The sequence below is a fragment of the Oncorhynchus mykiss genome, chromosome 9, assembly GCF_013265735.2.
Source record: "Oncorhynchus mykiss isolate Arlee chromosome 9, USDA_OmykA_1.1, whole genome shotgun sequence".
Taxonomy (NCBI): Eukaryota; Metazoa; Chordata; class Actinopteri; order Salmoniformes; family Salmonidae; genus Oncorhynchus; species Oncorhynchus mykiss.
This window is the reverse complement of record NC_048573.1, coordinates 53,915,758-53,987,846: the sequence shown is the minus strand read 5'-3', so window position 1 is coordinate 53,987,846 and position 72,089 is coordinate 53,915,758.

The following is a 72,089-nucleotide window of genomic DNA, read 5'->3' as shown; positions in this document are numbered from 1 at the left end:
TGCCAATACACCTTTCTGGACACTGGATGAAATCGGTATATTTTGGGGGTCTTTCATTTGAAAAAGACACTTGAAGACTATTCATAGATTATTTAAAAACACTCTTCTAATCTTTCTATCTAAAAAACAGTACTGCCATGTGTGAGAAATGATTTCAGCATATATTTTCCAAAATAATCTTCGCTAGAACAAGATATCAACCATTTATTCTGCAAAAGTCTGGAGACTTCTGTACATCCCAGAACAAGCACACAAATGAGAGTGAAGCTAACATATGATACATCCATCACATCCACAACCGTTATGGATGTAATGGATATCATAATGCTAAAATAAAGGATACTGACAATGAATAAAGAGAATGAAAGTTAGCTTTACAGAAAAGTTTCAAGATGATCCGATGTAACTCTTCCTAAAACGTATGTTTTTGCGCCTCCACTTTTTTCCCCCCAGCAAACTATCATAAACCATTGGATAATTAATCAAGTTTCACTCATTTTTGAGCAAGTCTGTATAACAATAAAATATATGACCATTTTATAAAATGGTAGAATTACATGTGATATGATTGCATGAATGGTTTTGACCATGCTCCACTGCTTTGATTGGTGCAACTAGAAATCACAAGTGTCTAACCTAAAATGAAAAGGCAGCCACGAAAGAAAATTCCACAAACTTGTTAATCTATTTTGTGCTGCTGTTATATTTGTATTGCTGTTTCATTTCGTATCCTATGCGCTCAGGGTGTCATTACATATAATTTGTGGCGTGCATCATGAGTCATTGTTGCCTATTATTTCACTTCCCCTTGCTGTGAGGACCATTGCATGAGCACGGGCTGACTTGGCATTACTGTAGCACATCCTAACAGCAGCCTACCAAAGGATGCACCGTGTTCATTACAATAGTTAGAATAAGATGGATAGCCTTTCTATTTCTATGATAGAGTTGCGGCCGCAATTTATGGAACATGCCAAAACTTTGGAAATAATAATAGATGGCAGTCAAATATACTGGTTTTCCCTATCCATCTCTGGCAAAAATGTTCCCTAAATGCTCATGACACATCCAGCTCCAGAACCAACCATAAACCTAGCCAGCTGGCTAATCTATTGAATACGATGTAACTAGATAAGGTTAGCTTGCTAGTTAGCTACACTGACAGCTGTCAGTGCCCTACTTGTTGTTATTTCTCCACTCCACGTGGTAATCGACAAAACGTTCCCACCCCCAATTTGTGAATATGCATTAGCAGCCTGCGTCATTCTTCAGAGGTGAAACTTATATGAAATTCTGCTATATGACATCATTTACATTAAAATAGGGGCCCTCTGATGGGGACCTTTAAAGCTAAATTCCTACAATTCTACACATTTTTCCTTGACTTATGCAATGTTAATATGATATAAACTCAGCAAAAAAAGAAACGGCCCTTTTCAGGACCCTGTTTTTCAAAGATAATTCGTAAAAATCCAAATAACTTCACAGATCTTCATTGTATAGGGTTTAAACACTGCTTCCCATGCTTGTTCAATGAACCATAAACAATTAATAAACATGCACCTGTGGAACGGTCGTTAATGGCTAGACATTCTCAACTTCTGTCGGAGATGCTGACTTCCATAAAGCAGATATCTGATTGACTTCCCTCGGCAACCGCTCCCTGGGATCTGGACTTGTCACTCGCGTCACTACCCCCTTGTAACTTTCAGTTTCCCAACACCAGGAAGTGATGAACTTTCATCTGATCCCCTGTTCCGAGTTCCCTCTCGTCCTTGGCTACCCCTGGCTTCACAGCCATAACCCTCACATCGACTGGTCTGTGGGCACTGTCAAGCAGTGGGGTCTTACGTGCCAAGCCACTTGTATCTCCCCGAGTTCTCCTCCCGAGTCTCTAGAATCCATCGACCTGTCCCGAGTTCCTTAGTGTTACCATGACCTCAAACCGGTATTTAGCAAACAGAGGGCCACCATGCTACCACCCCATAGACCTTATGATTGCCCCATCGACCTGTTTCTGGGCACCTGCCCCCCCCAGGGTTCGGATCTTTTCCCTATCTCCTCCCGAAACGAGCTGCTATGGATACCTACATCAAGGACGCTCTGGCAGCAGGCCTCATTCATCCGTCCACCTCGCCCGCGGGAGCATGGTTTTTCTTTGTGGCCAAAAAATATGGTGGATTACGTCCTTGCATCGACTACCGGGGACTCAATGCCAAAACCGCCCGTATCCGCTACCCCTTATGGCCACAGCATTTCAGCTGCTCCAGGAAGCAGTTGTCTTCACCAAGCTTGACCTGACGAGTGGAAGACCGCTTTCAACACGCCTACTGGTCACTACGAATGCTTGGTGATGCCCTTCGGCCTGACCAACTCCCCGGCTGTGTTCCAAGCGCTCATAAACAATGTGCTTAGGGATATGCATAACATCTTCGTGTTCGTTTACTTTGATGACATCCTCATCTTTTCGAGCTCCCTTCAAGAACACACAAAGCATGTCAGACAAGTACTCAAACGCCTCCTTGACAGCCATTTGTGCGTTAAGCCGGAAAAATGTGAATTCCATTCCTCCCGAGTACAATTCCTGGGATTTGTAGTGGAACCCGATTGAGTCCAAATGGACTCTAGGAAGGTAGGGGCGGTAGCGGATTGGCCCACCCCCAAGTCCGTTAAGGAAGTTCAGCGTTTCCTGGGCTTCACAAACTTTTACCGCAAGTTCATCAAGACCTTCAGCTTGGTGGCAGCCCCTCTCTCAGCTGCAGGTGCCTTGGTGGAAGAGTGGGGTAACATCTCACAGCAAGAACTGGCAAATCTGGTGCAGTCCATGAGAAGGAGATGCACTGCAGTACTTAATGCAGCTCATGGCCACACCAGACTGTTACTTTTTTGATCCCCCCCTTTGTTCAGGGACACATTATTCCATTTCTGTTAGTAACATGTCTGTGAAACTTGTTCTGTTTATGTCTCAGTTGTTAAATCTTGTTATGTTCATACAACTATTTACACATGTTAAGTTTGCTGAAAATAAATGCAGTTGACAGTGAGAGGACGTTTCTTTTTTTGCTGAGTTTATGAGTGAGAATGATGAACAAAATTAATAGGGGCCCCCTGGGCATGTACCCTGCATGCCCGGTCAGTATTCGGCCATGATTACTGTAAGTTTAGAAGGCTTGCTTAACTATCTGCTAATACAAAAATTGACATAACAAAATAAACTGCTGATGCACAACCAAATTTCAAAATTGTGCCTGGTGTATTTGACTATTCTTACTCTCAATATTAAGAATTTATTTTTTGGGTTGGGGCTGGGGGCCCAAAATGACCGCTTATGTCTTATTTCTGGAGCCGGCCCTGGCTAACAGTTAGAAGGCCAAACATCACAAAACACATAGGGTCGGTGGATTTGGCCCTGAGGTCCCTGTCCACTCCGGCCATCTTATGATCAGATGTGTGTACCCAATTAGGAAAACACAGCATATTAATGTTGTCCTTACCAGAAAATTAGGCTTGACTTAAAACATGGGAGAGGTTGTTTTTATTCATTTTTTATACATTTTATTTAACCTTTATTTAACCAGGTGAGAACAAGTTCTCATTTACAACTGCGACCTGGCCAAGATAAAGCAAAGCAATGTGACAAAAACAACAACACAGAGTTACGCATAAACAAACGTACAGTCAATAACACAGTATAAAAATCTATGTACAATGTGTGCAAATGTAGAAGAGTTGGGAGGTAAAGGCAGTAAATAGGCTATAGAGGTGAAATAATTACAATATAAGATTAACACTGGAGTGATAGATGTGCACGTAGAGATATTGGGGTGCAAAGGAGCAAGAGGATAAGTAACAATATGGGGATGAGGTAGTTGGGTGTGCTATTTATAGATTGGCTGTGTACAGTTACAGTGATGCTCTGACAGCTGATGCTTAAAGTTAGAGTGGGAGATATAAGACTCCAGCTTCAGTGATTTTTGCAATTTGTTCTAGTCATTGGCAGCAGAAAACTGGAAGGAAAGGTGGCCAAAGGAAGTGTTGGCTTTGGGGATGACCAGTGAAATATACCTACTGGAGTTTGTTTTGTTACGTTCTGTTAGGATGGACATAGAGCTCCAAAGTGGAGGTGTCATAATACCCAATAAACCTAGAGGTCAAACAGGGAAATGGTTCCAATCATGTTTCCACCATTCATTTTTACCATATGGGATTTTAGACTTAATGCATGTATTAACAAGTAACTACTTATTTTTTTATTATTTATACCTTTATTTAACTAGGCAAGTCAGTTAAGAACAAATTCTTATTTTCAATGACGGCCTAGGAACAGTGGGTTAACTGCCTGTTCAGGGGCAGAACGACAGATTTGTCGCAGGGTCTAACTAACCTTTCGCTGAAAAAGTTACCTCAATGATTTTGTAATGGCTGCTCTTAAGAAAGTACAATGTTTTATTTATTTATTTTACCTTTATTTAACCAGGCAAGTCAGTTAAGAACAAATTCTTATTTTCAATGACGGCCTGGGAACAGTGGGTTAACTGCCTGTTCAGGGGCAGAACGACAGATAACTGACCTTGTCAGCTCGGGGGTTTGAACTCGCAACCTTCAGGTTACTAGTCCAACACTCTAACCACTAGGCTACCCTGCCGCCCCAAATCTATGGTTGGGAGCTATAGACATGAGAGTTACGGGCACAGGGACTATGGTGGTCTGCTTGAAACATGTTGGTATTACAGACTCGGTCAGTGACAGGTTGAAAATGTCAGTGAAGACACTTGCCAGTTAGTCAGTGCATGCTTGGAGTACACGTCATAGTAATCCGTCTGGCCCTGCGGCCTTGTGAATTTTGACCTGTTTAAAGGTCTTACTCATATCGTCTATGGAGAGCATGATCACACAGTCGTCCGGAATGGCTGATGCTCTCATGCATGCTTCAGTGTTGCTTGCCTCGAATCGAGCATATAAGTAATTTAGCTTGTCTGGTACGCTTGTGTCACTGGGCAGCTCGTGGCTGTGCTTCCCTTTTTAGTCCGTAATAGTTTGCAAGCCCTGTGACATCCTACGAGCGTCAGAGCCGGTGTAGTACGATTCAATCTTAATCCTGTATTGATGCTTTGAGGAGTATTAGCATCCGGGTTAGAGTCCCGCTCCTTGAAAGCGGCAGCTCTACCCTTTGCTTGTAATCCATGGCTTCTGGTTGGGGTATGCTCTAACGGCCACTGTTGGGATGACATCATTGATGAAGCCAGTGCCCGATGTGGTGTACTCCTCAATGCCATTGGAAGAGTTCCGGAACACATTCCAATCTGCGCTAGCAAAACAGTCCTGTAGTTTAGCATCTGCGTCCTCTAACAACTTCCTTATTGAGCGAGCCACTGGTACTTCCTGCTTCAGTTTTTGCTTGTAAGCAGGAATCAGGAGGATAGAGTTATGGTCATATTTGCCACATGGAGGGAAAGGGAGAGCTTTGTACGTGTCTGTGTGTGTGCAGTAAAGGTGGTCTAGAGTTCTTTTTCCTCTAGTTGCACATTTAACATGCTGGTAGAAATGAGGTAAAACGGATTTTAGGTACCCTGCATTAAAGTCCCCGGCAAATAGGAGCGCCGCATCAGGATGAGCATTTTCTTGTTTGCGTATGGCTCTATACCGCTCGTTGAGAGCTGTCTTAGTGCCAGCATCGATTTGTGTTGATAAATAGACAGCTACAAAAAAATACAGATGAAACCTCTCTTGGTCTACAGCTTATCATGAGATACTCTACCTCAGGCGAGCAAAACCTAGAGACTTCCTTAATATTAGGTTTCATGCACCTGCTGTTGTTTTGCAAATAGACACAGACTACCACCCCTTGTCTTACTGGAGGCAGCTGTTCCATCTTCCGATGGACCGTAAAACATGGCAGCTGTATGTTATCCATGTCGTCGTTCAGCCACAACTCGTGAAACATAAGATATTTTAGTTTTTAATGTTCCGTTGGTAGGATATCTTTGATCGGAGCTCATCTATTTTGTTATCCAATGATTGCACGTTGGCTATAAGGACTGATGGTAGTCTTCACGCAATTGATGGGGATTTGGGCCCGTTCCCAAGAAAGCAGTATATCCTTCGCGTCGGACTTGTTAAAGAAAAAGTCTTTGTCCAGTTCGCGGTGAGTAATTGCTGGTCTGATGTTCGGTCATAAGTAACGGTAGCAGCAGCATTATGTACAAAATAAGTTAAAAAAAATATGTGAAAAAAAACGAACAAAATAGCAGTTGGTTAGGAGCATGTAAAATGGCAGTCATCCTTTCCAGCGCCTTTCTTTTATTCAGACTAGTCCAGTTAAAGAAATGTAGACAATTTATTAATTACTACATTTAGCTAACATTAGGTAGTTAATCCAGAGATTCTACCTTTGCCCTGATTCGGCAGTTTCATCCAGATAATCAGGGCATTTGTAGTTCTTTCTGATAGCCACATTAGCAGCTAATTAGTATTTCATTTTTAGGGGGTAATTACAGCCAAATATATTGCTGAAAGTCACCTTGTCCTAGAGGGATTTACACAGTTCTTATTATTCAAGTCCATTCAAAGATGATTTACACATTGTAATCTTGATGAAAGAGACATGTTGTATTCCACACATAACTATGGAGAGCCTCTGCAACAACACTTACTCAACATGTCCATACAACACCAAGTACACAAGCTTACACAACTCTGGAAGTCGACAGATTCTACACAAACATACACATACGTGTTCTTTCATTGAGATACTCAGTCTATTTTCTCTCCAATTCCCTGTAGCCCCACAACACCCCCAGAGAGACACAGTCAGAGAGGGAAAGCTTTTATTCCAGCACTTTCCCTTTGCTCTGTTTTGAGCTTCGACAATAATTGTATAATCAGTCATAAAGGCTAAAGCATATTCTTATACCTCAGGGACAGAGGTAATTTGAACGTCCTGTGCCGTGTGGCTTGGCGGTACACACAGTGAGAGAGTAATCACATTTGACAGTTTTTTTTCTTGGCATGCCTCTGATGCTGTTCAACATGAAAATAAATTGAGAACAATTGGATTTGCTCTAACTCTTCACACTCCCAGGGCCTTCCCCAACACGGAATGTCACTTTTCTCTTGCTTTTATACAAGGACGACATCTTTTTAGAGCAGTAACACAAACGCAAGGAACAAACTACAAATAACTTTGAAAAAAAAGAGAGGGCAACTTGCCATACAGTACAATAACGTGCTGTGCTTTAAGTCATTATAGATATTTGTGTTAATTAATTAACCATATGGATAGACACCTGCTGCTGAGGCTTGGCTGTCTTGGGAAAGGATCAGTGTTAAATGTGTCAGGCTGTATACATAGCAGACTACTGTACTGTATATACACAGCATACAGTATATGCTGTATGATAGATGACTATCAATTATTTATTCAACCAACAATGACTGGGTTTCAATGTATAGCATATTCTACTGTACTGTTATTTATTAGGATCCCCATTACTCTACAGTATAGACCTAGTATGAATTTTTCTCTTTGATAGGATGACTTAACGCAAGATGGCACGTCATTCAATTCCACTGAATCAGTTCAAAGTCACGTCTTGATCCTGAACACAAATAACTATTTCATCAGTCTTAAATGTATCTCACGGGACCTACAGCCTCCCAGAGTCTCCCACAACCTAGAGTGTTCGTTCTTCATTTGACAAAGTGTTTTGCAGGGAAATTGAAAAGAATCTGCTTTTTAAATGTGGCATTAATCAAATGTCCCTGATACATAATGCATGAGACCACCAGCGTTTCTCAGCATTAAACCTGCCATAAAGAGAGACGTAGAGAGAAAAGACATCCATCCAGGAGAAAACCAACAGGACATCTAATCCTATACTGTCGACATCCAGATGACTAAATATTATGGGGAGCGTTTACAGTGTTACAGTGATTTGCGCTCGGGACATCCAGAATTCTTTCTAGCATGTTAAAGACGTTGAAATCTAGAGAGGTACGTTCGGCACTGCCAAGGTGCTCAATGGCTGGATAAACATTTTACTTTTCTTTGCATGCCCTTGAAGGCCCAGAACATTCCATCATCAGAAATCACTCAGACATTTTTGGATAGTTCCCACTGTTGTGACATAGTGTTCATACTTCCAATGTTCTCTTGAGCAAGGAACTTAACCCCCGAAATGTAACATTTCCTTCTCATGGATTAATAAATTAATCTGTCAGTCAATTAGTCAGTTCAGTGCTGTAGTGCAGGCTGAAAGGGGAAACTGTAACAGTTGAGTTTGTCATGGTGTGATGACTTGCTGCACAGTACTTGCAGTAGGACTAGTCATTGACATTTATTTAAATGGCATTTTAACATTTGGCTCTGATAAGTGTATTTGTACATGGGACAGATTTTTTTTTGCAGTTTAATAGCTCATCACATGCTATTCTTCAAATTTTGCCATCAGAATGAGAGAAGATTCTGTTGTTTTAAAGCACATTTTCTGCTACTTTTTCTAGGAGGTTGAGAGAAAATGTTGGAGTTTTTAAGCTAATTTCCTGCAATTCTAGACATTTTGTCATTGCTTATGACGTGTTCACATGCCATTTGGGAGAGCCCTGGACCGGAGTATATTATCAGTAAAGTATTGATAAGTCAACTCTTTCCTTCAAGTTTGGCTAGGATACTTGATAGTACTTGTTCCAATTGGATTCATTAGAGAAGGGCTCTCCAACCCTGTTCCTGGAGAGCTACCGTCCTGTAGGTTTACTCCAACCCTAATCTAGCGCACCTGATTCTGAAAATTAGCTGGTTGATAAGTTGGAGCGAAAACCTACAGGAGGGTAGCTCTCCAGGAACAGGATTAGAGAGCCCTGCATTAGTGTTGATTTTTATTTAGACTTTAGAATGTCAATGATTACATTCAAGCGTGAGGTTGGAAAGGCCTTAGGAATCAGCAGCACATTCACCTGCATGTGTTAGATACAGTAGAACAGCATGAAACTGACTTCATCGGATTCATAGTTGTCTGGTTTTGAGAGGAAACCCACAAAAACATCCAGCTTTTGTGTACATGCATGGTGTCTCGCCCTCCGACAAAGCAGCAACTTCAAGTTAAACAACACATCATGTCTAGCATATTAAATCACTGAGACATGTACCGGGATGTCTTGGGGCAGCAAGTCTGCTCATGGGGCTAGCTTTCATTCATACAGAGTAACAACAACAACAACTCCAGTGACGCACAACTATTTTCCTTCTTATGTATCTGGGATTGAGTTGAGCCCCCATGGCGCCCCAGCAGGTTTGAGTCCGTGGAGGTGTCACCGTCCTGTTGCAGCCGGCCCGTGGGCTAAACACTGAATTTCTCCCAAGCTGAGCACCAATCAATGCAGGGGTACACAGTTTTGCTTTACACCCCCCACCTCCTGCCTTCTCCACTAGCAGAAGCGCCTGTGGGAGAGTAATGCCTTTAATAAGAATGGGGAGCTGGGCTACATCACCACTGGTAATGTTTTTGGCTTGTTTTTAACATAGTCCCTTACCTGCCATTAAAACTTCTTATGGCTTGGGGGCAGTATTGAGTAGCTTGGAGGAATAAGGTGCCCAGAGTAAACGGCCTGCTCCTCAGTCCCAGTTGCTAATATATGCATATTATTACTATATTTGGATAGAAAACACTCTGCAGTTTCTAAAACTGTTTGAACAGAACTCATACAGCAGGCAGAAACCTGAGAAAAAATCCAACCAGGAAGTGGGAAATCTGAGGTTGGTTGATTTTCAACTCAGCCTCTATCAAAGATACAGTGGGATATTGGTCATGTTGCACTTCATAAGGCTTCCACTAGATGTCAGACGTCTTTAGAAACTTGTTTGAGGCTTCTACTATGAAGGGGGACTGAATGAGTCAGAGGTCTGGAAGCAATCACGCGCTGGTCACGCGCATTTCACATGAGGTATCTCCCGCTCCTTTGCTTTTCTGAAGACAAAGGAATTCTCCGGTTGGAATATTATTGAAGATTTATGTTAACATCCTAAAGATTGATTCCATACATCGTTTGACATGTTTCTACGGGCTGTAACGTAACTTTTTGACGCTTCCTGAGTTGTTTACCAAACGCGCTAACAAAGGTAGCTATTTGGACATAAATGATGGACAATTATAATGAGTATTTCTGTGAATTGATGTGGCTCTCTGCAAAGTCACCGGATGCTTTTGGAACTACTGAACATAACGCGCCAATGTATACTGAGATTTTTTTTACATAAATATGAACTTTACCGAACAAAACAAACATGTATTGTGTAACACGAAGTCCTATGAGTGTCATCTGATGAAGATCATCAAAGGTTAGTGATTATTTCTTATTTCTATCTCTATTACCTGATTTTTGTGACTCCACTCTTTGGCTGGAAAAATGGCTGTGTGTGTTTTTGTGACTTGGCTCTAACCTAACAATCGTTTGTGGTGCTTTTGCTGTAAAGCCTATTTGAAATCAGACACTGTGGTGGGATTAACAACAAGATTACTTTTAAAATGGTATAAGATACTTGTATATTTGAGGAATTTTAATTATTAGATTTCTGTTGTTTTGAATTTGGCGCCCTGCACTTTCACTGGCTGTTGTCATATCGATCCAGTTAACAGGATTTCATCCCTAAGAAGTTATTAAGGCCTAATCCACCTGCGGGAGAATTGTCTGTCAGACGGAGGGAGGAAGGGAGTGGAGGATACTTACACACTGTCAGTAGCTGGCTTTCTGGGATAATTGACTCCGTCATTGCCTTTTGATGGCTGGTCATTCCCCAGACTCTGGCTCGGCCCCCAATAATGGTTCCTGTATTGTGTGATTCTTATTGATTGCTCTGGAACTCTGAGGTATTCGGACATTGCTAGGTAATGAGCAAGGGAAGGACGAGTGGACCTGCCTCCACAGTTTATAGTAAATGCATGCAGGTCATCTTTTGGCGAATTGATTGGACTGAGCAAATGGGTTGCACCTGCAACAATTTAACAGCTGACTAGCCAATGCGTTACAGTAGTTGTAGCTATATGGTTGGTTCTGGTGATAGGTTACTCTCATCTGAAACTAATGGTACACGTGTCCCTACATTCATGGTACAGATGTCACTGTTCTACTATGGTATGAGAAGAGACCTAGACCAGTGGGAATTGTATCGTATTGTTACTCCAACATGACTTTTAGCAACCACTTGATCTCCCATCGCAGTACCACACACAGCTTGGCTTAGCCTCAATAGCTAACATGTACTGTAGAAGGCTGCAGTAAGCTGATGCATGTTGGAGATGAATAGCACAGGAACAGTAAACATTTATCCGGTCGATTGACTGGTTATGACCAGTGTCATGACAGTTAGTTGGCTTGATGACCAATAAGAGTAAATCTATAGTGAGTTAAAGGAGTAGTTTAAAACTTAAAACTAGTACTCCAACAGTCATGGTAGCTAGTGTAAACCTTGTACATTTGCCTTTAAGATAACTATTCCTTCAATTGTTTTGTGCAAATAAGATATTATGTGGAGTACACAAGCCTCTAGTTTGATTCACAAGTTTATCTGAAGGTACATTTGAGAGGCAAGTTTCACGTTTTCACCGGGAGATGATTGGAATCCCACTGTGAGTGATGTTTATTGCGGGAGCTCGAAGTTTGACAGTGTTATACCAGCAGGCCCTTGGTTGAGAATAAATACACTAGAGAGACAGGCAGACCATATTGATCTCTTCTTCCCACTTTCTTAAATTCTCTATGAAATTGTAAATTCCAAATGGAACTGCCAATCACTGTCATCACGGAGCAACGGAGGAGGTATGTGTTTGTTTTAATATTCATGCCATTTTCTCAACATAATGAGCAATGTCATGTCAAATGTCGATGTCTCGGAGAGCTGAAGTCCCTCCTGCGAAGAGCATCAAAATGGAAGGAACACAAACCAACATGAATTTGACAATCGCTTAAGCAACTGACACTCAAGGGAATATATTTTATATGTTGAGACAGGGTTGGACTAGTCCATATTTGTCACATTTAAAACAGCATGGATAATGTTTTCAATACAAAAAGCAATTTACAGTATTTACTCAACTTAGTCTATTGGGCCTAACAACACTGTGTCAATATATAGCCTAAGCCATGGCTTCTCGGTCATTATCACCTACCGGTGCATACTAATATTTTTTTTATCTGTCACATCACACTCACACATGCCAACAACCCAAGTAGCCAGCCAGATGGCCACTCACATGTTGCAAAAATGTTTACAGCTTCAGTCTTCCTAAATGAGTCGCTCTAGTGATACGTTTGTCTATAAGCTGAAGGAGAGTTTTAAGGTTCAAGTAGAGCTACACAATCCACATGAGTCAAGAGTATTTCACCTTTATTTAACTAGGCAAGTCAAAGGAGCAGGCTATCATAGGATCCATTATTTTATTTTGACAAGTTTAGTTTGCAGGCATGTTTCTAAAAGGAGTGAAAAGGGGTAGTAGATTATATACTCAGCAATATTCAAACAGATGAACAATTAATATCTCAATGAATTTATACACATGATAATAACAAAATATGCATAAATAGTATTGCAAAGGATTGATTGTCAGTTAAACAAAACAAATGATCTGATAAATAAAAGTATCTCAGCACAACAAAATTGTCTTTATATAAATCAAATGCATGAAGTGGATATTGTTCCTCCATTAAATTCATAAACATCTCTATAGCCTACATTTTAATGTAACATTTTTTAAACTAAACTAAAATAATAAGCTGTTGCTATTGGAAGATATTATGGGAATTGTGGTATTTATAACACATAACCTAGAGTGCCTTTGGAAAGTATTGATACCCCTGGACTTTTTCCACATTTTGTTAGAATAAGGCTGAAACCTAAGTTTCTAGTTTTCCTGAACAAAAAAACAACAAAAAACAACTGTTTTTTAGAAATGGTTAAAAATTTGTCACGGCCGTCAAAGGAAGTGGACCAAAGTGCTGCGTGGTGGGCGTGCATATTCCTTTTATTTAGGATGACGCCGACAAAAACAAGAAACAATACAAAACAACCGTGTAGCTTAAGGGTTATGTGCCACAAACAAAGTTAACTTCCCACACTGAAAGGAGGGAAAGGGCTACCCAATCGGAGAAAACGATAGACAGTTGTCCCTGATTGAGAACCATACCTGGCCAAAACATAAAATGCCCACCCCAACCAAACCAAATAGAGACATAAAAAGGATCTCTAAGGTCAGGGCGTGACAGTACCCCCCCCCCCCCCCCCCCCCCCAAAGGTGCGGACTCTGGCCGCAAAACCTGAACCTATAGGGGAGGGTATGGGTGGGCATCTATCCGCGGTGGCGGCTCAGGTGCGGGACGCAGACCCCGCTCCACCACTGGCTCACCCCACTTTGGTGGCACCTCTGGTGCGGGGACCCTCGTTGCGGACCCCGGACAGGACACCCTTGTTGCGTGCCCTGGACTGGACACCCTTGTTGCGTGCCCCGGACTGGACACCCTCGTTGCGTGCCCCGGACTGGACACCCTCGTTGCGTGCCCCGGACTGGGCACCCTCGTTGCGTGCCCCGGACTGGGCACCCTCGTTGCGGGCCCTGGACTGGGGACCGTCGCTGGAGGCTCCGGACTGGAGGCCGTCGCTGGAGGCTCCGGACTGGAGGCTGTCGTTGGAGGCTTCGTGCCATGGATCATCCCTGGAGGCTTCTTGCCATGGATCATCACTGGAGGCTTAGTTCTGGGCGCAGGCACAGGACTCACCAGCCTGGGGAGACATACAGGAAGCTTTGTACTTGGCAGAGGCACTGGATACACTGGGCCGTGGAGGCACACTGGAGGTGTCGAGCTTAGAGCCTGCACAACCTGTCCTGGCTGGGTGGTTATCTTTGCCCTGCAAATGCGGGACGCTGGCTCAGGACGCACTGGGCTGTGCAGACGTTCCGTGGAGACACAGTACGCAGATCCGGCGCAGGATATCCTGGGCAGAAGAGACGCACTGGAGACCAGGCGCGCTGATCCGGCACCATCCGTCCTGGCTGGATGCTCACCCTAGCCCGGCAGATGCCGGGGAGCTGGGATGTAGCGCACTGGGCTGTGAACGCGCACTGGAGACACTGTGAGCTCCACCACATTACACGGTGCCTGACCAGTACGACGCTCACCACGGTAAGCACGGGGAGTTGGCTCAGGTCTCCAACCTGACTCAGCCAAGCTCCCCGTGTGCCTCCCCCAAAAAGACTCTCGGGCTTCCTTGCTAGCCGTGTTCCCTGATAACGCTGGGCCCCTTTACCAGCTGCCTTCGCCTTCCTCTCTGCTTCTACCTGCTCCCACGGCAGGCGATCCTTTCCGGCCAGGATCTCCTCCCACGTCCAGGATCCCTTGCCGTCCAGGATGTCTTCCCATGTCCAGTCCTCCTTCTTACATAGAGTGCCCACCCCAAATCACACCCTGACCAAACCAAATAGAGACATAAAAAGGCTCTCTAAGGTCAGGGCATGACATTTATTAAAAAAAAGAAACTGAAATATTACATTTACATAATCTCCAAGGGGGAAAAAAAAGAAAATGAAATAATTGAAAATGAAGAAAAATAAAGAAAAAAAATAACATATATATATATATATATATATATATATATGTGTGTGTGTGTCTTCAGAAAGTATTAATACCCCTTGACGTATTTCACATTTTGTTATGTTCCAGCATGAATTGAAAATTGATTAAATATTTTTCTCACCGATCTACACACAATACCCCATAATGACGTAGTGAAAACATGTTTTTTTAAATTAAATAGATCAATAAATAATTTACATCCCTGAGTCAATACATGTCAGCATCACCTTTGGCAGCAATTACAGCTGTGAGTCATTCTGGGTAACTCTCTAAGAGCTTTGCACACCTGGATTGTACAATATTTGCACCTAATTCGTTGTCAAATTCTTTAAGTTCTGTCAAGTTGGTTCTTGTTCATTGTTAGAAATGTTCAAGTCTTGCCATAGATTTTCAAGACAATATAATTGTAGCTAGGCTACTCAAGAACATTCAGTGTTGTCTTGGTAAGCAACTCCAGTGTATTTTTGGTCTTGCGTTTCAGGTTATTGTCCTGCTGAAAGGTGTCTTCCAGTGTCTGTTGGAAAGCAGACTGAAAGCAGACTGAACAACGTTTTCCTCTAGGATTTTGCCTGTGCTTAGCTCTATTCTGTGCTTAGTTTCATTTCATCCCCTGAAACTCCCTAGTCATTGCCAATGACAAGCATATCCAAAACATGATGCAGCCACCACCATGCTTGAAAATATGAAGAGTGCTACTCAGTGATGTGTTGTTTTGGATTTGCCCCAAACATAACACTTTGTATTCAGGATATAAAGTTAATTTCTTGCCACATTTTTTTGTAGATTTACTTTATTAGCTAATTGCAAACAGGATGCATGTATTGCAATATTTTTATTCTTTGCAGACTTCCTTCTTTTCGCTCTGTCATTTAGGATAGTATTATGGAGTAACTACAATGTTGTTGATCCATCCTATTCCAGCCATTAAACTCTGTAATTGTTATAAAGTCACCATTGGTCTCATGGTGAAATCCCAGAGCGGTTTCCTTCCTCTCCGGCAACTGAGTTAGGAAGCACGCCCGGATCTTTGTAGTGACTGGATGTATTGACACACCATCCAAAGTGCAATTAATAACTTCACCATGCTCCAAGGGATATTCAATGTCTGCTTTTAAAATGTTTACCCATCCACCAATAGATGCCTTTCTTTGTGAGGCATTGGAAAACCTCCCTGGTCTTCAAGGTTGAATCCGTGTTTGAAAGTCAGTGTTCGACTTAGGGGCCTTAAAAGATAGGTGTGTGTGTGTGTGGTACAGAGAAAAAAACAATGTTAAACACTATTATTGCACACAGAGTGAGTCCATGCAACATATTATGTGACTTGTTAAGTCCATTTTTACTCCTGAACTTATTTAGGCACAACGAATGGGTTGAATACTTATTGACTCAAGACATTTCAGCTTTCCGTTTATAATTCATTTGTAAAAATGTCTAAAACATAATTCCACTTTGAAATTATGGGTTATTGTGTGTAGGCCAGTGACACAAAATCTATATTAAACCCATTTGAAATTCAGGCTGCAACACAACAAAAAATGGAACAAGTCAAATGGTGTGAATACTTTCTGAAGACACTGTAAATATATACATTTTGTTAGAGGCCCCCTGGAGCTCGGGGACCTGGGGCATGTGTGTCCGTTCAGTAATCCTGCTTTGTGTTGAGAGCCGGAATATACTGACTGTGGGTGAAAGGAAAATCCTGTACAATAAAGTTTATTTTTTATTTTTATTGTTTTTTACCCCCTTTTCCTCCCCAATTGTTAGTACTTACTGTCTTGTCTCATCGCTACAACTCCTGTACGGGCTCGACGAAGGTCTAGAGTCATGCGTCCTACGAAACACAACCCAACCAAGCCACACTGCTTCTTAACACAGCGCACATCCAACCCAGAAGCCAGCGTGTCGGAGGAAACACTGTGCACCTACCGGCCAAGCCCTCCCTAACCCGGACGACGCTAGGCCAATTGTGAGTCGCCCCATGGGCCTCCTGGTCGCGGCCGGCTGTGACAGAGCCTAGGCTCGAACCCAGAGTCTCTGGTGGCATAGCTAGCACTGCGCTGCAGTGCATTGGACCACTGCGCCACCCGGGAGGCCCTCAATAAAGGTTATTTTAAATTAATTACACAAAGTCTTTGTAGAAAAGTCTTCCAAATATGTCCAAGTTTAATCAGTAGCAGCAGCCACAGCTAGCATACATGTTCAGTACCCTAGACCCCTCGATCATCTCTATCATCTCTACAAGCCTGGGTGACAACATCAGACAAAAGCCTCCCTTCCTCTTGCTTGGTAGAACACTAAGTAGGATAAGTAGGATTTGGAAGGTGTCCATTGCAGGACTTCTGGGGGAGCAAGTAGAGAGGATGGCCCTTTGGGGAACAGGCAGAGGAGAGGGCCTAGCCCATGGGGAGCCTACAGGTACCTCTACTGTCATGGCTAAAGTGACAGGCAGAGTGTCTTTAGTCTCCCTCTGATAACTCCATACCTAAGCCCTCTTCACGCTTTAGCCTGCCACAAGGCAGCAATATACTACACGCATCAGTGGGCAGAGAAGCCCTACCTTTTCTAAATACTTTCCCCTCCAAAAAAGTTAAACTTTTCTTAAGTTAAAATAGGGACTTTTATTTGGTTTTAAACATATTTTATTTAGAGAAATATTGGCAGGCTAGCAAAGAAAAAGACATAGGCCTACCATCCCCCCAAAAATGTACTGTACTTTCTGCTTTCTCTTTTTAATACACATGGCTCCTGGGTTTGAGTGGCATTTCAGTGACAGCTATCATAGCCATTATCTCACTGCTTCCCTCCCTAGTAATCAAAGTCTTTGGAGCGCTTTCAAACTGTTGAGGTATGGGACCGAAAAAGGAAATGGCACAATGACGAATAGTGAACCAGATTGTGGATTTTTCTCACATCACACAGTCACAAACAGACTTTGAAAGAGCCTAACACAGCTTTTCCCAAATCACCTTCCAACCTGAGAGGTCTTGGACATTTTAAAGTGTTAGACAGTGTTGCACTACCTAAATCATATTCACAGCATGGTCCAAATATAATAAACAATTTCCTTCTAAGGAAATAAATATGTCCTCATCTCAGGCCATAGCAACTTTTTTCCAGGACTGAAGATATTTACACACAGCTTGAGAAGAATCCATGAAAAACATAGGCTCTGAGAGATGAAGTGACCTATAGAAAACAATATCTTTCCACTATCTTCAAAGTAGATCTATTTATAACGTTATTTGATTATGCTCTTTCATGGGCCGGGACTCAGTTAAAGGTGCATTGTCGACAAGCAAACTGCACTCTCAACAATGCGTCTTGTAAAAGTCAAGTGCATTGTACTTGTCGACAATGCGCCTTTGATTCCCGGCCCTGAATTGTTTCTGGATTTCGCATGTACAATTCTCTAATTGTAATTCTTACCCATAAAATGAATGAGTAGAGTAAGAGTACTCATTTATTCATGGTACAATAAAACACAATGCTAAGTAACAAAGAAAAATGCATCCTCGAGTGACATGTCATAAATTATAGTCCTGCAGCGCACAGAACCACATGATTTGGTACTGCGCGCACTTCATCATAATCAACGAAAAACCAACAGAGGTGTTGAGGCTTCTGAAATCAGGATAATCTTCATTATGATTATCTATCACTGTTATTCTACGTTTCGCTGAGGGAACATCCCTCCTTTTCTCTGTTGACAACTAAGGAACGACCATTGTGGGTTGGATCAGAGCCACCATGAGTTTAAACCAATCATGCATGACACTGTTGGGGTTCTGTGTATTATCATTTGCTAATGCTTACATATTACACTGGCACCACTATTACCGGCATAATTGCATCTTCAAACCGCCCAGAGATGCACCCTTAATGCAAAATCCATTAGCGCAGTGCAACGAGTGGGAACGAGATGGGGGGCTTCCAACAGGCCTTGATATCTCTCCACCACAGTGAATAAAATAGAGGTTATCTCGTTGCTAGGCCCACTCTTCATTGATTAGCTCAGCAAGATAAGGTGACTCACTTGACATCACCATGCCCTCATAAAATGTAATATCCAAGCTTTCATTTTTGCTAGATATTTTGTCTGCCAAAACTCAATTTGTTGCTTTGTTTACTATAATTACTAAAGGGCAACAGGATATATATTTTTTTCCCACAACACGGATTTAAACTTTTACAGCCACCCTCATGTTGTAACGGAGTGTGTACACTTAATACTAAGAAATTATTAAAGTACCAGCTGCTCTAAGTCAGCAAGATACGCTATAGTCGTACTGTATGTAAGTTCAGGGTTATATATTACGATCTTGTCTCCTGAAAGTATAGTGAATTCTTTAGAGCTGCTAGAACTGTTTGTTAACAGAAATGTAATCACACAGCGTTTATTCAAAAGAAAAGACAAACAAACAATGCAAATGAAAACATTATGCAGAATAAAGAAAAGGGGTTATGGAACAGTGATTTTCAGCAAAGCATTCAGCTACCTATAGTCAGCGCTAGAGCAGCAGAGGCCTAGATTTCATTTTTAATGTTTTAATTTTTTCCTTTATTTAACCAGGCAAGTCAGTTAAGAACAAATTCTTATTTTCAATGACGGCCTAGGAACAGTGGGTTAACTGCCTGTTCAAGGGCAGAACGACAGATTTGTACCTTGTCGGCTCGGGGGCCGGCTCTAGATGGCAAAGGAATTGGGAGAGAATGGCTTATCTGTGGTACATCATCCAATCTAAAATTCGCAGTTCATTATTACGAGCACAGAATCATAAGATTAGGCCTACAGTTTAAGGCGTCCGCATGCTTTCCAGCCGAAACAGTTCCGAAAGATTTTGTGCTTATATTATGATGACATTTTTGTTTGTTTTGGACTTCGGCGAGGGGTTTGTCATTTGTTCGGGCACACACAATTGTTTCTAGTTGCAAGCCGAAGTTCGGAGCCGAAGTATACGCCACTTCGTCGATGATTGTTCAAGAGTAGGGATTCTTCAATAAAGTCTTGGTTGTCATTCAATGAGAAATTACTCATTTTCATGCACATTTTTTCATTGGGAAGTACTACAAACATCTTAGTTAGATGTAAAATTGAATGACTAACATCTAAGAAAATACGTAAAATTTTTACAGATCTCTTGCTTTTTTAGATTCAATTTTGACTAATTTTGAGGTGGTGTACACTGGCTACAGCGTCTCAAAATGGACAAACAGTACTATTGCTGTTTTTTTAGGAGTATGAGAACACACTTGCTCGGTTTGGCTAGGTGCCAGCTGAACTGAAGCATGCTGATGCCTTTAACGCCAATGCATTCAAGGAAAATAAGGCAATCAGCTTGAATACTCATTGGTCTGTGTTGAAGTCTGGGATCTCTCAGGAGCTTTGGTGCGCGTTCCAAAGTCCTTCCTTCAATATAAATAAATAAAACGGTGAGGACTCAATGTCCTAAGTGTGGCTTGAAAGAGCTTAACCCCAAAAATGTTGGTGTGCTACAGAGGTCGTCCAGGAGGGAGTCCCCTTATGGACAGACTGTTTCTGACAGCACTTTAATAAAGTCACAGTATTTATACTTCCATGGAGGGGTTTGACTGTCTACTTGATCTCTGATTGGCCGGGCTTCAGATCAGTCCTTCCCATTTGAGTCCAAGTGTGAACAAGGGTGTGAATTTAGGTTCTGTTCATAACGAATTGTGTCCATAACTGTCTTTACCTTTCTTGGTGCAGTCACGAAACCTGTTTCAATGTTCATGTAATTTCATTGTGGTTCTGTGGATACCACAATTTACATAGTAATAACTTCAAGTTCATGATTAAATTAAAAACAACAATTAAAATGTCAAATCTGTAAATAAAGTTATGCAGATTGGAGCTTGTGTACGCATGCTGAAGGTACAGCGTATTGGCATAATTTTTCCTGAGAGGCTATCCTCCTTCAAGAGAGCTGTATGTACAGTTGAAGTTGGAAGTTTACATACACCTTTCCAAATACATTTAAACTCAGTTTTTCACAATTCCTGATATTTAATCCTAGTAAAAACATATTGAGATGAAAGCCACAACTCTCTGACCGGGGAGAAATTAACATCTCAGTACATTTCAAAGGTCTCCTGCTGGATATATGAACGTTCTCAATGACATATTGTACCAAATACAGTTGAATTCGTAAGTTTAAATACACCTTAGCCAAATACATTTAAACTCAGTATTTCACAATCCCTGACATTTAATCCTAGTAAAAATTCCCTGTTTTAGGTCAGTTAGAATCATCACTTTATTTTAAGAATGTAAAATGGCAGAATAATAGCAGAGAGAATGATTTATTTCAGTTTTTATTTCTTTCATCACATTCTCAGTGGGTCAGAAGTTTACATACACTCAATTAGTATTTGGTAGCATTGCCTTTAAATTGTTTAACTTGGGTCAAACGTTTCGGTAGCCTTCCACAAGCTTCCCACAATAAGTTGGCAGAGCTGGTGTAAATGAGTCAGGTTGGTAGGACTCCTTGCTCGCACATGCTTTTTCAGTTCTGCCCACAACATTTCTATAGGATTGAGGTCAGGGCTTTGTGATGGCCACTCCAATACCTTGACTTTGTTGTCCTTAAGCCATTTTTCCACAACTTTGGAAGTGTGCTTGGGGTCATTGTTCATTTGGAAGTCCCATTTGCGGCCAAGCTTTAACTTCCTGACTGATGTCTTGAGGTGTTGCTTCAATATATGCACAGTTGGAATGGTGTTCTTCGGTTTGCAAGCCTCCCCCTTTTTCTTCCAAAAATTACGATGGTAATTATGGCCAAACAGTTCGATTTTGTTTCATCATACCAGAGGACATTTCTCCAAAAAGTACGATCTTTGTCCCATGTGCAGTTGCAAACTGTAGACTGGCTTTTTTATGGGGGTTTGGAGCAGTGGCTTCTTCCTTGCTGAGCGGCCTTTCAGGTTATGTCAATATAGGACAAATTTTTACTGTGGATATAGATTATTTTGTAATCTGTTTCCTCCAGCATCTTCACAAGGTCCTTTGCTGTTGTTCTGGGATTGATTTGAACTTCTCACACCAAAGTACGTTCATCTCTAGGAGACAGAACACGTCTCCTTCCTGAGCGGTATGACGGCTGCATGGTCCCATGGTGTTTAAACTTGCGTACTTTTGTTTGTACAGATGAATGTGGTACCTTCAGGCATTTGGAAAATGCTCCCAAGGATGAGCCAGACTTGTGGAGGTCTAAATTTTTTTTCTGAGGTCTTGGCTGATTTCTTTTGATTTTCCCATGATGTCAAGCAAATAGGCACTGAATTTGAAGGTAGGCCTTCAAATACATCCTCAGGTACACCTCCAATTGACTCAAATGATGTCAATTAGCCTATGAGAAGCTTCTAAAGCTTATATTTTGATACAGTGAATTATAAGTGAAATAATCTGTCTGTAAATAATTGTTGGAAAAATTACTTGAGTCATGCACAAAGTAGATGTCCTAACCAATGTGCAAAACTATTGTTAACAAGAAATTTGTGGAGTGGTTGAAAAACGAGTTTTAATGATTCCAACCTAAGTGTATTTAAACTTCCAACTTAAACTGTATACGGTGTTGCATTGTTTTTTGTTAATATTGTTTGTGTGCTATATTATAAGTAGTTTAAAATGAATACAATTTCCAAGTATACTGTACCTCTTGTCCTCTTCAACGCATTCAGAAAATAATATTAGTTCTGACTCAGTAGTCTTGGCAGCTCAGTTGCTAATCCTGAAGGTACATAACAAGGATAAAAAAATCTCAAGTGCTCTTTTCTACAATTACAGAACAGTGATGTGGTGATCCCAAAAGACAATTCGCCCGTGCTGTCTCACTGATTACAGACATTAAATGTTGATTGAGTTGATTGATATGGTAATTGTTTATATTTGCATGGTTGGGGGCTATGTGTTGGGATGAAACAGAATTCACTTTTGGCTTTAGATGGAGAGAACATGGTCTGAGGAAGATGTGAGGAATAGCTTTCCAAAAATACCTTTTGACTTGGGATCAAACTGAAATGTCTCTGAAAACAGTGTTGGTGTTCAACCTTCAAAGGAAAAGAACAGGCCTATCTCATTGCGTTTAGTCAAGATAAAGGTCCTGGGAAAGGCCAGACAACATTAAAGATGGATCATAAGAGGTACGAATTCAATTCGCAGCGATTGAATCAGAGGCTTTTTTTGAAGCATGTTTTCTTGACCTCAGACACAGCCTACAGTAGAGATGATATGGATTAGACTCATTAGTAGTAGCAGTGGTAGCAATCAGGATATTCTATGGTAAATTCAATTTTGGTAATGTTCTAGGAAAGTTCTCCAACTGGTTTGACATTGGGAATGTTCTCAAATTGTACCAAGAACATTAAGAAACATTGTTCTTCTGTGGAATTTCATAACTACAGCATAACGTTTCCTCATAGTTCTAGATAAAGTGTGTTCTCACATTGTTCTGAGAATGCTAAGAAACAACATCTAATCAAATGGCTACCCAGACTATTTGCATTGCCCCCCCCCCCCCCCCTCTTTTACACTGCTGCTACTCTCTGTTATTATCTATGCATAGTCACTTTTTAATAACTACATGTACATATTACCTCAATTATCCGGTGCCCCGGGACATTGACTCTGTACCGGTACCCCCTGTATATAGCCTCGCTATTGTTATTTTACTGCTGCGCTTTAATTATTTGTTACTTTTATTTCTTATTTATTTCAAGTATTTTTCTTAATTAAGGGTTTGCATTTCACAGTAAGGTCTACACCTGTTGTATTCGGCGCATGTGACAAATACATTTGGATTTGATTTAATTTTGATTTCATCTGTGGAAATTTCAGTACTTCAGCATAACATTTTCTACAGGTCTCTTCATGCTTTTATTTAAAGTCATGTTGTCAAATTGTTCAAAGAACATTAACAAAACGTTCCATAAAAACCACAAAACATTCCAAGAATGTTATTTAAAACATATATGTTCTGTTCTCAGCATTGTTTTTAAAAGTCTTATTGAAACATGCTCTCATAACTTTATATAATTACCTTTAAATCAGAACGTTAATAAAACATTCAGGGACCCATAGTAAAACATTCTCAGAACCTCCCCTCAAACGAAAAATGTATGTTCCTAGAAGTCTACATTTTCACTTCCGTTCTCAGAATTAAAAAAAAACTGTTCAGTTTTACCGGTCAGGAAACGTATGGCTTCGTTCCCAGAACCAATGGGAAACCAAAAGGTTACATAACTTCCAAGGAACCAAATGTGCTAGCTGGGAAGATTTCACCTGCTTTCACTCCTCTCACGTGTCCATGTCATTCATTTGTAAAGCTAAAACATGCTATTTAGCTACGTATGTTAAGTTTGCTTTTGTATTACAAAATGGTTGTGTAGAAACTTTTGCAGTGGCCTTCATTTGCTCGAATTCTGGACTACCCTACAATACCACGCTACCCAATTTGCTAATATTTCGTCGGGAGTAGTCTGCTCTGTGTGTGTATGTGAATTCAAATCACATGTGTGGGATGGACTGCCACGAGTCAAGTGTCTCAAGCACAGCTGCTCTGTGCTGTCATCCTCACCACTGGACTGGAGAAGTCAATTAGACCATCGTCTTTCCACCAGAAAAATGCCATCCGCCCACACCTGAATTTAAGAGAGCAGCTCTCCCTGGGACCGGGCTATTTACAACAAGGCAACATCTCTTATTTACTACGAAAGGATATTGACAATGAATTCTAAATGTCAAGGACCCACGCATCAGTGTGCTAAAACAAATGTACAATTCCATCTCGCCCATCCCAGTGCAGCGTGAGTGTGCACTCTCCTTCCTTATGGAATTAAATACACAGGCAATTTGTGCATGGCCCCTCGTTTCCTCCTGTAGCATCAGGGAATGGTTTTGAGAGGAGTGCAGCAACAGCACTTGTGGTGCGCTGAGGAATGAGGTTTTTTAATTTGTATACACATTTAAAAATCCTATTGTTTTAGGGTGATTAATCGCTCGCACAACAAGGCATTGTAAGGATGCCTGATTATTTCAGGAAATGGATGCGCTAAATAATTCCATCTGAGACTAATTAGTAGCTACAGCACTGAGACAGCATAATTACTACAGAATGGAGAGACAATGTGCTCCAGGTAGCCTAGTGGTTAAAAGCGTTGGGCCAGTAACCAAAAAGGTTGCTGGTTGGACTCCACAAACTGACTAAGTGAAAAATCTGTCAATGTGCTCTTGAGCAAGGCACTTAACTCTAATTGCTGCTGTAAGTTGCTCTGGATAAGAGCGTCTGCCAAACGCCTAAAAATAAATACATTCCCTTCACTTTGTCAGTGCTCTCCTAATGTGAATGTACACAGTGTGCCTCTGCCAAAATGAGAAATGCAATGCAATGTGAAAATGGCCCTGCCCTCCTGTCATGAAACCAGTGGCTCTGTCTGCTTGGGAGAGTCTGCTGTACCTTCTCAGAAACAGATTTGGCCTATCCCCCCCACCCACCAACACACAAATCCACCCAGCGAGGCGCAGTTGTTGCACGCTCATATGGGTAAATAAATGAAATGAGGAAGTTTACACTTAATCTACTTCCAGAGAGAGAGAGAGAGAGAGAGAGAGAGAGAGAGAGACCACTTAGTGAATATCATCCCTGTAAACATGGACAGAAACAATGGATTATGAAGAAATGAGCCTCTTCACATGGCAGCATGAATCAGCAGGGAGGCATTCATCTCTAATGGAAAGCTGAAGACCATGCACCCAAGACTTATCAATGATGGAGATAGAGCTGCCACCATATTGACTAAGCACCAAACAAACAATATCTGAGATGAGGTCTAAGTGCTATTCCCCATGCTGGTCACATTGTATATCATTTCACTGCCAATATCTCATGGGACTATTATTGAATTGCTAGTATGTACAGTTACACTACCATGCAATGTGCTTCTTTATTTCATACATATGCAACAGATAAATTGCACTAATTCTCAGCAAAGCTCAAGATGTTCTAAATTTAAGGTATTTGAAGATTCTTGGTATTTTAAGGTATTTGAGACTGACTGATATAGTCAATACAAGTTTGTTTTTGCAAATTTGCAATGTATGGGAGTATACAACTATGTTGTAAAATTGTTCCTAGAATGTCAATGATTGAATTCAAGAACCCCCCTTCATCCTACGAGATGAGGGAATAAAACCGCTATACTGCACAGCATGAATTCAATACACTGCTCATCATCAAGACAACAACCCTAAGAAAGCCAATCTTTAATATCCACTTAGTCTCCTTCCCCTTAATCACACATTAGCCGTCCCAGTGAAGGATGCTTTGGGTATGTGGTGCGAAGCGTGTTGCGGAATTCTGTTCTTAATGCCTGACCTGTTTCAGTGGGACTCATCTGCACCACAAAGCATGTCGGTTGATGCTTAATTTAGCAATCACAGTACTCCGGCTGCAGCCTCCTCGGAGCTCCAACAGCAGCGACTGGCTCACGGGTTTTTAGATCAACGTCAGGATAATGTTATTCACATTTGGAACACTGCCCATTGGTGTCCCCCCTCATTAAGACCCATATCAATTGTATTTCCTCAATTCCTTGCGCCCTTTCCTCGCCTCCTTTTAAAAAAGGTTAAAGTAATTGAAGAGAGTAGGCAAGTAGAGGAAACGTGGAAACAAATGTGCTTGTATGAAATGAGACGCTCCCTTCTACATGTCAACAGGCAAATTACGTTTCCAGAGGTGGAATCCCAAAATACATGTGTAAAGTGGTAAAAATAAATATACTGTAGCTAGTTGTGCTAGACATTTTATTGATAAAAGGATAAGTAGTGTTTAGTCTTAAATGTGTGCATGCTTTTCTTATCTGAGAACACCACAGTTGTTTTAAGGGGGGAGTGTTGGATTTCAAAACTCTTCTGCGGCATGATACACCTGAGCATCCTCTGCCGGATGAGGCAATCAAGGAGAGGCGCAAACTCATCTGTTTGCCCATTAACGAATTGACACTCTCCTACATATGGCGACCACATCGGTTTCTGGGTCACGGAGGAAAGGAGGACAGAGGAGTCAAGGAGAGTACAGACTTTCTTAGCCAAATTGAGAATCTCCCAAGGGATCATGCAGAACATGTGATGTCACACTGCTCGACATGCTTGGGGGAACTCATTTTTTTATATCTGCTTTAGGCTGTCAAGATAGGTTGCACTTTTGAGAATGTGAATTATTTCCCAAAATGTGAAAAAAAATAAATGAATGTTGTCAGAGGATTTGTTGACAAAAACTTTTACAAGTACAGTGAGATGCAACTGTTCCTCACAAAACAAATTGTGATTTTTCAAAAGCAAACACTGAAAAAGTTGGTCTGCCTTATTTGCCCCATGCTAAGAATGGAACTCTGCCAATCTCAGTTGCAGCCAATCAGACTTCTCCTATACTTTTGTCTGGCATTGTCAGGTTAATTGTTTAATGTTTTGTTAAATCCGATTTATTATCCAAGAACATATTTTTTTATCTGTATTGTGTGCCCATTCAGGCACCAGGAATTAGCTGGCCACTAATTCTAGTAATTATCAACCTCCTTTTGAGGTGTTGTAAACAGGAGTAGGAACAGCAATCACTGACTTTTGGGAATGGCAACAACGTCAGTTGTGGTTTGTATATTTCTCTAAGGCAATGTCTCATGTTTCTCATGTGTAACATTGTGTGAAAATGACGTGATTTCAGTTGTAAAATGTGCTGTAGCCTATGTTGTGCTCGAATGGAGTGTGACAACAATTTTACGGGCAAGAAGTAATATGGCTTTGTGAACCAAAGTCTGTGACATTGGTATCCACAAGCAATCATATGGCTGTTAGCAACTTGATAACCTAACCTCAATGTGCCCTTTATATGCCCAATCCCAAATTTAGCCTTTTTGCCCTACCCCATACATGCACTTCCTCTTCGAGAAGATCTGAGAGGATTGGATAGCAAAGGTAGCCTAATAGCCTCACCATGCCCTCTGATGATAAGCTATACACTCCTGCCCTGTTCTAAAACGGTATGATTTGCATTCATCATATTAGTTTTTGTGTTTCTCTTTTCAGTAATCCTACAGTGTGTGGACATGGCTCAAAGACGTACTGATTTCTCAAAGACAAGCTCCACAGTCGGAGCTTGAAGTTGCTCCAATCACACTGACCCACAACATGATCAATCTGATTAGTTTATAGACAGCTCAGTTTGATCCGTTGCTTTATTCTCAACATCTATTGGCTACATATTGATTCACACTGGGTGAAGCCAATCCATCTCAGCTGATTGGGTTGTTGTGTGCTCTCCACTTCTGGACATTCTGCTTGTATTTAAGTAGTTGATAGATATTGCATGAGTTGTAACTAACCGATTCTCCCCCTGCCATGGAAATTAATTTAGGGCTTTGGGCACAGCCAACAGTTACTCATAATTAAGCTGGTTTATTTTCAAATTGAAAGCTAGTGTGGATGGTATCCCCTGAGTTGTGTGTGTGTGTTGGGGAGAGATGAGGTTGAGGCACTTTAGGTTAGCTTTTTCTCTAAAGGAAAGTCATGTCTGTGTCTGTCTGTATGTACGTACACTAAATGACCAAAAGAATGTGGATACCTGCTCGTCGAACACCTGATTCCATTCAGGCTTGTTAGGGCAGCCAAACCTGAGGCAAAAAGTAGGAAAATTAGCTTCCTTAACTTCTTGGCGCACCCATCCCGTTAGCGGGATCATTTTCGTCAACATCCGCTGAATTGCAGAGCGCCAAATTCAAATGAAATTACAAAAAATATTACAAACAGCTAGCAGCAAAGTAGATTGGTCACGAAAGTCAGAAGAGCAACGAAATGAATTGCTTACCTTTGATGATCTTCGGATGTTTGCACTCACGAGACTCCCAGTTACACAATAAATGTTCCTTTTGTTCCATAAAGGTTATTTTTATATCCAAAATACCTCCATTTGGTTGGCGCGTTATGTTCAGGAATCCACAGGCTTGAGCTGTCACGACGGGGCAGATGAAAATTCCAAATAGTATCAGTAAAGTTCCTAGAAACAGGTTTTGATGTTGGTGTGCTGTGCTGTGCGTTCCTTCCAAACAGCTCGACTTTTGTTTCATCTTTCCACAGAATATTTTGCCAGTAGCGCTGTGGAACATCCAGGTGCTCTTTTGTGTACCTCAGACATTCTGAAATTTATTTTTTGGACAGCAGTGGCTTAATCAGTGGCATCCCCCCATGAACACCATTCTTGTTTAGTGTTTTACGTATCGTAGACTCGTCACCAGAGATGTTTGGAAGAAAAAGGGGGATGCTTGCAAGCCGAAGAACGTCATCCCAACCGTGAAGCACAGGGGTGGCAGCATCATGTTGTGGGGGTGCTTTGCTGCAGGAGGGACTTCACAAAGTAGATGGCATCATGAGGGAGGAAACTTATGTGGATATATTGAAGCAACATCTCAAGACATCAGTCAGGAAGTTAAAGCTTGGCCGCAAATGGGTCTTCCAAATGAACAATGACCCCAAGCACACTTCCAAAGTTGTGGAAAAATGGCTTAAGGACAACAAAGTCAAGGTATTGGAGTGGCCATCACAAAGCCCTGACCTCAATCCTATAGAAATGTTGTGGGCAGAACTGAAAAAGCATGTGCGAGCAAGGAGTCCTACCAACCTGACTCATTTACACCAGCTCTGCCAACTTATTGTGGGAAGCTTGTGGAAGGCTACCGAAACGTTTGACCCAAGTTAAACAATTTAAAGGCAATGCTACCAAATACTAATTGAGTGTATGTAAACTTCTGACCCACTGAGAATGTGATGAAAGAAATAAAAACTGAAATAAATCATTCTCTCTGCTATTATTCTGCCATTTTACATTCTTAAAATAAAGTGATGATTCTAACTGACCTAAAACAGGGAATTTTTACTAGGATTAAATGTCAGGGATTGTGAAATACTGAGTTTAAATGTATTTGGCTAAGGTGTATGTTAAATTCTGACTTCAACTGTAGCTGGTAAATTTGCTCTGGCTATCAACAGTTGTCGCAGTGACATCATCAACATTCTATTGAAATAGTTACTTGGATAGTGAAGTATTTTGTTAAGACATGTAGCTAGCTAGCTGGCTAAACAATGAACCATCATCCCAACTCATGACGTTACTACCCTTCATGAATCACAAGATATCTAACCAACCAGGTTCTAACCAACCAGGTACTACAGAGATCATTCACGTAACGTTAGCTAGCTAACCTAACAACAGCAGTCAAGCACCCAAGCTAACTGGTTAAATTTGGCTAGTTTGCTAGCTACTTCAAGACACAAATGAGAGAACAGCTCACTCTGACCATTTTACTCGCCCTATTGAAATTGATACTTGCATAGTGGAGTCTTTTGTTCAGACCTGTAGCTAGCTAGCTAAACAATGAACCATAATCCAAACTCATGAAGTTACTACCACCAGGTTCAATGGTAGCTAGCTAACATGAGGCTGTAACTAGCAAAGCAAAGGGCTCTGAGATACAAACACAGTGGCTTGCGAAAGTATTCACCCCCCTTGGCATTTTTCCTATTTTGTTGCCTTACAAACTGGAATTAAAATGGATTTTGGGGGGGTTTGTATCTTTTAATTTACACAAGATGCAAAAAAAAAAATCCAAGAAATGTAAATGTATCCCCTTGAGTGTTGCTTTAGCAGTATGCTTAGGGTCATTGTTCTGCTGGAAGGTGAACCTCTGTCCCAGTCTCAAATCTCTGGAAGACTGAAACAGGTTTCCCTCAAGAATGTCCCTGTATTTAGCGCCCTCCTTATATTCTGACCTGTCCCTGCCGATGAAAAACATCCCCACAGCATGGGATGGTGTTCTCAGGTGACGAGAGGTGTTGGGTTTGCATCAAACAGAGTTTTCCTTGATGGCCAAAAATCACAATTTCAGTCTCATCTGGCCAGAGTACCTTCTTCCATATGTTTGGGGAGTCTCCCGCATGCCTTTTGGCAAACATGTTTGCTTATTTTTTTCTTGAAGCAATGGCTTTTTTTCTGACCACTCTTCCGTAAAGCCCAGCTCTGTTGAGTATACGGCTTAAAGTGGTCCTATGGACAGATACTCCAATCTCCGCTGTGGAGCTTTGCAGCTCCTTCAGGGTTATCTTTGTAGCCTCTCTGATTAAGGCCTTCCTCTTGCCTGGTCCGTGGGTTTTGGTGGGCGGTCCTCTCTTGGCAGGTTTGTTGTGGGGCCATATTCTTTCCATTTTTTAATAATGGATTTAATGGTGATCCATGGGATGTTCAAAGTTTCAGATATTTTTTTATAACCCAACCCTGATCTGTACTTCTCCACAACTGTGACTCTGACCTGGAGAGCTCCTTGGTCTTCATAGTGCCGCTTGCTTGAAGTGAATACTTTTGCAAGGCACTGTAATATTACTACACAGATCTTGCAAGTAACTTTAGTTAGCGAGCCAGCTTGAAATGAATGACTTTCTGACCAAATTAGAGATGTGTAATATCTGCAAATGTAGTTAGACTATCTTACCCGTATAAATGGATGGACGTTTCTCCCTCTCTCACAGATGCCATGGTTGTCCTTACTTTGAAGATTTAATCCGGAGACAGGTGTTTTCTCCATCTCCTTAGCTACTATGTAACATTTGAATGGAGACAGCTGATCCGAGAGCAGCGCTGCTTTTTCTTTGAACCTACAGTATCAATATCAAAACTTGTTCTAATGCGACACACTTAGTGAAAGTTCTCTCTATGTGCTTATTTGGGAAACGCTCTTAAAAGGTTAGATAGTAAATAACGATGCATCTGGTACAGTCATTGTAATGCTTAAGTTACATCACAACTGGGAAACAAGGCCTAGAACTGAACTAGTAAGATATTTCCCTTTTTCATTGCTGCTGAATTTATCTGATCTTTTTGGGATTCTGCTGCCCACCTTGGCCTACATGTATCTGTGTCAGTGGTATTGACAATGCTTATTGGGTATAAAGTGTTTTTGTGCAGAGGGTTCGAACCATTCCAGGTCGTGACCCATTCTGTTACTTTATGTACTGTATACAAACGCGTACCTATTCAAGAGGGCCTGTTCAGAAATAAATGTATTGTGTTGAACAGATTGTCTGTCAGGTGGAATAGGGAGTCGAATCAGCTCTATCTGCAACATTCTAAACGTTTCACCACCCTGAAGATAGCCCCGGTAGCGCGTCATGATCGTGCGTTCTCACAGTTTGATGGCTGCTTTTCCTGTAGTAAGACTTTCCCCCCGGGGCCAGACCAAACAACAACTCTACAAAAGCACAGTGGCTAGCTGTCATGGCTTGAGTCTTGTCCTGCTAGTCTCTGCTGCATCAAAACTCTCCTATCCTGCTTTCATGTACCAGCATCTCCTTTCTGCCACCTTCCCCCCACCTCTCACTCCAGTGCATTGTCTTACATTACCATCTGTCTCTCTGACATCACTCAACAGTCTCTAATGAATGCACTCCAGCCTCCTGGAGTCAGCCATGTCACTCAGCCCACCCTGGCACTTCAACCATCAGAAAACAGAGGTTCAACGCTGCTGTGTTTGCAAACTGCATGCTAATGATGGTTTGTCTTAGCTTGAAATCCCTGCTGCTGAGAGAATGTGGTGTTGTTCCACCTCAAAAAGCACAAGAAAGAGGATTTCGACACCCACCATCTCAGATTGTTCTGAAATCAGTTATATAGTTAGTAACAGATACAATAAGCATTCCTGAAACATTATTTTGTTCAAATATGATTTGATCTCTGAGAAATTTAGCTAATTGATTGGACCCAAATTTGTAATTTTAAATTGTGGAATTCAGATAATATTCAATAAATATAGTACCAAACTTCTTCCTACCAATGAGTAAGACATGAAGAACCCCCCAAAAAAGACACCTACGGACCCCCCACAACCCATGCCAATCTCACACCAACAATCAGTTCTCTGTTTGACAAGTGGAATGAAGATGTGGTATTGCTTTTGCATACTATGTAATGTATTCTGTGTGAATCTGGTGATGGTTCAGATGTTGGGTACTATATTTATTGAATGTTATCTGAAAGCTACAAACTAAAATGGACAATTGGGTTGCAATCAATTAGCTTAAAAAACGTCTTATGGCTGCAGGGGCAGTATTGAGTAGCTTGGATGAAAGGTGCCCAGAGTAAACGGCCTGTTCCTCATTCCCAGTTGCTAATATATGCATATTATTAGTATTGGATAGAAAACACTCTGAAGTTTCTAAAACTGTTTGAATTATGTACGGGAGTATAGCAAAACTCATGGATGGCAAAAACCTGAGAAGAAATCAGGAAGTGAGAAATCTGAGGTTGGTTGATTTTCAACCCAGCCCCTATTGAATTCACAGTGGGATATGGATGAAGTTGCACTTCCTAGGGCTTCCACTAGATGTCAACCGTCTTTAAAAACTTGAATGAGGCTTCTACTGTGTTGTGGGGCTGAATAAGAGCTGAATGAGTCAGGTTACTGGCAGAGAACCAGGTCCTGGTCATGCGCAATTCACATGATAGCGACCTGCGTTCCATGGCTTCTCTACACACAAAGGAATTCTCTGTTGGTACTTTATTGAAGATTTATGATAACAACACCCAAAAGATTGATTCTATACCTAGTCTGACAAGTTTCTTCGACCTGTAATATAACCTTTTGAAGTTTTCGTCCGACGTTCGGATAGACCTGCACAAGCGTTTGGATTTGTATACCTAAGACCTAACAAAAATAGCTACTTGGACAGAAATAATGGACATTATCGAACAAATCAAGCATTTGTGGAACTAGGATTCCTGGGAGTGCATTCTGATGAAGATCATCAAAGGTAAGGGAATAGTTATAATGTGATTTCTGGTTTCTGTTGACTCCAACATGGCGGATAATTTTATTTATTTTCTGAGCGCCGTCTCAGATTATTGCATGGTTTGCTTTTTCCGTAAAGTTTTTTTAAAAGCTGACACAGCGATTGCATTAAGGAGAGGTATATCTATAATTCCATGTGTATAACCTGTATTTCATCTACATTTATGATGAGTATTTCTGTAAAATGATGTGGCTCTCTGCAATATCACCGGATGTTTTTGGAACTAGTGAACGTGACACGCCAATGTAAACTCAGATTCATTTAATATAAATATGAACTTTATCAAACAAAACATACATGTATTGTGTAACATGCAGTCCTATGAGTGTCATCTGATGAAGATCATCAAAGGGTAGTGATTAATTTTATCTCTATTTGTGCTTTTTGTGACTCCTCTCTTTGGCTGGAAAAATGGCTGGGTTTTTCTGTGAGTTGGTGGTCACCTAACAATCGTTTGTGGTGCTTTTGCTGTAAACGCCTATTTGAAATCGGACACTGTGGTGGGATTAACAACAAGATTACCTTTAAAACGGTATAAGATACATGTATGTTTGAGGAATGTTATTTATGAGATTTGTTGTTTTGAATTTGGCACCCTGCACTTTCACTGGCTATTGTCATATCATCCCGTTAACGGGATTGCAGCCCTAAGAAGTTTTAAATTCTCAGAAATCGAACAAAGTTTCAAGAATGCTAATCTTATCTGTTTCCAACTACAGGAACAATTTCAGAACAATCTGAGATGGTGGGTTTCATGACTTGCTGAAATAACATGGAATGAGTATTTGATGATTCCTGTACTTTCCTATACACTTGAAGTAGTTTCTACTTCATGAAAGCAGAAACGTATATTCAACTGTTTGTAGGCTTATAGTTTAATTTGGAGGTAATTTAATGTTAAAAAAGTGCTAAAATGTTGCAGTGCAAAGCCATGCTGCATGCATTAAACCCTATGACCTGTTGTGACGTGACAGACCTATACTGTAATATGGCACCACTAAGCACATGTAAATTTAGGCTTATATCTTAAAGCAGCAATCAGCAGTAGAAACAATAACAAAAAGCGGGATGGGGCTGGATAAATGTATTCACTCTCAAGTTCATAGACATTGCTAGGATATCAAATTATAGTTTTAACCATGTTTTTAAGGTATACTGTATAGTATTTTTTAACATTTTATTTGTGTACAAACATTGGCGTAAAACAAGCTTATATTTTGGGTTCTGATGGTAGGACAGTATTTTTTTAGACAGTTAATCTAAACTAATTTATAAATTATAAATTACATTGCATTTGCATTTATAAATTGCATTTATAAATTACACTGCTCAAAAAAATAAAGGGAACACTAAAATAACACATCCTAGATCTGAATGAATGAAATATTCTTATTAAATACTTTTTTCTTTACATAGTTGAATGTGCTGAAAACAAAATCACACACAAATTATCAATGGAAATCAAATTTATCAACCCATGGATGTCTGGATTTGGAGTCACACTCAAAATTAAAGCGGAAAACCACACTACAGGCTGATCCAACTTTGATGTAATGTCCTTAAAACAAGTCAAAATGAGGCTCAGTAGTGTGTGTGGCCTCCACGTGCCTGTATGACCTCCCTACAATGCCTGGGCATGCTCCTGATGAGGTGGCAGATGGTCTCCTGAGGGATCTCCTCCCAGACCTGGACTAAAGCATCCGCCAACTCCTGGACAGTCTGTGGTGCAACGTGGTATTGGTGGATGGAGCGAGACATTATGTCCCAGATGTGCTCAATTAGATTCAGGTCTGGGGAACGGGCGGGCCAGTCCATAGCATCAATGCCTTCCTCTTGCAGGAACTGCTGACACACTCCAGCCACATGAGGTCTAGCATTGTCTTGCATTAGGAGGAACCCAGGGCCAACCGCACTAGCATATGGTCTCACAAGGGATCTGAGGATCTCATCTCGGTACCTAATGGCAGTCAGGCTACCTCTGGCGAGCACATGGAGGCCCCCCAAAGAAATGCCACCCCACACCATGACTGACCAACCGCCAAACCGGTCATGCTGGAGGATGTTGCAGGCAGCAGAACGTTCTCCACAGCGTCTCCAGACTCTGTCACGTCTGTCACATGTGCTCAGTGTGAACCTGCTTTCATCTGTGAAGAGCACAGGGCGCCAGTGGCGAATTTGCCAATCTTGGTGTTCTCTGGCAAATGCCAAACGTCCTGCACGGTGTTGGGCTGTAAGCACAACCCCCACCTGTGGACGTCGGGCCCTCATACCACCCTCATGAAGTCTGTTTCTGACCGTTTGAGCAGACACATGCACATTTGTGGCCTGCTGGAGGTCATTTTGCTGGGCTCTGCCAGTGCTCCTCCTGCTTCTCCTTGCACAAAGGCAGAGGTAGCGGTCCTGCTGCTGGGTTGTTGCCCTCCTACGGCCTCCTCCACGTCTCCTGATGTACTGGCCTGTCTCCTGGTAGCGCCTCCATGCTCTGGACACTACACTGACAGGCACAGCAAACCTTCTTGCCACAGCTCACATTGATGTTCCATCCTGGATGAGCTGCACTACCTGAGCCACTTGTGTGGGTTGTAGACTCCGTCTCATGCTACCACTAGAGTGAAAGCACCGCCAGCATTCAAAAGTGACCAAAACATCAGCCAGGAAGCATAGGAACTGAGACGTGGTCTGTGATCCCCACCTGCAGAACCTCTCCTTTATTGTGGGTGTCTTGCTAATTGCCTATAATTTCCTATTCCATTTGCACAACAGCATGTGAAATTTATTGTCAATCAGTGTTGCTTCCTAAGTGGACAGTTTGATTTCACAGAAGTGTGATTGACTTGGAGTTAAATTGTGTTGTTTAAGTGTTCCCTTTATTTTTTTGAGCAGTGTATAATGGGTCAGATGTTTTCACAACTCAAGGGAAATAAATCCTTATCACATGCCATCTTTTGTGTAGATCCAGCTATGCCTCAATGAATGGGAACGATAGATTCTTTATAAATTCCCCATTTTATTCTGTGGCTTTCTTTTTCGTTCATTTAGGACTGATCTACCCAACAGATCACATGGACATGTACTCATTTCAACATTAGACTACCTTCGAGGTCTGAGTAGGTGGATAAGTACCGATATTTAGAGTGAACTGTCCCTTTAAGACTTAAAAATAAATAATCCAATGTCTTGGTAAGTGTTTCAGCTCAGTTGCATCACTATCCAAACCCAACAATTTGCATGAGATATTCAACCATGACATCCATTGCAGGCTGGCAGATCGTCCAATCGCTTTAGGATGATCTACATCGCACCGTACCTGACATTCACGGTAAATCTGAATTAAATGTATTTTGCACCATTTTGAGTCTAGATAAATAGTAGCAGCCTCACCTGGGGTTATCATCCAAAATGCTGTCTCTACTGATAACAACAAAAGGATTGCATCCAGTAAAATCAAGATATTGTCCAGCAGCTCTCTGTCGTGCATAAAATCCTGGTTGGTTTAAGCATCACAAGGTGAAGTTTTTTTTCTCCAGAGCTGTCATTCACAAACCTGACGGAAGATTATGTGTCATGGAGGGAAGACATGCAAAATTGGGAGTGGAATTAATCGATGATCAATTTAACCAAATTACGGAGGATACAACTCGACAGATAAGTGCCAGCCATAACATGGCCACAAGGACATGTTCAGAGAGGCTCTAGGAAATGTGCTCTATGTAGCTATGTCAGTTATTAGCCTGCTTGCCCACCTAATTAAGTAGCCAGCACAGTAATCAATTAAACCTAAATTGGATTTGCAATTGCAGTCTCCACACCCATACATGCCAGATTGGCCTTAGCTTGAGTTTGACATTGGGTTTGAAATTCATTGCCTTGACTGTTAATTCTGAGTGGTCAATACCAGGATCCAAATAACACTTTTTTCCTAATATATACACTACTGTTCAAAAGTTGGGGGTCAGTTAGAAATGTCCTTGTTTTTAATTAAAAAGAAAAGCACAGTGTAGACACGAGCAGACAAGGTAAAAATCTGTCATTCTTCCCTTGAACAAGGCAGTTAAACCACTGTTCCTAGGCTGTCATTGAAAATAAGAATTTGTTCTTTTAACTGACTTGCCTAGTTAAATGAAGATAAAACTAGTCTAAAGAAGGACATTCAATCAACTTGACACAACAGTGCAATGCATTGGAGTCAACATGGGCCAGCATCCCTGTGGAACGCTTTCGACACCTTGTAGAGTCCATGCCCGGACTAATTGAAGCTGTTCTGGGGGGGGGGGGGGATTCATGTCTGTGTTTCAGACACAGGAGGTTGGTGGCACCTGAATTGGGGCTCGTGGTAATGGCTGGAGCAGAATAGGTGGAATGGTAAGTTAAATACATCATGTGTTTGATGCTATTCCATTTGCTCCATTCCAGCTATTATTATGAGCCGCTCTCCTCTCAGCAGCCTCCACTGATTTCAGATGTAATGGCATGGAAATCAGAGCTCAACATTCATCAAACTGTTTACTAATTGTATCCCTAAAGGAGTGAGTTTAGGGATGCTAAAATACGTGCTCCAAAATATGTACAGTACATTTGGAAAGTATCCAGACCCCTTGACTTTTTCCACATTTTATTATGTTACAGCCTTATTCTAAAATGTATAAAATCGTTTTTTTCCCCCTCATCAATCTACACACAATACCCTAGGTTTTTGGACATTTTTACAAATGTATTAAAAATAAAAAATGGAAATATCACATTTACATAAGTATTCAGACCCTTTACTTTGTTTAAGCACTTTTGGCAGTGATTACAGCCTCGAGTCTTCTTGGGTAGGATGCTACAAGCTTGACACACCTGTATTTTGGGAGTTTATCCCATTTCCCTATGCAGATCCTCTCAGGTTGGATGGGGAGTGTTGCTGCATAGCTATTTTCAGGTCTCTACAGATATGTTCGATCGGGTTCAAGTCCGTGCTCTGGCTGGGCCACTCAAGGACATTGAGACTTGTCTCGGCCATGTACTTAGGGTCTGGAGCAGGTTTTCATCAAGGATCTCTCTGTACTTTTCTCTGTTCATCTTTGCCTCTATCTTGACTAGTCTCCCACTGCCTGCCGCTGAAAAACATTGACACAGCATGATACCGCCACCACCACGCCAGGTTGCTTCCAGACGTGACGCTTGGCATTCAGGCCAAAGAGTTCAATCTTGGTTTCATCATTGGCAAACAACAAGCGGGCTGTCATGTGCCTTTTACTGAGGAATGGCTTACATCTGGCCACTCTACCATAAAGGCCTGATTGGTGGAGTGCAGCAGAGATGGTTGTCCTTCTGGAAGGTTCTCCCATCTCCACAGTGGAACTCTGGAGTTCTGTCAGAGTGACCATGGCCCTTCTCCTCCGATTGCTCAGTTTGGCCGGACGGCCAGCTCTAGGAAGGGTCTTCTTCCATTTAAGAATGATGGAGGCCACTGTGTTCTTGGGGACCTTTAATGAGTTTGTCATTATGGGGTATTGTGTGTAAATTGCTGAGGAAAATGTTTTATTTAATCCATTTTATAATAAGGCTGTAACGTAAGAATAAGTCAAGAGGTATGAAAACTTTCCGAAGGCACTGTAGAAGTTGGATGAGATGAGAAATCAAATCAAATTATTTTTGTCACATGTGCCACATACAACAGGTGTAGGTAGACCTTACAGTGAAATGCTTACTTACAAGCCCTTAACCAACAATGCGGTTTTAAGAAAATACCCCCCAGAAGTAAAAGATAAGAAAAACAAATAATTAAAGAGCAACAGTAAATAACAATAGTGGGGCGGGGGGGGGGGGGGTCTCGCAATTTGAAAGGCAAATATTTAGAGGCACACCAATTTACCCCTCATATACAAAGCAGTTATTGGTGATGACTTGTTCATTCATGCGCACTGTTGGCATTCATCTGTTCGACCAATCATTTGAACCTGTAGAATCAGCAAAAGCAACAGACAGAGACCAACGAGCACAGAGCAGGCGCCAAAACAGTGAATATTGACTTTGCTGTGTCAGTCTTCATTTGCCATGCCTCATGCAATGTTGTGCTTGGGTCTCAGATGTCACTCACAAGGCATCTCCCTCTCATGCTTTGACCCATATTTGTGGCAGGTGCCACTCACATTCCCTCTCATGCCTAGCTAGGTTTTCCTGTTACTATCTGGGATGTATGAGGAACGCCAAGTAAACTCAGTCTGTGAATGATGTGCCTTGTCTGCCTACTACTAAGCTTCAGGGGGAAAGAAAGACAAAAGCAAAGTATTGGTTTATATTCAAATGGATGAAGCAAGCCTGTTACCTTTCATGGGAAGAATGTGGCAGACGTCAACAAACAATATTTAAAAAATCTCGGATCTAGGAGAAATGTATAAAGTCCATATTCATGATCTGCCTGTGTCCTGTCTATGATGAGTCCAATGGTGAACCTTGTGCATGTGGACAGATTACTATTTTTATTTTTTTATTTAACTTTTATTTCACCTTCATTTAACCAGGTAGGCTAGTTGAGAACAAGTTCTCATTTACAACTGCGACCTGGCCCAGATAAAGCAAAGCAGTGCGAAACAAACAACAATAATACAATAGAAAAATGTCTATGTACAGTGTGTGCAAATGAAGTAGGATAAGGGAGGTAAGGCAAGAAATAGGCCATAGTGGCGAAGTAATTACAATATAGCAATTAAACACTGTAGTGATAGATGTGCAGAAGATGAATGTGCAAGTAGAGATACTGGGGTGCAAAGGAGAAAAATAAACAATATAAATAACAGCATGGGGATGAGGAAGTTGGATGGGCTATTTACAGATGAGCTATGTACAGGTGCAGTGATCTGTGAGCTGCTCTGACAGCTGGTGCTTAACGTTAGTGAGGGAGATATGAGTTTCCAGCTTCAGTGAATCTTTCAGTTCGTTCCAGTCATTGGCAGCAGAGAACTGGAAGGAAAGGCGGCCAAAAGAGGAACTGGCTTTGGAGGTGACCAGTGAAATATACCTGTTGGAGCATGTGTTACGGGTGGGTGCTGCTATGGTGATCAGTGAGCTGAGATAAGGTGGGGCTTTACCTAGTAAAGACTTATAGATGACCTGGAGCCAGTGGGTTTGGTGACAAATATGAAGCGAGGTCCAGCCAACAAGAGCATACAGGTCGCAGTGGTGGGTGGTGCTTTGGGAACAAAATGGATGGAGACCTTAAAAAGGCAGGGTAGGATAGATATAGGTCTGTAGCAGTTTGGGTCTAGAGTATCTCCCACTTTGGTAATAAAACGGATGGCACTGTGATAGACTGCATCCAATTTGCTGAGTAGAGTTTTGGGTCGAAGTCAAGGATCGGTAGGATGGTCAGTTTTTTGAGGGTATGTTTGGCAGCATGAGTGAAGGATGCTTTGTTGCAAAATAGGAAGCCAATTCTAAATTTTATTTTGGATTGGAGATGCTTAATGTGAGTCTGGAAAGAGATTTTACAGTCTAACCAGACATCTAGGTATTTGTAGTTGTCCATATATTCTAAGTCAGAACCGTCCAGAGTAGTGATGCTGGACGGGTGGGCACGTGTGGGCAGCAATCAGTTGAAGAGCATGCATTTAGTTTTACTTGCATTTATGAGCAGTTGGAGGCCACGGAAGGAGATTTGTATGGCATTGAAGCTCGTCTGGAGGTTAGTGTCCAACACAGTGTCCAAAGACGGGCCAGAAGTATACAGAATGGTGTCGTCTGCGTAGAGGTGGATCAGAGAATCAGCTGCAGCAAGAGCGACATCATTGATGTATACAGACAAAAGAGTCGGCCTGAGAATTGAACCCTGTGGCACCCCCATAAAGACTGCCAGAGGTCCGGACAAGAGGCCCTCTGATTTGACACACTGAACTCTGTCTGAGAAGTAGTTGGTGAACCAGGCGAGGCAGTCATTTGAGAAAGCAAGGTTGTTGAGTCTTCCGATAAGAATGTAGTGATTGACAGAGTCGAAAGCCTTGGCCAGGTCTATGAATACAGCTGCACAGTATTGTCTCTTATCGATGGCGGTTATGATATTGTTTAGGACCTTGAGCCTGGCTGAGGTGCACCCATGACCAGCTCGGAAACCAGATTGCATAGTGGAGAAGGTACGGTGGGATTAGAAATGGTTGGTGATCTGTTTGATAACGTGGCTTTCGAAGACCTTAAAAAGGCAGGGTAGGATAGATATAGGTCTGTAGCAGTTTGGGTCTAGAGTGTCTCCCACTTTGAAGAGGGGGATGACCGCTGCAGCTTTCCAATCTTTGGGGATCTCATACGATATGAAAGAGAAGTTGAACAGGCTAGTAATATGTATTGAAACAATTTTGGCGGATCATTTTAGAAAGAGATGGTCCAGATTGTCTAGCCCGGCTGATTTGTAGGGGTCCAGATTTTGCAGCTCTTTCAGAACATCAGCTATCTGTATTTGGGTGAAGGAGAATATTTGGGGAGGCTTGAGCGAGTTGCTGTGGGGGATGCATGGCTGTTGACCGGGGTTAGGGTAGCCAGGTGGAAAGCATGGCCAGCAGTAGAAAAATGCTTCTTGAAATTCTCAATTATCATGGATTTATCGGTGGTGACAGTGTTTCCTAGCCTCAGTGCAGTGGGCAGCTGGGAGGAGGTGCTCTTATTCTCCATGGACTTTACAGTGTCCCAGGATGCAAATTGCTACAGGATGCAAATTTTTCTCTTTGAAAAAGCTAGCCTTTGCTTTCCTAACTGCCTGTGTATATTGGTTCTTAACTTCCCTGAAAAGTTGCATATCGCAGGGGCTATTCAATTCTAATGCAGTATGCCACAGGATGTTTTTTTTGCTGGTAAAGGGCAGTCAGGTCTGGAGTGAACCAAGGGCTATATCTGTTCCTGGTTCTACATTTTTTGAACGGAGCATACTTATTAAAAAATAACCAGGCATCCTCTACTAACGGGATGGGGTCAATATTCTTCCAGGATACCCAGTTCAGGTCGATTAGAAAGGCCTGCTCGCTGAAGTGTTTTAGGGAGCATTTGACAGTGATAAGGGGTGGTCGTTTGACCGCAAACCCCTTACGGACGCAGGCAATGAGACAGTGATCGCTGAGATCCTGGTTGAAGACAGCAGAGGTGTATTTGGAGGGCAGGTTGGTTAGGATGATATCTATGAGGGTGCCCGTGTTTATGGATCTGGGGTTGTACCTGGTAGGTTCATTGATCATTTGTGTGAGATTAAGGGCATCAAGCTTAGATAGTAGGATGGCCGGGGTGTTAAGCATGTCCCAGTTTAGGTCACATAACAGCACGAGCTCTGAAGATAGATGGGGGGCAATCAATTCACATATGGTGTCCAGGGCACAGCTGGGGGCAGAAGGTGGTTTGTACCAAACGGCAACGGTGAGAGACTTGTTCCTGGAAAGGTGGATTTTTAAAAGTAGAAGCTCAAATTGTTTGGGCACAGACCTGGATAGTAAGACAGAACTCTGCAGGCTCTCTCTGCAGTAGATTGCAATACCGCCCCCTTTAGCAGTTCTATCTTGTCAGAAAATGTTATAGGGATGGAAATTTCAGGGTTTTTGGTGGTCTTCCTAAGCCAAGATTCAGACATGGCTAGGACATCAGGGTTGACAGAGTGTGCTAAAAAAGTGAGAAAAAAAACTTAGGGAGGAGGCATCTAATGTTTAACCTCTTGAAACTAGGGGGCACTATTTTTATGTTTGGAAATATAACATTCCCAAAGTAAACGGCCTATTTCTCAGGACCAGATGCTAGAATATGCATATAATTGACATATTAGGATAGAAAACACTCTAAAGTTTCCAAAACTGTCAAAATATTGTCTGTGAGTATAACATAACTGATATTGCTGAGGAAAATCCAATCAGGAAGTGCCTCTTATTTTGAAACTCTTCTGTTCCTATGCATGCCTTTCCCCCATTTAAAGGGATATCAACCAAATTCCTTTTTCTCTGACTTCCCTGAGGTGTCAACAGTCTTCAGACATAGTTTCAGGCTTTTATTTTGAAAAATGAGCGTGAAAGATCACATTGCGTAAGTGGATAGGTGGGGGTTCTCAGAGTGAGATGGTGCGCAATTGAGTGAAGCGGCCATTGTTCCTCCCGCTGTTATGCACTCGGTTGATATATTATCGAATATATATTTTAAAAGGAATGATTATAAAAAAACGTTTGACATGTTTCTGTGGACATTATGAAGACTATTTGGAATTTCCGTCTGCGTTGTCATGACCGCTCTTTCCTGTGGATTTCTGAACATAACAAGACAAACAAACAGAGTTATTTTGGGTATAAAAATAAATTTTATGGAACAAAAGGAACATGTGTTGTGTTACTGGGGTCTCGTGAGTGAAAACATGCAAAGATCACCAAAGGTAAACGGTTAATTTGATTGCTTTTCTGATTTTCGTGACCAAGCTTTCTGATGCTAAGTGTACATAATGCTATGCTGTCGATAAACTTACACAAATGCTTTCACTGTTAAACATAATTTCAAAATCTGAGAACAGGTGGATTAACAAAGGGCTAAACTGTGTTTTGCAATATTGCACTTGTGATTTCATGAATATGAATATTTTTTTGTAATATTATTTGACTGTTGCGCTATGCTATTCAGCGGTTGCTGACGTTAACATCAACTGAAGTTAACATGCATGAAACCAAAGCTTTTACTGTTACAGAAGTCACTTTAAGGGCTTGGAATATAGTGTTGTTAGCCCCACTTTTTTATTCAAATCAACCTCTGTGTCAAAGGTTTGGGGATGATTATCATCAAATGAGCTCAAGGTTGTGATGCCGCAAAGCAAGAGGCCAGACAAACGCAGACAGTGTTTTATTCCGTTCAGCCGTAGTTTAATAGGAGCAAACTTCATACAATTTGTCCACTCTGCATCAAATTTCAATTGAACAGCAATTGTTTGTGATAAAATGTTTTTTTTCCAACAATGCACTCTTTAACTCAAGGTTACCTTGGAAATAACGAAATATAGATACCTTTTCCATCATTTTCTGGTACAGATTTTTAGAAAGTGGAATCATCAAAAATAATAAACAATTAACAACCCCCAAGCTTTGTTGGGTATTATCGATCAAATCAAATCAAATTTATTTATATAGCCCTTCGTACATCAGCTTATATCTCAAAGTGCTGTACAGAAACCCAGCCTAAAACCCCAAACAGCAAGCAATGCAGGTGTAGAAGCACGGTGGCTATAAAAAACTCCCTAGAAAGGCCAAAACCTAGGAAGAAACCTAGAGAGGAACCAGGCTATGTGGGGTGGCCAGTCCTCTTCTGGCTGTGCCGGGTGGAGATTATAACAGAACATGGCCAAGATGTTCAAATGTTCATAAATGACCAGCATGGTCGAATAATAATAATAAGGCAGAACAGTTGAAACTGGAGCAGCAGCACAGTCAGGTGGACTGGGGACAGCAAGCAGTCATCATGTCAGGTATTCCTGGGGCATGGTCCTAGGGCTCAGGTCCTCCGAGAGAGAGAAAGAAAGAGAGAATTAGAGAGAGCATATGTGGGATGGCCAGTCCTCTTCTGGCTGTGCCGGGTGGAGATTATAACAGAACATGGCCAAGATGTTCAAATGTTCATAAATGACCAGCATGGTCGAATAATAATAAGGCAGAACAGTTGAAACTGGAAACAGTGTTTTGCCACTGTAACAACCACCCAGCTTTGAACTTGAACATTTACATTTCTCTGCAATGTGTAATGTGGTTAACAAAACTGTTTTACAGAGTGGAAACATGAGTCATACACTATGGCTTCCTGAGTTCTTGTGCTACAGTGCTCATGAGTCCTTTACATGGAAAAGCCCTTCTGCTAAACTGGAAGGCAATACATGCCCACAAATTTCCCATTCCATATTGACAAAGGCTAACATGTTCCTTTCCATCATATTTTCAATTTCTTCCTTACCAGCGCGCCTGACAACAAAGCTATGTTCAAGGACACGCTGGAGGAAATACTCTCTCCTTAGCATCTTGACAAACTGATAGAATGTCAAACAATGTGCGCTTCAACAGTTATGGGACAAATCTTCACAGCCAGTCCACCAAGGAAGTTGTTTGCATCACGCTTACTGACACACAAAATTAATAGAATCTGACAGGATGATTACTGTATAGATACTCTCACCCAATTCAATTCCCCAACACGAGATAACAAAATAATAGATGGAACCGTCTCCCCCCAAGGTCTTCCGCTACAGGGCCTGCATTGATATGCCAAAGGTGCAGCTGTCATCGAGTGTGTTATTTTGGCTGTTAGACTAGAGGACACAAAGAAAGTGGAAGGAAAACTGTGTTAGTGGGCCAATGACGTTCATATTGTTTGCTGCTGTTTCATCAGTAATGTAGCATTAAAATGTGTGACATGGTATGTTTTTATTGTGCAAGGGAGTGAAACAAATGACAGTAAATGTTTGGACATTTTCAAAGGGAAACTTGTGGATATTGTCAATGCATTGTGTATATTTCTGGCAAAGGCTTACTGTAGTTAACTTCACAGGCTATGTTTTGGGCTGTAGAACTAGGTCTTAATAAAATAGACAACACATCGGAGACCAGTTTAGTTTCCTGCTGCCGATAGCCTCAATCCGCATACACAATGAGGTTAATTAGAAAACCCACTTTACTGACAAATAAAAAATTTACCAGAACCCCATCCATGCCAGAGGGAAAGCATTGTGGATAAACAAGAACATCTTGTCCCGGTTTGAAACAAATGTGAGGAAAGGATTATTTAGTTCCCATGAACCTGATGGCATAGAGAAAGGGAATGGAAACGGAAACAGAAAGAAATGTGATGAAACTCAACAAAGAAGATATGATCAAAGTGTACTGCCAATTGAGTTGGAGTCACATTTACTTTTCATGACTGTAGAAATAGGTTGATGAAAACTTTTGGAGGCTAATTGGTGAAGGCAGTGCACAAAATAGTTTAGTCAACAACCTGGTCTCAGAGCATTTCAGATTATTCTCTATGTAAATCCGAGACACTCCGTTTCGTATAATATGTATTAATTTGCGGATGTCCATCACCCAATTACAATTCGTATGATATGTTAAGAATTTGAAAAACTTACAATATGTTACGAAGTTACAAATTCTAGCTAGATGGGTAGCTGGCTAACATTAGCTACGCTAGGGGTTAGGGTTAAGGTTAGGGTTAGGGTTAGGGTCAGGGGCAGTAGTGAAAAACTAGTAAGTAGTTGAAAAGTTAATAAATTAGCTAAAATGCTAATGTTTGTATTTATAAACGATTCTGGGGTCCAGCAACATTAAGGCAGTTATATACAATTTAAAATATTACATGACATTACATTTCATAACACTTTTCACAAGTGTGTTCCCTCAGGCCGCTACTCTACGTTCACATATCTACAATGCAAAATCCATGTGCACATGTGTGTAGAGTGCGTGTCTTATCATGTGTGTGTCTCTCCACAGTCCCCGCTGTTCCATAAGGGGTATTTTTATCTGTTTTTTAAGTCTGATTCTACTGCTTGCATCAAATACCTGAGGTGGAACAGAATTACATGTAGACATGGCTCTATTATGTACTGTAGTACTGTATGCCTCCCACTGTCTGTTTTGGACTTGGGGATTGTAAAGAGACATTTGGTGGCATGTCTGTGATGAGATTTGAACTCACAACCTTTGGGTTGCTAGATGTTCGCAATATTCTTATTTTTACCTTAAGTCACCATCTGTCTTATGTAATCATAGCTAAACATAACATATCATACCAATTTGAGTGGCCCGGATTTATTTATACTATGTGACGTCTAGTCTATGAGAGCAGGCTGCAGCCAAAGGAGGATGGGCTCCTCAGTCTGGTCTTTCTGTTGCCTGACCTGAAACATACTGTGCTGGCTCAGATATTTTATTTTCAAATTGTTCTTTCCAGCATGGTTCCAGCAACTATAGTAGGATGGATACATAAACAAGCCCAATAGAGTTTGGCTGGGTTTGGCTCTATAATGGGAATGAGGCAGATGTTTCTTCTTGCCTTTCCTTGCCACTGGCTATTCTTGCTCAAAGCATTTGTGAAAACCTGCACACAAATAAACCTTAATTTATCTGATCACCTGGAAATCTTAACGCTACAACATGCAATGACATTCTAGAAGATTCTGTGCTTCCAACTTTGTGCCAACAGTTTGGGAAGGCCTTTTCCTATTTCAGCATAAGAATGCTCCCGTGCACAAAGCTAGGTCCATACAGAAATGGCTTGTTGAGATTGGTGTGGAAGAACTTGACTGGCCAGCACAGAGCCCTGACCTCAACCCCGACGAACACCTTTGGGATGAATTGGAATGCTGACTGCGAGCCAGGCCTAATCGCCCAACATCAGTGCCGACCTCACTGATGCTCTTGTGGCTGAAGCAAGTCCCCGCAGCAATGTTCCAACATCTTAGTGGAAAGCCTTCCCAGAAGAGTGGAGGCTGTTATAGCAATAAAGGGGGGACCAACTTCATATTTGGAATGAGATGTTCGACCAGCAGGTGTCCACCTACTTTTGGTCATGTATTGTAGCTACGGGATAAGGCCTTCACCCGACAGATGCCAGGATGTTCGTGGTGAAAGTCCTCCAACGGTCTCTGTCTGTGTGCTAGGGGTATGATCCCTCGCAGAGTACACAGCCTTGATCTTCAGACAACTTGTGTCTTCGCATGAAGTATAGTTGCAGTGCTTCATCCGTCACGTAGCTTGGCCCCCCATTTACAGGGTTATTTCCACACTGAGTAGCAGATCGTTTCTTGTACTTTTCTCAATGTCTTTTGCACACACTGGCAGCTCATCCACTTGTGAGAAGTAGAATATGGAGTATAGGAGCACTTGAGACCCCATAGCTGAGGTGATGATACCTGTACAGTACAGACCATGGTGAGTGTTGATTGTCAGATATTTCTCAGTCTGTGTCCAACTGGAGTTGCTGGTACACTTGCGAGAGATCAAATTTTCTGAATGATGTCCCTCCAGCTGGTGTAGTGAATAAGTCCTCAGTGTTTGGTAAGGGATAAATCCCCTCTTCCACGCTCTGGTAGATGGTGACCTTAAAATCGCCACATATCCGAATGGATTTGTCACTCTTTGGAACAATGACTATTGGCAAAGCCCATTCACTCCTTTCGACTTTGGTGATGACCTTTGTCTTCTCGAGCCAATCCAACTCTTTGTCCACCACTTCCTTCAATGCATATGGCACTATTCTTGCATTCTGGATAATGGGATGAGCATCAAGGCGTCCTGATCTTTGCTTTGAAATCTTTGATGAAATTTGGCCCTTCTGAAAACACCACCTGGTGGCACTGTAGTACGGCTTTGACTGCCGGTTCAATCATAGCCCTTTTCACTGAAAAGATGTTCTGCCAGTTCAACTGTAGTTTCTCTAGCCAGTTACCGCCCATCAATGCAGGTCTGTCTCCTTTAACAGCTACAAAAGCTGAAGAACATACGCACATCTGCATACTTTTTGTAGGTGCTGGAGTTGTATGGTTGAAGTCGGAAGTTTACATACACCTTAGGCAAATACATTTAAACTCAGTTTTTCACAATTCCTGACATTTAATCCTAGTGAAAATTACCTGTCTTAGGTGAGCTAGGATAACCACTTTATTTTAAGAATGTGAATTGTCAGAATAATAGTGGAGAGAGTGATTCATTTCAGCTTTTATTTCTTTCATCACATTCCCAGTGGGTCAGAAGTTTGCATACACTCAATTAGTATTTGGTAGCATTGCCTTTAAATTGTTTAACTTGGGTCAAACGTTTCGGGTAGCCTTCCAAATCAAATCAAATCAAATTTTATTTGTCACATACACATGGTTAGCAGATGTTAATGCGAGTGTAGCGAAATGCTTGTGCTTCTAGTTCCGACAATGCAGTAATAACAAGTAATCTAACTAACAATTCCAAAACTACTGTCTTGTACACAGTGTAAGGGGAAAAAGAATATGTACATAAGGATATATGAATGAGTGATGGTACAGAGCAGCATAGGCAAGATACAGTAGATGGTATCGGGTACAGTATGTACAAATGAGATGAGTATGTAAACAAAGTGGCATAGTATAGTATAAAGTGGCTAGTGATACATGTATTACATAAGGATACCGTCGATGATATAGAGTACAGTATATACGTATGCATATGAGATGAATAATGTAGGGTAAGTAACATTTATATAAGGTAGCATTGTTTAAAGTGGCTAGTGATATATTTACATCATTTCCCATCAATTCCCATTATTAAAGTGGCTGGAGTTGAGTCAGTGTCAGTGTGTTGGCAGCAGCCACTCAGTGTTAGTGGTGGCTGTTTAACAGTCTGATGGCCTTGAGATAGAAGCTGTTTTTCAGTCTCTCGGTCCCAGCTTTGATGCACCTGTACTGACCTCGCCTTCTGGATGATAGCGGGGTGAACAGGCAGTGGCTCGGGTGGTTGATGTCCTTGATGATCTTTATGGCCTTCCTGTGACATCGGGTGGTGTAGGTGTCCTGGAGGGCAGGTAGTTTGCCCCCGGTGATGCGTTGTGCAGACCTCACTACCCTCTGGAGAGCCTTACGGTTGAGGGCGGTGCAGTTGCCATACCAGGCGGTGATACAGCCCGCCAGGATGCTCTCGATTGTGCATCTGTAGAAGTTTGTGAGTGCTTTTGGTGACAAGCCGAATTTCTTCAGCCTCCTGAGGTTGAAGAGGCGCTGCTGCGCCTTCTTCACGATGCTGTCTGTGTGAGTGGACCAATTCAGTTTGTCTGTGATGTGTATGCCGAGGAACTTAAAACTTGCTACCCTCTCCACTACTGTTCCATCGATGTGGATAGGGGGGTGTTCCCTCTGCTGTTTCCTGAAGTCCACAATCATCTCCTTAGTTTTGTTGACGTTGAGTGTGAGGTTGTTTTCCTGACACCACACTCCGAGGGCCCTCACCTCCTCCCTGTAGGCCGTCTCATCGTTGTTGGTAATCAAGCCTACCACTGTAGTGTCGTCCGCAAACTTGATGATTGAGTTGGAGGCGTGCGTGGCCACGCAGTCGTGGGTGAACAGGGAGTACAGGAGAGGGCTCAGAACGCAACCTTGTGGGGCCCCAGTGTTGAGGATCAGCGGGGAGGAGATGTTGTTGCCTACCCTCACCACCTGGGGGCGGCCCGTCAGGAAGTCCAGTACCCAGTTGCACAGGGCGGGGTCGAGACCCAGGGTCTCGAGCTTGATGACGAGCTTGGAGGGTACTATGGTGTTGAATGCCGAGCTGTAGTCGATGAACAGCATTCTCACATAGGTATTCCTCTTGTCCAGATGGGTTAGGGCAGTGTGCAGTGTGGTTGAGATTGCATCGTCTGTAGACCTATTTGGGCGGTAAGCAAATTGGAGTGGGTCTAGGGTGTCAGGTAGGGTGGAGGTGATATGGTCCTTGACTAGTCTCTCAAAGCACTTCATGATGACGGATGTGAGTGCTACGGGGCGGTAGTCATTTAGCTCAGTTACCTTAGCTTTCTTGGGAACAGGAACAATGGTGGCCCTCTTGAAGCATGTGGGAACAGCAGACTGGTATAGGGATTGATTGAATATGTCCGTAAACACACCGGCCAGCTGGTCTGCGCATGCTCTGAGGGCGCGGCTGGGGATGCCATCTGGGCCTGCAGCCTTGCGAGGGTTAACACGTTTAAATGTCTTACTCACCTCGGCTGCAGTGAAGGAGAGACCGCATGTTTTCGTTGCAGGCCGTGTCAGTGGCACTGTATTGTCCTCAAAGCGGGCAAAAAAGTTATTTAGTCTGCCTGGGAGCAAGACATCCTGGTCCGTGACTGGGCTGGGTTTCTTCCTGTAGTCCGTGATTGACTGTAGACCCTGCCACATGCCTCTTGTGTCTGAGCCGTTGAATTGAGATTCTACTTTGTCTCTGTACTGGCGCTTAGCTTGTTTGATAGCCTTGCGGAGGGAATAGCTGCACTGTTTGTATTCGGTCATGTTACCAGACACCTTGCCCTGATTAAAAGCAGTGGTTCGCGCTTTCAGTTTCACACGAATGCTGCCATCAATCCACGGTTTCTGGTTAGGGAATGTTTTAATCGTTGCTATGGGAACGACATCTTCAACGCACGTTCTAATGAACTCGCACACCGAATCAGCGTATTCGTCAATGTTGTTATCTGACGCAATACGAAACATCTCCCAGTCCACGTGATGGAAGCAGTCTTGGAGTGTGGAGTCAGCTTGGTCGGACCAGCGTTGGACAGACCTCAGCGTGGGAGCCTCTTGTTTTAGTTTCTGTCTGTAGGCAGGGATCAACAAAATGGAGTCGTGGTCAGCTTTTCCGAAAGGGGGGCGGGGCAGGGCCTTATATGCGTCGCGGAAGTTAGAGTAACAATGGTCCAAGGTCTTTCCTCCCCTGGTTGCGCAATCGATATGCTGATAAAATTTGGGGAGTCTTGTTTTCAGATTAGCCTTGTTAAAATCCCCAGCTACAATGAATGCAGCCTCCGGATAAATTGTTTCCAGTTTGCAGAGAGTTAAATAAAGTTCGTTCAGAGCCATCGATGTGTCTGCTTGGGGGGGGATATATACGGCTGTGATTATAATCGAAGAGAATTCTCTTGGTATATAATGCGGTCTACATTTGATTGTGAGGAATTCTAAATCAGGTGAACAGAAGGATTTGAGTTCCTGTATGTTTCTTTCATCGCACCATGTCACGTTAGTCATAAGGCATACGCCCCCGCCCCTCTTTTTACCAGAAAGATGTTTTTTCCTGTCTGCGCGATGCGTGGAGAAACCTGTTGGCTGCACCGCTTCGGATAGCGTCTCTCCAGTAAGCCACGTTTCCGTGAAGCAAAGAACGTTACAGTCTCTGATGTCCCTCTGGAATGCTACCCTTGCTCGGATTTCATCAACCTTGTTGTCAAGAGACTGGACATTGGCAAGAAGAATGCTAGGGAGTGGTGCGCGCTGTGCCCGTCTCCGGAGTCTGACCAGAAGACCGCCTCGTTTCCCTCTCTTTCGGAGTCGTTTTTTTGGGTCGCTGCATAGGATCCACTCCGTTGTCCTGTTTGTAAGGCAGAACACAGGATCCGCGTCGCGAAAAACATATTCTTGGTCGTACTGATGGTGAGTTGATGCTGATCTTATATTCAGTAGTTCTTCTCGACTGTATGTAATGAAACCTAAGATGACCTGGGGTACTAATGTAAGAAATAACACGTAAAAAAACAAAAAACTGCATAGTTTCCTAGGAACGCGAAGCGAGGCGGCCATCTCTGTCGGCGCCGGAACATACCACAAGCTTCCCACAGTAAGTGAGACTCCGGCGGCGCCGGACGGGCGGGAGATTCTGGCGGCGCCTGGCTGGCTGACGGCTCTGGCGGCTCAGGACAGACGGGAGGCTCTGGCGGCTCAGGACAGGAGGGAGGCTCTGGCGGCTCAGGACAGGAGTGCCGCTCTGGTGGCTCAGGACAGGAGGGCGGCTCAGGACAGGAGGGAGGCTCTGGCGGCACAGGACAGGAGGGAGGCTCTGGCAGCTCAGGACAGGAGGGAGGCTCTGGCAGCTCAGGACAGGAGGGAGGCTCTGGCGGCGCTGGACAGACGGCAACACCTGTAGGGATAAGACGGAGAGACAGCCTGGTGCGGGAGGCTGCCTCCGGAGGGCTGGTGCGTGGAGGTGGCACCGGATAGACCGGACCGTGCAGGCGCACTGGAGCTCTTGAGCACCGAGCCTTCCCAACCTTACCTGGTTGAATGCTCCCGGTAGCCAGGCCAGTGCGGCGAGGTGGAATAGCCCGCACTGGGCTGTGCTGGCGAACCGTGGACACCATGCGTACGGCTGGTGCCATGTACGCCGGCCCAAGGAGACGCACTGGAGACCAGAGGCGTAGAGCCGGCTTCATGGCACCTGGCTCGATGCCCACTCTTGCCCAGCCAATACGAGGAGCTGGAATGTGCCACACCTGGCTATGCACACGCACTGGGGAAACTGTGCGCTCCACCGCATAACATGGTGCCTGTCCGGGCTCTCCGGTAAGCATGGGAAGTTGGCGCAGGTCTCCTACCTGAACCTGCCACACTCCCCATGTGCCCCACCCAATACATTTTTGGGGCTGCCTCTCGGGCTTCCAGCCGCGCTGCCGTGCTGCCGTGCTGCCTCCTCATACCAGCTCCTCTCCGCTTTCGCTGCCTCCAGCTCTGCTTTAGGGCGGCGATATTCCCCAGCTTGTGCCCAGGGTCCCTTGCCGTCCAAAATCTCCTCCCAAGTCCAGGAGTCCCGTGATTTTGGCCACTGCTCGTTACCACACTGCTTGGTCCTTTTTTGGTGGGTGTTTCTGTAACGGCAGATCTCCTCTTCGTCTGAAGAGGAGTAAGGATCGGACCAAGATGCAGCGTGATAAGTGTCTATAACTTTAATCAAAGAAAGCACTGTACACTGAATACAAAAATAACTAAAGAAACGTGAAGAAACGAAACCGAAACAGTACCGTGTGGCGACAAACACTGACATAGAAACAAACACCCACAAACCAACAGTGAAACCCAGGCTACCTAAGTATGATTCTCAATCAGAGACAACTAACGACACCTGCCTCTGATTGAGAACCATACTAGGCCGAAACAGAAACCAAACATAGAAAAACAGACTGCCCACCCCAACTCACAAAGGAAATAAAGGTCAGAACGTGACAGTCTCATCATCGCTAAACATTGCATCTTTATTGCTAGTCAGGAAACTAAGTGTGGTACAGGCAATAAACGGTTATTTTCCCTCAACGTGACCTGACCTGACCTCGATCCCCTTATCCACAGTTCTCTCCCCTTATCAGTACTGCCACATGTAACCGTTTTCCCTGCACTCAGACTTTTCCACGCTTAATTGCACCCACCATATCCCTTCCTCCTACAGATAACCATTAACTCCTGGTGTAGACCCTCAGCTATGGCACCCCTCATGTCTCTATGATAACTAATGATTAATGATATTTACAGTTTAGAAAACCGAACCCATCACACGGAACACAAATTTTCTCTTATTCAACGCTCTGACTCAAAGCATTCGCTCACTGAGAGGGGCACCCTCCTATTATGCACAACAAAAATGACAGACATATGACTCAGACACACAGAACTCTGACATAACCCGGGAAATATGAACAAAGGATCCATACATTGAATTAAATAAACAGAACATCTACCTCATGAGTCTTGCGAACGTTCATTTGTACTATAAACATCGCGCCCAACTCAGAGCAGGGTAAGAAATGGTTGGCTAATTGAAAGTACCTAACACCTACTCAACGTGGATGTTGAGGCATGCCACTCATTCCCGTACCCCACTTCCCATTGAACAAGTTCACGGGAGAGATTGATTTGATAGCCAACATTAATTATGTGCCAAGACATAAAAGCTAATTAAGAGTGATATAGCGAAGGATAAATTGACTTGTAAAATGTTTCAAGAGTGAGGCGAGTAAGCACTTGGCACTGGACTTGGACCGCTAGGTATTGCGGTGGGGCCCTGTTACTACCGACATTTTAGTCACACTGTTTGTGGCTGTCTGTCCCTGGACAATCATTCCATTTACAGCACATGCTCACTGGACCATTCTGTCCTGTATGTGCCCACCAGGGCTCTGACCTAAATGGGTCCTAAATGGGCACACTTGTCGTGATGCTGTGGGAGTTAACAGATTTTGGCACTTTGTGTACTCTGTAGTGGAACACAAGTATATAATGTATTTAGTCAAGCATCTGTCCTCCTGCATTGTATCACTGAAGGATGAGGATATTTTTCTCCAGCATGTGTCTATGGGCTGAGTCTTCATGGAGGGGGTATCATTTCTTGCAAGACATCTCATCACCTGTTCATGTGGGAAAGACTAAGTAGGACAAACAAAACACAATTAAAACAACGCATCATGTGTAAGAACACTGACTATCCAGGAGCAGCTCACTTTGTTGAAGATAATCATCCTATCTCCTCCCTCAAATACACAGGCATCGAGCATGTTACTCTACCAGATAACATAGAGATCCTACTAATACAGAGGGAGGCCTACTGGATATCCTATCTAAAAAACATTAACTTTGATCTCGGGCCCTTCTTATGAACATTTGAAAGGTCTTATAAATTAATACTGTATATTCTTTCTACAGCTTATCAGCGTACACCCAATATGTTCCCCCTGTTGATGATGCTTTTTATGCATTATGGTTGAACCAAAAGATTACATGTGTCACGACTCCGACCGAAGGTGGCTCCCCTTCCCGTTCGGGTGGCGCTCGGCGGTCGTCGTCGCTGGCCTACTAGCTGCCACTGATTCTTTTCTCCCCCTCCTTATGTGTTTATTGAGTACACCTGTTTTGAGTTGGTTATAATTAGTGAGGCTTTATTAGTCAGCCGGCCCGCCTGGTTCTTTGTGCGGGATTGATTATTGTAAACCTGGTGTTTGCATTAGATGGACATGTTTGTGTATTTAGTGCTAGACTGTTTTCGTTTCCCAGTGTCTGGGGCATTTGGTTTGAGCACCCGTAAGTGGGGTGACCGTAGTTCACCGTGTGTGCATTAAAAAATAAGCACTTTATTGAACTCTGCTTTCCTGCGCCTGATTTCACCCTCACGACACCCAGGACCTTACAACATGTAACAAAAATTAAATGAAATTGGAAACAATTGAATATATATGTGAAATTAAGTTAAGCAGTAATGTATGTTGATGTATCTAATTATGTGGCAATAGCCTAATATATTCAACATGCTGTAAACTATTGTCTTTTTACAGTTTCACTCAATTCATTCTTATCAACCTAATAATTATTACACCCCCCTCACCATTGTCATTGGTTCCACTAATTGCACGGTTTGTCTACATAACCTAGTTCAAGCATTCATGACATTACCCTGAAGAAGGCCGAAAGGTTGGTGTTTTACCCAATAAATTACTGGGAGTTTATATAGTGTGAAACTCTCTTTATTTATTTTTATGCTGTGGGAGTTAACAGATTTTGGCACTTTGAGTATATCATATATTTACTCAAGAATCTGTCCTCCTGCGTTATGTCACTGTAGGCTGAGGATGGTTTTCTCCAGCATGTGTCTATGAGCTGAGTCTTCGTGGAAATACGTACCCACATAGAAAAATACTATAGTACTTACTATAGAATTATGTAGTCAACTGTAGTATCCCTCGATTATGTAGTGTTTACTTTAGAATGTTGTATTATATTGTAGAATACTATACTACACACTGTAGTATCCTTTGATTATATACTCAGCCGTGTCTCAGGGTAGTAAGTTGGTGGTTGAAGATATCCCTCTAGTGGTGTGGGGGCTGTGCTTTGGCACAGTGGGTGAGGTTATATCCTGCCTGGTTGGCCCTGTCGGGGGGCATCGTCGGACGGGACCACAGTGTCTCCTGACCCCTCTTGTCTCTGCCTCCAGTATTTATGCTGCAATAGTTTGTGTCGGGGGGGCTAGGGTCAGTCTGCTATGTCTGGAGTATTTCTCCTGTCTCATCCGGAGTCCTGTGTGAATTTCAGTATGCTCCCTCTAATTCTCTCTCTCTCCCTCCCCTGGCTTGATGACTCCTTGCTGTCCCCAGTCCACCTGGTCGTGCTGCTGCTCCAATTTCAACTGTTCTGCCTGTGACTATGGAACCCTGACCTGTTCACCGGACGTGCTACCTTGTCCCGGATCTGCTGTTTTCGACTCTTTCTCTCTACCGCTCCTGCAGTCTATAACTCTGAATGCTTGACTATGAAAAGACAACTGACATTTACTCCTGAGGTGCTGAGCTGTTGCACCCTCTACAACCACTGTGATTATTAGACCTTGCTGGTTATCTATGAACGTTTGAACATCATGGCCATGTACTGTTATAATCTCAACCCGGCACAGCCAGAAGAGGACTGGCCACCCCTCAGAACCTGGTTCCTCTCTAGGTTTCTTCCTAAGTTCCTGCCTTTCTAGGGAGTTTTTCCTAGCCACCGTGCTTCTACATCTGCATCGCTTGCTGTTTGGGGTTTTAGGCCGGGTTTTTGTATAGCACTTTGTGACATCGCCTGATGTAAAAAGTGCTTTTTAAATACATTTGATTGAAATTTGATTTATTGTGTAGCGCTTACTTTAGAATTGTGTAGTATACTGGAGAATACTGTACTACACACTGTAGTATCCCCCTCGATCGTGTAGTGCTCACTATAGCTATTTGTAGCATATTGTAGAGTAGAAAACTATACTACACACTGTAGTGTCCCTTGATCATGTAGTTCTTACTTTAGAATGTTGCAGTACACTGTAGAATACTCAGTGGTGGAAAAAGTACCCATTTTTCATACTTGAATAAAAGTAAACATGCCTTAATAGAAAACAATTCAAGTAAAAGTGAAAGTCGCACAGTAAAATAATACTTGAGTAAAAGTATTTGGTTTTAAATATACGTAACCATCAAAAATGCCATTGCTAAAATATACTTAAGTATCCAAAGTAAAAGTATAAATAATTTTAAATGCCTTATTATAAAAACCAGATGGCAGCATTTTCTATGTTTTATTTTTGTACGGATAGCCAGGGGAACACTCCAACACTCAGACATAATTTACAAACAAAGCATGTGTGTTTAGTGAGTCTGCCAGAGCAGAGGCAGTAGGGATGACCAGGGATGTTCTCTTGATAAGTGCCTGATTTGGACTATTTTTCTGCCCTGCTAAGCAACTCAAAATGTAATGACTATTTTAGGTGTCAGGGAAAATGTATGGAGTAAAAAGTACATTATTTTCATTGGGAATGTAGTGAAGTAAAAGTAAAAGTAGTACAAAATATAAATAGTAAAGTACAGATACCAAAAGAAAACTACTTACAGTGCATTTGGGAAGTATTCAAACCCCTTAACGTTTTCCACATTTTGTTACGTTACAGCCTTATTCTCAAATTGATTACATTTTCCCTCATCAATCTACACACAATACCCCGTAATGACAAAGCAAAAACAAATGTAGAAAAAAATGTAAAACTGAAATATCACATTTACACAAGTATTCAGACCCTTCACTCAGTACTTTGTTGAAGCACCTTTTGCAGCGATTACAGGCTTGAGTATTCTTGGGTATTTTTCTACAAGCCAGGCACACCTGTATTTGGGGAGTTTCTCCCATTCTACTCTGGAGATCCTCTCGAGTACTGTCAGATTGGATGGGGAGTGTCACTCCACAGCTATTTTCAGGTCTGTCCAGAGATGTGTAGACCTTACAGTGAAATACTAACTTACAGGCTCTAACCAATACTGCAAAAATAAGTTTTAGGTGAACAATAGGTAAGTAAAGAAATAAGACAGGCAATATACAGTAGAGAGGCTATAAAAATAGAGGCTACATACAGACACCGGTTAGTCAGGCTGATTGAGGTAGTATGTACATGTAGATATGGTTAAAGTGACTATGCATATATGATAAACAGAGTAGCAGCAGCGTAAAAAGAGGGGTTGGGGGGCACACAATGGAAATAGCCTTGGTAGCCATTTGATGACCTGTTCAGGAGTCTTATGGCTTGGTGGTAAAAACTGTTGAGAAGCCATTATGTCCTAGAATTGCACTCCGCTACCACTTACCATGCAGTAGTAGAGAGAACAGTCTATGACTGGGGTGGCTGGGTTTTTGAAATTTTTTAGGGCCTTCCTCTGACACTGGTGTAGAGGTCCTGGATGGCAGGCAGGTTAACCCCAGTGATGTACTGGGCCGTACGCACTACCCTCTGTAGTGCCTTGCTGTCAGAGGCCGAGCAATTGCCATACCAGGCAGTGATGCAACCAGTGCTCTCGATGTTGCAGCTGTAGAACCTTTTGAGGATCTCAGGACCCATGCCAAATCTTTTTAGTTTCCTGAGGGGGAATAGGCTTTGTCGTGCCCTCTTCATGACTGTCTTGGTGTGTTGGGACTATTCTAGTTTGTTGTTGATGTGGACACCAAGGAACTTGAAGCTCTCAAGCTGCTCCACTACAGCCCCATCGATGAGAATAGGGGCATGCTCGGTCCTCCTTTTCCTGTAGTCCACAATCTTAGTCTTGGTTACGTTGAGGGATAGGTTATTATTCTGGCACCACCCGGCCAGGTCTCTGACCTCCTCCCTATAGGTTGTCTCATCATTGTCGGTGATCAGGCCTGCCACTGTTGTGTGGTCTGGAAACTTAACGATGGCGTTGGAGTTGTGCCTGGCCATGCAGTCATGGGTGAACAGGGAGTACAGGAGGGGACTGAGCATGCACCCCTGGGGAGCTCCAGTGTTGAGGATCAGCGTGGCAGATGTGTTGCTACCTACCCTCCCCACCTGGGGGCGGCCCGTTAGGATCCTTAGCTTAGTGATGAGCTTTGAGGGTACTATGGTGTTGAATGCTGAGCTGTAGTCAATGAATAGCATTCTCACTTAAGTGTTCCTTTTGTCCAGGTGTGAAAGGGCAGTATGGAGTGCAATAGAGATTGCATCATCTGTGGATCTGTTTGGGCGGTATGCAAATTGGAGTGGGTCTAGGATTTCTGGGATAATGGTGTTGTGAGCCATTACCAACCTTTCAAAGCACTTCATGGCTAAGGACGTGAGTGCTACAGGTCTGTAGTCATTTAGGCAGGTTGCCTTTGTGTTCTTGGGCACAGGGACTATGGTGGTCTGCTTGAAACATTTTGGTATTACAGACTCGGACAGGGAGAGGTTGAAAATGTCAGTGAAGACACCTGCCAGTTGGTCAGAACATGCCCGGAGCATACGTCCTGGTAATCCGTCTGGCCCCACAGCCTTGACCTGTTTAAAGGTCTTACTCATGTCGGCTGTGTGTGATCACACAGTCATCCGGAACAGCTGATGCTCTCATGTATGCCTCAGTGTTGCTTGCCTCGAAGCGAGGATAGAAGTGATTAGCTCGTGTCACTGGGCAGCTCGTGGCTGTTTCCCTTTGTAGTGTTTAATAGTTTGCAAGCCCTGCCACATAATACAAGCGTCTGGAGGCATACTATACATTGATTATACCAATGATTAGGAACACCCTCCTAATATTGAGTTGCACCCCCTTCTGCCCTCAGAACAGCCTCTACAGGGTGTCTAAAGCATTCAACAGGGATGATGGCCCAAGTTGACTCCAATGCTTCCCACAGTTGTGTCAAATTGGCTGGATGTCTTTTGGGTGGTGGACCATTCTTGATACAAAAGGGAAACTGTTGAGTGTGAAAAACCCAGCAGCGTTTCAGTTCTTGACACAAATCGGGTGTGCCTGACACCGAGTACCTTTACCCTGTTAGAAGGCAATTCAATATTTTGTCTAGCCCTTTTACCCTCCAAGTGGCACACATACACAATCCACGTCTCAATTGTCTCAAGGCTTAAAAATACTTATTTAACCTCTCTCACGTTAATCTACATTGATTTGAAGTGGATTTAAAATGTGACATCATAAGGGATCATTTCACCTGGATTCACCTTGTCAGTCTATGTCATGGAAAGAGCAGGTTTCCTTAATGTTTTTGTATACTCAGTGTAGTATCCACTGTAGTGTTTTTGTGGACATGAATAATATACACTGCTCAAAAAAATAAAGGGAACACTAAAATAACACATCCTAGATCTGAATGAATTAAATTCTTATTGAATACTTTTTTCTTTACATAGTTGAATGTGCTGACAACAAAATCACACAAAAATGATCAATGGAAATCAAATTTTTCAACCCATGGAGGTCTGGACTTGGAGTCACACTCAAAATTAAAGTGGAAAACCACACTACAGGCTGGTCCAACTTTGATGTCCTTAAAACAAGTCAAAATGAGGCTCAGTAGTGTGTGGCCTCCATGTGCCTGTATGACCTCCCTACAATGCCTGGGCATGCTCCTGATGAGGTGGCGGATGGTCTCCTGAGGGATCTCCTCCCAGACCTGGACTAAAGCATTCGCCAACTCCTGGACAGTCTGTGGTGCAATGTGGCGTTTGTGGATGGAGCGAGACATGATGTCCGAGATGTGCTCAATTGGATTCAGGTCTGTGGAACGGGCGGGCCAGTCCATAGCATCAATGCCTTCCTCTTGCAGGAACTGCTGACACACTCCAGCCACATGAGGTCTAGCATGTCTTGCATTAGGACGAGCCCAGGGCCAACCGCACCAGCATATGGTCTCATAAGGGGTCTGAGGATCTCATCTCGGTACCTAATGGCAGTCAGGCTACCTCTGGCAAGCACATGGAGGGCTGTGCGGCCCCCCAAAGAAATGCCACCCCACACCATGACTGACCCACCGCCAAACCGGTCATGCTGGAGGATGTTGCAGGCAGCAGAACGTTCTCCACGGCGTCTCCAGACTCTGTGACGTCTGTCACGTGCTCAGTGTGAACCTGCTTTCATCTGTGAAGAGCACAGGGCACCAGTGGCGAATTTGCCTATCTTGGTGTTCTCTGGCAAATGCCAAACATCCTGCACGGTGTTGGGCTGTAAGCACAACCCCCACCTGTGGACGTCGGGCCCTCATACCACCCTCATGGAGTCTGTTTCTGACCATTTGAGCAGACACATGCACATTTGTGGCCTGCTGGAGGTCATTTTGCAGGGCTCTGGCAGTGCTCCTCCTGCTCCTCCTTGCACAAAGGCGGAGGTAGCGGTCCTGCTGCTGGGTTGTTGCCCTCCTACGGCCTCCTCCACATCTCCTGATGTACTGGCCTGTCTCCTGGTAGCGACTCTATGCTCTGGACACTACGCTGACAGACACAGCAAACCTTCTTGCCACAGCTCGCATTGATGTGCCATCCTGGATGAGCTGCACTACCTGAGCCACTTGTGTGGGTTGTAGACTCCGTCTCATGCTACCACTAGAGTGAAAGCACCGCCAGCATTCAAATGTGACCAAAACATCAGCCAGGAAGCATAGGAACTGAGAAGTGGTCTGGTCACCACTTGCAGAACCACTCCTTTATTGGGGGTGTCTTGCTAAATGCCTATAATTTCCACCTGTTGTCTATTCCATTTGCACAACAGCATGTGAAATTTATGGTCAATCAGTGTTGCTTCCTAAGTGGACAGTTTGATTTCACAGAAGTGTGATTGACTTGGAGTTACATTGTGTTGTTTATGTGTTCCCTTTATTTTTTTGAGCAGTGTACTATCGTGTTCACTGTAGTGCGTTTGCAAAAATGACTGTAGTATACTATAATATTCACTGTAGTGTTTTTGCACACTATGCTGTAGTATATTGTAGTTACAAATGTTGACTAGGGTTAGCTAAAATTGCACAACTACCAGACTAGGCCTACTGTTTATTGAGGGGAACTCCTCAACGAGAACATAAGACACAGGTTCGTGACAGGCCAATGCATCGGACCAGACAACACCTTAGTTGTAACATCTAAACGTTAGATCACGCATTGAACGGCCCATTGAACGGACACAGCACAGAAGCAGATAGAAAGAACACGTTTGACAGATCTAAGAAGTCATTGTTGTTATACACTCACACACGTTAATGTGGTGTACACCAAAATGACTTCTTAGAGCTGTTACTTCCACTAGATACAGTAGTTTTCTGAAATACTACAGTGCTTTCAGAGATTCAGCTGACTAAATTCACATGATGACCAAAAACAGTGACAAACAATACTGTGCATCTGATGGTCGAAAAAAAAAAACTTAACCACTGCATTTACATAAACAGTAGATATTTGTCACGACTTCTTCCAAAGTTGGTTCCTCTCCTTGTTCAGGCGGTGTTCGGCGGTCGACGTTGTAAGTGCTTGTGCACATTGTTGTCTGGTGCGCGACTGGTTTTGTACCCATACACTGTTTTTTCTGGAGGCCGGTGGTTTTGTATATTATAACTGGTTATTACCCAGTTCTGCTCTCCTGCGTCTGACATACAAATGACTTTACTTAAATTGGAGTGAGCTGTCAATAAACTGCCTGGACCTCAAACCAGCAAAGGCCCACCAAACAGACCAACTGAAAACAAAATGATATTATTGCAGTGGCTTTACACAATGAACATCTTGAATATTGTCACAAATGAATAAACTCACCACATACCATCCAGAACAATTGACCACACCCCAAACATTTCCTGAAGACAGCATGGTCACAAAATGATTGCTGACAGAAATAAACCAACAGCAACAACGCCGTACAGCCTATACACACAGGTACAAAACTCTTGCCTGAACATGACCAAGTGTTGCTGTTATACATTTCCTGCATGTCCTGCCCTAATAAGGGTGCCCAGGGAAATACTGACCAGAACTTTGGTACCTAGCCTGTCACACAATATTCTTCAGTTACAAGATTGTGACTGACTGAGATTTAGGTTAGGGTTATGGTGTTGCCCATCTACTGTGGGACTCCAGTTAAAGAGCAGGCGGAGGCAGAGATGCAGTTCAGTTTTGAGCCTTTATAGATTCAGGTAATGAAACACGGCAGGGAATCATTTACAGTTGTTGACATCACACTTTTCTTGAATTGAGACTTTGTCTTGAATTCTTGGCTTTGTATGGAGTATGATTTATCTAAAAGGAGACACAGAAATGTTCAAATAATAATGGCAATAACAGAAATTAACATGCACAATTAATCGGCTGTTAGTGGCAATAGTCAATGACAATATGCAAATGAAATAAGCAATCAATTGAAACAGGGTTCTTCTGTCGAAGGAGAGGCAGACCAATACACAGCGTGGTTGAAGTTCATCGTTTTTTAATAAGAAAAACTATACATGAACAAACTACAAAACAATAAATGTGAAAACCCGAAACCAGTCCCATGTGGTACAAACACTGACACAGGAGACAATCACCCACAAAACCCAACACCAAACAGGCTACCTAAATATGGTTCCCAATCAGAGACAATGACTAACACCTGCCTCTGATTGAGAACCATATCAGGCCAAACACAGAAACAGACAAACTAGACACACAACATAGAATGCCCACTCAGATCACACCCTGACCAAACAAAACATGGTCAGGGTGTGACATCAATTGGTAAAGTTCTGCAAAAATATAGCAAGAGTTAACAATGAATGGCCAGAAAGGGGGTGCAAGAGCATGTGGCATGGTAGGCCGGAGCTATAGTAGGTTCATTTATCAATGGCTGCGTGGCATGGCGGGTCTAGTTATCATAAGAAAGGCAATGCGCAAAAAGTGCAACAATTACTAACATGTGTCCATTAACACTACAAGTACTGAAGAGATCAATAGAATCAAAATGGCTGTTTGACTGAGCCGTTAGCATTTTGCAGCCATTAGAAGCCGATATCAACTATATATTTTTGCTAATGTATTGACTGGTCTGTTGCATTGCTCAGCACTGTTGACCCAACTCAATAAGTGGCCTGTCATTAACCTAGTCTGGTAGTTATTTTAGCTAAATCTAGTTGACAGGTGTTACTACAATATACTACGGTCATCATGTCCACAAAAGCACTTTAGTAAATACTACTGTATACTGTAGTCATGTCTGCAGAAACACTACAGTAAATACTAGAGAACACTAGTCATGTCCGCAACAACACTACAGTAAATTCTAGAGTATACTACAGTCATGTCCGCAAAAACTTGTTTGTAAATACTGAAGTATACTGCAGTCATGTCCGCAAGAACTCTACAGTGAATACTACATTAATGTCTGCAAAAACACTGCCGTAAATACTACAGTATACTACAGTCATGTTCGCATAAACACGTTAGTCAATACTACAGTATGCTGCAGTCATATCCGCAAAAACTCTACGGTGAATACTACAGTATACTACAGTCATATCCGCAAAAACACTATAGTATACTACAGTCATGTCCGCAAATCCTTACAGTCAATACTACAGTCATTCCTGTTGAAAAACAAATGATACTCCCACTAAGCGCAAACCAGATGGGATGGCGTATCGCTGCAGAATGCTGTAGTAGCCATGTTGGTTAAGTCTGCCTTGAATTCTAAATAAATCAGACAGTGACACCAGACAGTGTCACCACCAGTGTCCCCCACACCTCCTCCTCCATGCTTCACGGTGGAACGACACATGCGGATATCATTGGTTCACTTACTATGCATTTCACAAAGACATGGCTGTTGGAACGAAAACTCTCATTTGGATTCATCAGACTAAAGTATAGATTTCCACTGGTCTATTGTTCATTGCTCGTATTTCTTGGCCCAAGCAAGTCTCTTCTTATTATTGGTGTCCTTTAGTAGTGGCTTATTTGCAGCAATTCGACCACGAAGGCCAGATGCATGCAGTCTCCTCTGAAAAGCTGATGTTGAGATGTGTCTGTTACTTGAACTCTGTGAAGCATTTATTTGGTCTGCAATCTGAGGTGCAGTTAATTATAATGAATTTATAACTGCAGCAGAGGTAACTCTGGGTCTTCCTTTCCTGTGGCGGTTCTCATGAGAGCCAGTTTCATCATAGCGCTGGATGGTTTTTGCAACTGCACACGAAGAAACCTTAAGTTCTTGAAATGTTCTGTATTGACTGACCTTAATTTCTTAGTAATGGTGGGCTGTTGTTTCTCTTTGCTTATTTGAGCTGTTCTTGCCATAATATGTACTTGGTCTTTAACCAAATAAGGCTTTATTCTGTATATCACCCCTACCTTGTCACAAAACAACTGATTGGCTCAAACGCATTAAGAAGGAAATAAATTCCACAAATTAACTTCTAACAAGGCACATTTCTGTTAATTGAAATGCATTCCAGGACTACCTCATGAACTCTTATCCTACCTCGTTTGCACACACTGTATATAGACTTTTTTATTGTATTATTGACTGTATGTTTGTTGATTCCATGTGTAACTCCATGTTGTTGTTTGTGTCGCACTGCTTTTTAAAAATCTTGGCCAGGTCGCAGTTGTAAATGAGAACTTGTTCTCAACTGGCCTACCTGGTTAAATAAAAGTGAAATAAAATAAATACAAAAGCTGGTTGAGAGAATGCCAAAAGTGTGCAAAGGTGTCATCAAGACAAGGGATGGCTACTTTGAAGAGTATCAAATATAAAATATGTTTTGTTTTGTTTAACACTTTTTTAGCACCATATGTGTTATTTCATAGTTTTGACGTCTTCACTATTATTCAACAATGTAAAAAATAAAGAACATGTGTGTAGGTGTGTTCAAACTTTTGACTGGTACTGTACACCCAAGACATTGAGATGAAAGTGTTATAATGTGACCTTACTCTGGTGGTCTTCCACTGTCTTGTACTTTACTGTACCTTGTATTTTATTGGGAGTGGGCTTCCTTTTGCTCCCACAGATGCATGAGAGCTGCTTGTTTTTGCCTCTCGTGTGACAGGCTTTTTCTCACATTCTAATGCCGCTCTCTCACCGTCTCTGTTAATTCCTCCAGCCAGATTGAAAATAGGTTTCCATCCTCCCCACCCTCCCTTTTCACACATTATTTTGATTAGTGACAGAAGATATCTAAAAATCTGACAGATTTGGACAGACTGGGTTTAATTACAGTTTACTGACGTCATATATGTCTAATCCATCAACGTAGGCTAAAAAAAGGCCTCCTTAGGGGAATGGAGCGACTCCCGAAGTCAAGGAACAACTGGCAACCTGTACATTTGAAAGCCATATTTCTGAATTCCTAAACTATTTCCATAGCAATGCTTTGAGTGGTGAATTTGGGGAATTTAAATATATTCAGAAGTTTTCTTTCTTTCAGGCGTTTGTAAAGTGTATGTGTGAATGTGAAATGTGTGTGTGTGTCGTGCTGACTGTGAGGTCACGCTGCCATTTTAGTGCCTAAGATCATTCATTATATGTAAATGAGTGCTCCGCAGAAGACACTTGGAATAGGTCTATGTTTCAATTTAAGTAGTATATTGTCACTATGAAGGAAACTACTTGTCAGTACAAGAATAGTATTTTTCATATGTGTCAATGATTTCAATACTGTGTAGATTATGGCAGAGAGTGCATCTGAGACCTAGAAGTACTGTCCAAAAAATAGCTCCTTTTCTGTATCATCACTTGAGCTCAAATTCATACGGTATGACAAGTTGTCAATTTTTTACAATTATCCTTGAAACATGCCGGCTTCAAACGAGACATTAAAGGGGCAATCGGCAGTTGCTGCATCATTTTTTGACTTATAAATGTATGCTTTGTACTCGTTGATTCTTGAAGAATAAAACTTAAAAAGCCTCATGAGCTGAGCTAAGTTAACTGTAATACCCCATCAAAACCCCAAATATAAGTTTGTTTTACTCCAATGTTTGTAAAGTACATTGAAACTAACACTATAGGAACTCAGCAAAAAATGAAACGTCCCCTTTCAGGACCCTGTCTTTCAAAGATAATTCGTGAAAATCCAAATAACTTCACAGATCTTCATTGTAAAGGGTTTAAACACTGTTTCCCATGCTTGTTCAATGAAACAAACAATTAATGAACATGCACCTGTGGAACGGTCGTTAAGACACAAACAGCTTACAGACGGTAGGCAGTTAAGGTCACAGTTATGAAAACTTAGGAGACTAAATAGGCCTTTCTACTGACTCTGAAAACACTGAAAGAAAGATGCCCAGGGTCCCTGCTTATCTGCGTGAACGTGCCTTAGGCATGCTGCAAGAAGGCATGAGGACTGCAGATGTGGCCAGGGAAATAAATTGCTATGTCTGTACTGTGAGACACCTAAGACAGCGCTACAGGGAGACAGGATGGACAGCTGTTCATCCTCACAGTGGCAGACCATGTGTAACAATACCTGCACAGGATCGGTACATCCGAACATCACACCTGCGGGACAGGTACAGGATGGCAACATCAACTGCCCGAGTTACACCAGGAACGCACAATCCCTCCATCAGTGCTCAGACTGTCTGCAATAGGCTGAGAGAGGCTGGACTGAGGTCTTATAGGCCTGTTGTAAGGCAGGTCCTTACCAGACATCACCGGCAACAACGTCGCCCATGGGCACAAACCCACCGTCGCTGGACCAGACAGGACTGGCAAAAAGTGCTCTTTACTGATGAGTCACGGTTTTGTCTCACCAGGGGTGATGGTCGGATTCACGTTTATCATTGATGGAATGAGCGTTACACCAAGGCCTGTCCTCTGGAGCAGGATCAATTTGGAGGTGGAGTGTCCTTCATGGTCTGGGGCAGTGTGTCACAGCATCATCGGACTGAGCTTGTTGTCATTGCTTTGTCATTGCAGGCAATCTCAACGCTGTGTGTTACAGGGAAGACATCCTCCTCCCTCATGTGGTACCCTTCCTGCAGGCTCATCCTGACATGACCCTCCAGCATGACAATGCCACCAGCCATACTGCTCGTTCTGTGTGTGATTTCCTGCAAGACTGGAATGTCAGTGTTCTGCCATGGCCAGCAAAGAGCCTGGATCTCAATCCCATTGAGCACATCTGGGACCTGTTGGATCGGAGGGTGAGGGCTAGGGCCATTCCCACCCCGGAAATGTCTGGGAACTTGCAGGTGCTTGGGGAAAGAGTGGGGTAACATCTCACAGCAAGAACTGGCAAATCTGGTGCAGTCCATGAGGAGAAGACGCACTGCAGTACTTAATGCAGCTGGTGGCCACACCAGATACTGACTGTTACTTTGATTTTGATCCCCCCTTTGTTCAGGGACACATTATTCCATTTCTGTTAGTCACATCTGTGGAACTTGTTCAGTTTTGAATCTTATGTTCATACAAATATTTACACATGTTAAGTTTGCTGAAATTAAACGCAGTTGACAGTGAGAGGACATTTCTTTTTTTGCAGAGTTGAGCTTCAAAAGGGTTAAAACTATAATGATATCATTGCTGGCCAGTCCTTGCATCCATACCTCTGTCTTTGAATTTGAGAGATGTTACATTTCTCCATCCCGATCCCTCAGCTTTTTACCTGAACGAGAATGGGGAACTGCTTTGTTAATATTTCTACTTTCACTGTAATGTGTATGTGTTTGTCAATTCCCTACACAGTATGCAATTTGTTTTCATGCAATCATTGCCAGAAATGAATAATCATGAATAATGCATGATTTAAAATGATTTAAAATTCACCACTCAAGGCTAGATTTGTACAGTTATATTTTTCCTGAATGCTCCATCAATAATACCCCCCTCTTTTTTCCATGTACTTTTTAAATTATTCAAATGGTTGTGATAATCAAATGGAATGGATCCCATAGTTTCTATATATTCTCTATTTCCTACTGATCCAGGTCATCACCCATCTGGCTGTCCTGAATCATATCTGTGAGGCCACCTCTCCAGAATCTCTTTGTAGAAGCCTTAAGGAGGATGCAGCGCTTCTGGGTAAGAAAAAACAGAGAGCAGTGGAACCAACCGATTCCTGCTGTCAGTGAACATGACTCAAACCTCTACAGTGGCAGGCAGCCACTCTAGAGGTTTGCCACATATCATACATTTGCAAACATTACAACACTGTTTTCACTTTGTCATTACGGGGTATTATGTGTGTAGATTGATGAGGGGAAAGAACAATTTAATCAATTTTAGAATAAGGCTGTAACGTAACAAAATGTGGAAAAACTCAAGGGGTCTGAATACTTTCCGAATGCACTGTATTGTATGGCAGCTGCTGATGGGATCACATCTCGGCATTGCATCTCTCAGCATTGCACAACCACCTCTCGGCATTGCAGTGTTTTCTGCATGCGTGAAAAAAGCCAGCTTAAACTGCTTAATTACATTATGTAAGCAGCTAGATGAAAGAGCATATTGAGAGCTTCCTGTTAAGCATAACCACGGTGTATGTGTTTGTGAGAGTGTGTGTGTGTTGGGTGTGGTGATGTAATGATTGAGCACTGGTCCCATTCCTTAAGCACTTCTTCTTCTTCTTTCCGTTCAACCAGCTCCAGATGTTGGGTGTACCAATCTCCCCTGATCAATCTCACCTGATCAAAATTCCCCGATCTCTTTGAGAGAGTGCTTACTGGGGCTCCGTGTCTGCTCAGAGAGTACCTTTTATGGAACGTTTACTTTTTGATGACTTGTCACATCAGGATCATCTTGTTGACAGGCACTTGCCACAGTTGTTTGAACAGGTTAGAATGGGAGTAAGGCTCAACACTCCATCACAAGCATGATTGACGAAACACAGACAGAAGATACTTGCTGGCACCAGTTTTGCTGCTTGAAAGAGGAAAAGTATTTTTGGGGGGCGCATTTCAGAGAAGGTGTATTTTTTTTTTTAAAGCCTTCACGGTACGAATAACATCCTGAAGTGGCTTACATAACACTCTAAATAATTTATAAAGCATTGTGGTTTCCAAGGTGCACATAAAACTGGTGACGCCCTGAGGACATTTCTTGATGAAGTGTTTCTGCACATAGTTATTCTCTTATCAATTGACAACGTCAGGGTCGGTTCAGTGCTGCCAGTATTGCTGAGGATTACCTTTCCCGTTAGCACTTTCACACAGTGGAACGATTGGATGGATTTGTTTTTGTTCAGCTTGAAACGACGCCATTGACGCAGCTCTGCAACAGTAAGCCAACCTTGAACAGTCGGCAGTTTCCATTTGAAAAGAACACAATGATTGTCCTTTCAAACAGGCATTCTATTGGAATAAAAGTGAAGTGCACTTCGGCTTGGACAATAGCAACATAACTGGACTTCTATTTTCAAAACAGTAAAGGTACATAATTAAAACCATTGAATGCTGTAAACTAGGGCCTTATTGAACACAACCAAATTGGACAGCTGATATAATTGAATAGAATCAAATCTATTAAAGCTGAAATCAGCAGTGGATGAAGCTATGCTACCTGCACTGCGGCTGTCTCACTCTTCAAGTGTAAAATTACACCTCTCGGCACTCGCCTGCCTCTCGGTACATGAGTCCTGCTAATTTTGACGTTTTCTTCCTGAACAAGTCTTAACTACTTAATTCCACATCTAGCTAACAATTTTTGTGGTTGTAGAATCGTATATAAAATGTGCACGAAAATAGCTAGCTAGCTAACATGCTAGCTGAGCTCGTCTCCAATCCTAACACCAGTTCACACACTCAATTCTGAATAAATACTCCCTCCTCAAGGTAGCTAGTGTAATAAAGTAGTAGTGTAGTTCTAGCTAATAACACAATTAGTTTTCATGATAAGTCAGTTGTTGTTCTGCCATGATTAGTGCACTGTGTCCTGCAGCAGCAGCTGACTGCCCTAGCTATTGTCACGTCCTGACCTTAGTTCCTTTTGTATGTTTCTATTTTATGTTGGTCAGGGCGTGAGTTGGGGTGGGCATTCTATGTTTTCTTCTTGTGTTTATATTTCTATGTGTTTGGCCTGGTATGGTTGCAAATCAGAGGCAGCTGTCAATCGTTGTCTCTGATTGAGAACCATACTTAGGTAGCCTGTTTTTGTCTTTTGAGTTGTGGGTGATTATTTTCCGTGTCAGTGTTTGTTCCACACAGAACTGTTTCGGTTTTGTTATTTCACGTTGTCGTTTATTGTTTTGTTCAGTGTTCATTATCCTTATTAAACAATATGGACACTTACAACGCTGCGCATTGGTCCTCCGATCCTTCCTACTACTCCTCCTCGTCAGAGGACAATCGTTACAGAACCACCCACCACAACCGGACCAAGC